At 33.0% G+C, this 62,025-nt stretch overlaps 4 protein-coding genes across 4 annotated transcripts in view; 2 read left to right on the top strand and 2 right to left on the bottom strand.

Moving 5' to 3' along the window:
- Window positions 1-1,526: 1,526 nt before the first annotated feature.
- Window positions 1,527-4,901, bottom strand: LOC121114199 (citron Rho-interacting kinase). The gene has a single exon (XM_040708077.1). The coding sequence runs from the start codon at window positions 4,899-4,901 to the stop codon at window positions 1,791-1,793; it is 3,111 nt and encodes a 1,036-aa protein (XP_040564011.1). The 3' UTR covers window positions 1,527-1,790.
- Window positions 1,527-6,485, bottom strand: LOC121114200 (uncharacterized). Its single transcript, XM_071886845.1, has 2 exons — window positions 6,043-6,485; window positions 1,527-5,993 (listed from the first exon to the last, which is right to left on the bottom strand). The coding sequence occupies exons 1-2, from the start codon at window positions 6,483-6,485 to the stop codon at window positions 4,943-4,945; spliced, it is 1,494 nt and encodes a 497-aa protein (XP_071742946.1). The 3' UTR covers window positions 1,527-4,942.
- A 1,455-nt stretch (window positions 6,486-7,940) lies between these two features.
- LOC121114201 (ras GTPase-activating-like protein IQGAP1) lies at window positions 7,941-13,259 on the top strand. Its single transcript, XM_040708079.2, is given in 2 exon segments — window positions 7,941-8,238; window positions 8,241-13,259. Coding segments are annotated over 2 exon segments (4,875 nt in total). The 5' UTR covers window positions 7,941-8,066; the 3' UTR covers window positions 12,944-13,259.
- A 47,740-nt stretch (window positions 13,260-60,999) lies between these two features.
- LOC121114203 (uncharacterized) overlaps window positions 61,000-62,025 on the top strand; it is a 2,070-nt gene continuing 1,044 nt past the window's right edge. The window contains exon 1 of the mRNA XM_040708080.2: window positions 61,000-62,025. This exon is cut by the window's right edge and continues 152 nt beyond it. Within this exon, the coding sequence (XP_040564014.1) occupies window positions 61,364-62,025 (662 nt within the window). The 5' untranslated portion in view covers window positions 61,000-61,363.

Genomic DNA, 62,025 nt, shown 5'->3' with positions numbered 1-62,025 from the left:
ACGACTGAACTGGTAAATAATAAATATATCTTTAGTATTAAGTCCACCACCGATGTTCTCACTTTAAGAATTAAATAATAATGAGAACAGCTTCTGAAAATAAAAAAAGGCTGTTCCGATTGCCAACTAGAAAAAGGCGCACCCTCTTTCTATGACATGTTTTATTCACCTCTACAGCTATTCGACCCCAATATGTCTGAAATATTGGGTTGTATTAACAGGGTGGGGATTTTAAATATAGAAAATATAAAGGGTAATGTAATGTATTCATGTTTCCTTCCCCCTTGTTCTCTTACTTCTCTTATTTTCTTTTATGTATATATATATGTGTGTAAAGTACAGTCTTTTACCTCGTTTTAAGTATAAATAGTCGTGTATTTTATATATGTATCAGAGTAGGTTTTTGTATTAATAAGAATATAATTGATCCTATTAGACAACCTTTGTTTTATTCCTCCACGTCTTCCCTCTCCCCATTTCTCTCGGTCATCCCGGATTCCTTGGTTTAAATAGTTCGTGTCTCCTCAACCTCGTCAAGACACAACAGGTAAAATGTATATTACAATTATTTTCCCAAATAATGACGGAGTGCTTAGCAAAGTAAATCACTCAAACCAACCACAGCCTCCGACCTGACATATACCTTGATGAGGAACTCCTTGTCCGTGTATGCCACTGCTTCGAGAATGGAAACCCGTAAGTAGTCAACAGTATTATGTGCAGTGATGAAAATCGTGTGTATTTTGGGCATGTTAAAAAGAACGAAAATCAACAGTGTAGCCATGAAATTTGAACAATGTTTTGGAGGAAAGACGCTTTGCTATCTTGAAATTTTATTTGATCAGCTATGACAAGTGTGAGAGAGAAATAAACAAGAAATTGGCAAGAATTACTCATATGTCGATACTCAATTATACTCAGAGTCCAACAAGGACTTACAATTATAACTACGCAACAACTCCTATTATGACCACACACGAATATTAAATCAGGTCTTGAATATAATTGAATCTATAAAGGAAAGGAAGTTAACTCCTCAGGAATTAAATAATAATGAAAAATGCTAAGGAAAAGAAAAATACATACTTCAGATTAGTAATTTCAAAACGGGCCAGCTAAAAAATACACACGATTTACATCCCTTTCCTGACCCATTAGGAATCTCTTAAGACTCGACAAAGATCATAGAAAACAGTTGATTTGGGTAGCTTTGTACAGTCAAAAATCTTATTGGGCGTGCCCCCGGCACGGAGGAACAAATTAATGGGCACACGGCGTTTGTATTCTGAGGATATCTAAGGGATTTTGTATTTATATTCATATAATTTTGTGAGTAGAACCTGAAGAGCACGCTTCTATAAACATAGATTTGTGGGTTGCCAAGATATTGATGTCTAAACTGGCTCTGGGTTTAAAATCACCACCTTGTATATATTATAATTGATTTTCTTCAAGATTGTTTGTATGATGACACACAACATATACAATACTACTCAAAAATAAAATAACACTACAAAAACCACACATACATTGATGATGAATACTACTATTTCATGTATTATAATAATATTAAAAGTCACTTCAGATTTGAATACATCAAAAAAAATAAAAAAAAAAAAAAAATGTTAGGTACTGAATATTAATGATTAAAAAAACAATTTATAAAAAGTATGTATAATATATATAAATGGCATATATATACTTAAGTATGATTAAAAACAAAGTGTGAATGAAATTTCAAAAAATATCTCTAAAGGCAATATTGTATAAAATAAATGCAAAGTAATGAATCAATCATTTTTAGTAAGCTCAAGGAGGACCAAATCCCTATTTCGTTCTTCTAGCAAGTACACGTGACCTTGACCATTTAATATCTGAGGATTCTTAGAGAGCATCATTTTGCTGGTACTCGTTTTCTGTTCTTTGATACTTAAATCAAAAACTTCCACGGCATTATAGTACGTCACCCAAAGTTTCCCTCTTGAATACGCAAACTGTCCAGAGATTGAGTTCCATTTGATATCTTGACGAGATTTATTACCACTTGAGTTCACAAATATCCCACGCTCTTGAAAGCAAAGGAGGAATTCATTATTATTGATTTGATACATAGCAATGGGATAGTTGTTGGAGAGTGTCATGGGGGATTCGTCCAAGTCCAAAAATTCTTCAACAGCAAAGTCATCTAAATCTATGTCGTATATTTTATCCGTTATGACCAAAACAGAAGATGAAGTAAATTGGAGACAGGAAGTAGGATTGTCTGTTGAAAATTTGTGAACCATTGTAAAGCCTTCATCATATTTGAAAATGGAGACTCGACAGTCGTCAACAGCACATAAATATACGTCCTTTTCTACGCTCCCCACACCGAATAAATGACAACTCTTGACTGTTGTTAAATTAATGGGATTAAAATCTCGAGAATGAATTCTGTCCATGTTTAATATCCCTAATTTACGATCATGCCCTGTTATTAAGACAATTTTGTTGATACTAAGAACAATTTCCATCTGATACACTGTGGAAGGAGATCGCTCAACAGGTGTAACAACGCCAGAGTGAACAAACAAAAATCCAGAGGAGGTACCGAGTAGCCAGGAGTCCTTCATCGGAGCTACACAATATACATTATAAGAAGGGTCTAAACAAGCAATTTCACAACGAGAAACATCTTCATCTTCATTACTATCTGAGTCACTATGATTCACTTTATCTTCGTATTTCATCCTTAAACTGATATTTTCAATTTCCTTAATCCACATGGCCTTATCCGTAAAGGATTTGGCCATAAAGTAATGAGTACTCTTAGAATTATTATAGCCGATTTTAAATACATGAGGTTGATCATAGGCAGTCGTATGAAGAAGTTCCGTGTACACCACGGAACTTTGAATATAAACAAATCCATTTGAAGGCATTAAATCAATTTTCTTCGTTTCCATTCCCTCTCCCTTGATGATGAGTTGATCATCCACTATTTTGACGTGAACAGACATCCAATATTTCCCACCTTGCTCGGGTATTTTTAAATAGCCTTCAAAGGGCTTTTCCTTCTTACCAGATGAGTTTTTCAAGACTGGAGCAAGAGTCTTAGGAAGCCCACAGTCGTCAGAAGACTTGTCCACACAATGAATGTGAACCGTTCGGTGACAATATTGACAAACGGAGGCTTGTCTACAGAAATGAACATCCCCGAAGCAGGTAGAACATTTTGTTACCTTCATGTTAGTTTGCGTAGTCCAGCGATGAGGAATAGAATGATTTGCTCTTTGATCATTAGGAGTAGGAAGGAATATATTGGCATTATCCTTAGTATGCGTTGATCGAAGCTCTCCTCGAACAGAATTGAGATCTTTAAGTAATTGACGATTCTTGTTCTCTTCAATCTTAAGTTTGTCCTTTAGAGCCTCATAAGGAAGAGCAACATTCATATTTTCTTTATCAGAGTATTTTTGATGACAAAAAACACCTTTACATTTGACACGCTTATTCAGCTTTGTCTGTAAATAGTCAATCAATTTCTCAAGCTGATTAATTTTAGTTATTAGTTCATGTTTTGTTTTTTTATGATTTGAAAGAATCTGGGACGTCTCCTCCTTTTCGTCTTGAATACCATCCTCAGCACGGGCTAAACGAATGCGAATATTTTCGTTCGTGGTAATCAAAACATTGTTCTTATCCGTAAGCTCATGAAAACGGGTCAAAAGATTAGAGTAAGATTCTTTCAGATCATTAAGAGCTATCGTTTTAGAGTTTTCTTCTCCGGATAAATTGGAGCATTTTGTCAACAAATCCTCCATTTGATATTTTAGGTCACTAATTGTGACTAAATGTTGTTCTTTAGAAGCGGTGAGTTCATTCAACCTAAGTCTAAGCTTGGTCTCTTCAGATTTATACAACGACTCAATTTCATCTAGTTTTGAGTTTGACTCCTTCAACTGACTGTTGGCAAATATTAACTTGGATTTAAGATCATTGATTTCAATTTTTAGCTGAGTAGTAGTAGACTCAATATCCTGATATTGGCCTTTGCTTTCAGCTAACTGGGATGTTAACTTTTCTTTCTGAGTTTCTAATTTCTCAATGACAGTTTCGAATTCTTTTGTTTGATCCTCCAACTCCAAACACGCCACTTTATAAATGTTAAGCTGAGTCTGACTCTCTCTATATTTGATCACTTCCTTTTCAGCCTTATCAAGTCGAGAGGTTAAACGCTCACAGTCGGACTCTGCTTTAGCTAATCGAAAACTAAGACCCTTTGCTTCAGAAGATTTTTTGGACAAATCTTCTTTCAATGTATTTACTTTTTCTTGTGACTCTTTAGCTTCTGAGAGCTCTCGCTTCAGCCCTTCCATCTCTAACTCATTTTTTTCAATTTGAGTCTTGAGAGTATTGGTCTCCTCTTCAAGTTTTCGTGCAGTATCTCTTTCCTCTCGATACATTTGTCGCAAATATGTAATGGTGTCTTTGTGCTCTTTCACTTGCTTATTAGCTATTCTCAGGTCCACCTTCATAAGATTAGCTTCTTTCACAGACTTATCAGCTTCTAATTCATACTTTTGAGATTCTTTTTTTTCTTTCGCCTTCATTTCCTTCTCCAAGAGCTCCTTTTCTCTCTTCAAATTATTTAGACTTTCATTCAACTTATGTCGCTCCTTAGTAAACCTGTCTTCCATTTCGACTTTGAGTAATTTTGCCTTTAAATTGTATTCACTTTCCCGCTCATCCTTCGTATTTTCAAAGTCAACCTTACTCAACTCAACCTCTTTCTTCATTTGTAAAAACCTTGACTTTTCTTCTTTGAAAGATTCACTTTCTTTCATTAATTCACTTTTCAACTTGGAGAGTCGATCCTCTTCTTGATTTAAGTTTGAGCGTAAGGTTTTCATTTTCTGCATTTCTTTTTCATGAATAGCCTTTAAACTGACATTTTCTTCATTTAACTTAACTTTATTTTTTTCATTTCTTCTTTTTGGGATATAATCTCCCTTTTCTCAGCCTCAAACATTTTTTTTTCATAACTCAATGCCTTCTTTTCATCTTCCAACTCAGAAGTTTTATCAACGACAATATTGTTAATGACTTTAACAGGTGAACAAGGGGGCTTTGCATTAATTTCTTCCTTTTGTCTCTCCACTTTCAACTTTAATGACTCGATTTCCCTCATTTGAGATTTTTGAACTTCTTCTTTTTTATATAAACTTCTTTCCATGGTCGTTTTTTCTCTTTCAAGAGCATCTTTCTGAGATTGAATTCGCCTTAAATCATCCTGAATCTCTAGAATAATACTTTCCTTATTATATATGACTTTATTAGAGTCTTCCTTCAAAATACTAATTTTACTCTCCAATTCCATCTCCTTCCTCTTGTATCGTTCACTTAATTCATCATTCTCAAGCTTAATCTTTTTAACTTCAGTTTCCAGACTTTTGGCCTTTCTTTCAGATTCATCCACACAAAATGATGCATCTTGTTTATCCATCATGAGACGCTCTATCTCACCTTGTAACTCGTTGTATTTCTCCAGCTCTTTCTTTTCATCTTTTTTACGATTGGCCTCGAAAACTTGAAGCTCTTCTTCATATTTAACACTCTGAGCACGCATCTTTTCTTCCAAGTCTTCAATTTCCTTATGAAGTGAGTCTAATTTGGCATCCTTATCCAATCCACTTTCTTTTAATTCATTTAATTGTATATTGGCTTCTTTCAAGTCGGCCAAAGCCACGTTGAGTTTGGAGGACTGTTCACGGATTTTAATTTTGGACTTTTCAACTTGAGACTCAAGAGAATATAATCTCTCCTTCAGACTATTGATTTCTTGATCCTTGGATTTGATTTCCATTAAGATATCCATTTTTTCGGACAAGAGTTGTTGCTCTTTTTGAGAAACGTCCTTTTTTTGAATGGATAAGATCCCCTTGAAGAGATTCATTTTGGGACTCAAGTGCAAGGATATGAGATTCATATTCTTGTACTTGAACGGACTTGTCCTTAAAGTTTTTTTTGAGATTTTCTAACTTTGATTTGAGATCAATGCACTTCTCTTTCAATTTGTTTTTGAGGTCCAAAGCATTTTCCAACTCTGAGGTGGATCTCTCCAGTTCCGAGAGGAGTTTTGCATTTCTCCTGGCGACTTCATGGGAATGTGAGTGCGCCGATTCCACTTCTGTTCGCATGCGCTGAATACGGATTTCCTCCCGTTCCTGCCATTGGCGCTTCACGTCCGTGAGGAGTTCGATGGCTTTCTCTTCGTTCGCATTCCTCTCTTCACGCTCCAAGGCGAGAAGACGCTCCAGGCGACTTACTGTGCGTCGGAGCTCCTCGGACTCCTTTTCGCACAACTTTTGAATCACGATGGAAGAGGACTCCAAACTCAAGCTGGAATCCTTGAGGAGGGAATCCGACAGCTTCTTTCGAAGCTCTTCATTTGACTTTTGAAGATCTTCCAGGACAAGGGAAGAGGAAGTCTGTCGCTTGAGCATTCTCTCATCAAGGAAACGAAATCCTTCCACTTTACAAAGAATTAAATTCGCTCCTTTTTCCGCCACAGGAATTCAAAATTCCTACATTCAAGAAACTGTTAGCTGTTCGCAGCTTAGAACTAACCCGCTTCCCAGCTTCCCAGCTACACACCTATTCACCTTAAAATTACATCCTTCTTTCTCTCTCACTCTCCGTCTCTCTTTCCCTATGTCCCATTTCTTTGTTTCTTTCAAAGTAACTCAACCTCTCACAGTATTTTTTCTTTAATAACTAGGGTGGAGATTATTATATCATTTTTCACAATCTGGGATTTATAACGTCTCAAAATGTTGTTGTTTTGTTTTGAAGATGACATTACTCATTGGCAAATTTTAAGCCGTTTAAAAAATATATATATTTAAAAGCAGCTGAACGGCCTTAAAGTCTTGAAAATGTACACCTTTTTATAAATTGATGTTTTTGTTTTAATAACATCTATGTACTGCACATTACAGCTTTTTATATTATTAAAATAAGAAATTCAGCTGAATAAAATTATTATTTAATACATTTTATAAGCTTTTATGTGGATTTAGTATTATCCGAACTAAAATGGATGGAGGCTTTTAGCTTATTTAGTGTTTGTTTATGTATCAGTCAAACAATTTATATATTTTTTACTTTGGTAAATCAAAAAGTGTGGATTTTGTTGACCTTGTTGTCCTTTTATTCTGACCATCATTAGAAGAAAAAATACCAATATAACCAAATTTTATAAAATAAATTAAAAAAATATGTACAATAAAAAGAGTTTACAAATAAAATTTGGTAAGATTCTCTTTAAAAAAGAAATAACCTCTTAATTTCTTAATTGGCCTCGAATGGCCAAGGGCAATTTGCAAAGGATATTTTTAGTTGAAAAGGAATATCTTGTGATCTTTAAAAATTAATGTCCACCCTATTATTCACTTAATATTATAGAAATTGTAAAGTTTGATATAAATTACCATACTATACCATAAATTTATCTATTTTATTAGTTTCAAAATGAGATCCCGTAGATAAACATTTTTGGGAAAGACTTTAACTTTTACACAACACTCCATATTTGTTGCGCACTATTAATAATCATATTAAGTATTCTCGACATCTTTTACCGACCTTTATCTACTCCTATCCCTAATATTTTTGATAAATACTATATATTAATTATAGTAACGGTCAACGGGCTCATGAATCATAGTTTTTAACATAAGGGTATCTTAAAAACTATAGCATAGAATATTTATATTCAGCTATAAAAGGTGGTGATCCTAATTTTGAATTTGAAATTAGCAGCTAGCAGCATGAGTGGCAGTTGGATTGGGGGGCAAGGTTGCGTGATATCAAAAGAAAACTATGTCACGTAAGTTGAATTTGTATAGCTCACTTAGAAGTAAGTGGTTGAAAAAGTGGGAGGGGTGTCAAGTTAAGTGAAGCATTACTTGCTTAGGGCGCTAAAACCTTCAAGTCTTGAAAGAAAAAAAAAATTATTATCACTATTCCGAGATATCTGTGGATGAGTTTCGCCCTCGGAAGCTTTTCTGATACACTCACTTAGAATGGGCTACGAGAAGGAAGAATACGAGAGGGATATCCATGATCAGGGGCCCCTCTTGGGGAAATCTGGGAAGTTGATGGACGAAGAGCGAGAAAAGCAATTGGCTTACGAGTATCTTTGCCGTTTGGAAGAGGTTCGTCGATGGGTGGAGTCCTGCATCCATGAATCTCTCCCTCTCCTACTGAGTTCGAATCCCAGCTACGAAATGGGATTCTCCTCGCTAAATTGGCTCACTTCTTCGCCCCAGAAGTGGTTTCCCTCAAGAGGATATTTGATCCCTTGGGCGAGAAGTATGAGGAGTCCGGACTCCACTTTCGACACACGGACAATATCAATCACTTTCTGAGAGCCTGTTCTGAAATTGGACTTCCGAGCATATTCACTCCTGAGACGACGGACGTGTACGATGCCAAAAACCTTCCTCGTGTCGTCTTCTGCCTCCACGCACTGAGTCTCTTTCTCTTCAAAATTGGAATGGCTCCCGAAATGATGGATCTGGGTGGAAAGGCGACGTTCACTCCGCAAGAACTCTCCCAAACGCAGGCTGCTCTCAAAGAGCTGGACTCTCCCATGCCACAGTTCCATCGCTTAAATAAAGACCCAAGCCTTGCTTCTCCGGTTCGTCTGCCTCGCATTGAAAATATTGATTCACATCAAAAATTACGCTCTGCTCTTCAAGACTTCGATCGGATTCAAGATGAGGCTATCGTCCGATATCATATGCGGTTTCGCAAAAATAGAGATCGTAATACTCCTTTGAGACCCGCTGAGATACAAAATATTATTGATGAAGTGAACGTTCTGGTTGAATTAGAAGAAGTCATTAAGTACAAAAAAGCGAATGACCTTAGGGAAGCTCTTGAACCTTGGAAACTTCGTGTTGATTTTGATGTGTCAAAGACTGAAATGTACTTGGAATTTCTCTATCATGCCCTCTTGGCTCTGGATGGAGAGGAAGAACTCAAGAAAGAAACGATTGAAGCAGCCATGATGGAGGCCAATAGGCGTGATCACGAGCATTCCTATAAGGAGTCTGTAACTCGGCTTAACGAAGCTTTACGAGGGGACGACATATCGGCTACTTTGGATTATCTGAGACGACTCGATGTTCCCTTTCATTCCTTTGCTGGAAATTTATATCATGATGAGCTAAGATATATATTAGTTGAAACGGGTAGGGATCTTAAAAGAGACTCTGTTCTCTCTTTGGTTCAGTTTTTGAATAATGTTGCATCTGTGAATCAAGCAGTTCGCTTTAGAAACGTGGAAGAGACGTGGAGAACTCTTACTCTCAAAAATACAAATATTGAGGATCTGGATTCAGACTTGAAAGAAAATTATTTGGAAGCTCTGAGTTGTGCATTAGAATCCAAGGATGGAATGTTGTTAACCCATTTTGAGATTCAAGATGCTGTTGATGCTGTGAATAAAAGTACATCGGATGATATAATTGAAGCCCTTCAAAATATAAACAGTGCTTTGAAAAGAAAAGATCCATCTCTTCTCTACAAAAGTCTGACCAATCCTGTATTAAAGTTGGAGACAATTGAAGAAGACGATGCTACTCATACTCTAGATCTCCTTGAACAAATTGCCGTTAATAGATCCATACTTGAACATGAAGAGTCAGAGATTTGGGTTGACAACGTATTTGATGCTGTACATCAAACCATTCAGCATACTAAAGAAGCAACGGATGCTGGATTTGCTCTTTCCATCGCTAACATGGCTATTCAACAAGGAGATCACGCTCATACTTTTGAGACACTTAATCATCCAAGTTTATTTTTAACGGATTATCTTATTAAGGAACACTCAAAGACATATCAAGAAAGACTCTTACAGAGATTCAATGAAAAAGAAGCGGAAGGAACCACACCTTGGGTTAAACATGCTCTGTCTGATGGACATGGCTTTGTATATTTAAATCTCAAGGAACACATTTACTCTTGGACTCAACCAGAAGAAGTACACTCTTCCTCAACATTTCTTGATTATCAAGATATCCTTGACATACTTGAACATGTTAATCGGCTTGGGGGTGTTATAAAAGACTACGATCAAGTGATAGTTGGACTTCAAGCTTGTATTCGTGGGTACATTATCCGACAACGATTGCTTTCTATGCTTCAACATTATTACGACAACGTGGACTCAATAATTAAAGTGCAAGCTCATGTGAGAGGTCACCAAACTCGTAAACGCTTCAAAGATGCTCTTGCACAATTACGTAGGAATCGCTCTCCAGTACTTAAACCCATTGCATCTTATTTGCCCTATGAAGAAGGTATAATCAAAATTCAAAGAGCTTGGCGTAAACACAAAAAGGCCATAGATCTACAAGCACTCATGAAGGTGGACACTCAAGGGAAAATCAACTTGAATGTCGTTCGAAAGTATTTATATCTTCTGGATCATAGTATGGAGGACTTTGATCAGGAATTAAATCTCCAATCTCTGAAAGGTAATATAACAAAAGTAATACGCTTCAATCAAAACCTAGAAAAAAACCTTGATGTAATGGACATCAAAATTGGACTTCTTGTGAAAAATAGGATATCTGTTGAGGAGGTTGTTGCGCATTCCAAAACCCTTAATCATCACAGCAACAACCATCATCGAGCATCTACCTTGAACTTACTACGGAATGATGACGACACCAATAATAACAACAGCAACAGCAATCATGGTTTAAAAGCCCTCAAGAAGGAAAGTAGAACTAAACTTGATGCCTACCAAAACCTATTTTATTATCTTCAAACCAATCCTCAAACGCTTGCTAAGCTCATATTTGCAATGCCTCAATTAAAGACTACCAAATTCATGGAGAGTGTTATACTGAGTTTGTATAACTTTGGAGCCAATCAACGTGAGGAGTATTTGCTACTTAAGCTTTTTCAAACTGCTCTAGAGGAGGAAGTGCGATGCAAGGTGGATAAGCCAAGTGATATTATTACAGGTCAACCAATGGTCATTAAAATGATTGTTAGTTTCTACAGAAATGGTGGAAAGGGATCGAATTCTCTCCGAGAAATGCTTGGTACTATAATCCTTCGTGTTTTAGAGGATAAAAATCTAAGCATAAATACGAACCCAGTTGAAATCTACAAGCAGTGGGTTAATTCTAAAGAATTTGAATCTGGTCAGGCTTCTGGAATGCCTTACGATGTCACTCCCCAAGAGGCTTTATCACATGAAGAAGTTCGTAAACGTTTAAATAGGTCTGTGATAAAATTGAAGCAAGTCACGACTATGTTTTTGGCTACAATCCTTAGTTCTCGTCATAAAATTCCTTATGGAATGCTTTACATGGCTCGAGTCCTGTATGTTTCTCTCAAAAAAAAGTTTCCCTCTATTCAGCAAAAGGAAATACTTAAAGTCGTTGGAAATCTTTTATATTATCGATTTATCAATGGGGCAATTGTTGCTCCTGATGCTTTTGATATAATTGGCGTGTCTGCTGATAATATCCTTAATAATGAGCAAAGAAGGAATCTTGGCTCTATCTCAAAAATTCTTCAATTTGCTGCTTCCAAAAAAGGCTATGGTGAAGAGAGCAGTCATTTGATGTGTTTAAATGGTTATATCATTGAATGTCATGAAAAATTTAAAAAGTTCTTCCTTCAATGCGTTGATGAGGTTGTTTCTCCAGAAGAGGAATTCAATATGGATCAGTACTATGAGGCTACCTTAATTGCCAAGCCTGTGATTTTTATTTCCCTTCAAGAAATAGTGGATACACATCAATTACTGTTAGATTTTCAAGATACAGTTGCTCCAGATACATCAGATCCCCTTCATGAGCTCCTTGATGATCTTGGAGATGGTGGACCAAGTCTATGTTCCCTTCTAGGGGTGGCAAGTGCTTCGACCAATGCTTCACTTGGAAATTTGGGAACCTCTGAAGTTTGTTTGACTTTAACTAACAAATTTGAGTTATCTGGTTTTGATCGATCGGATACTGAAGAACTTTTTATTAAAACTAAGCATCTTATTATGTCAATCCTTCCTTGTACAAAGGAGGGCAACTTAATTGGATGTCTAAAGTCTGAGACAACGCAGGAGTTTGAGACTCTTTACTGGCAGCTAGTGAATCAAAAGGAAGAAGAAGAAAAGGAAGCAACTCGTAACAAATCCATGCTTGATCACACGAACCCTTTTATCAATGATGAATGCCGATTACCTTTGGCCGACTGTAAGCGACAAATTCTGAAAAATTTAATGGTGTTAGAAGTAGCCGGTCTCGTTACGTCCAAGGATGGTTGTAAATCTCTCATTAATTCTATCATTAAATCTATTTTGAATCGTCGACAGTATCGACTTCGTCGTCAGAGAGAAATATTCCGTCTGAATTTGACGCTCAAGTCCCTTAAGCTTAAGAAGAAGTTCCTTGAAGAGCAAGTTGAATACTACGACACGTACCTCAAGCAATGCCTCAAAAACCTACAAGTAAATAAAAGACGAAGAGTACATTTTCAGCAACCTCTCAAAAAGTCATCTCCATCTAGTAATAGTCAAACTGTCTCTGAGTCTCATCATCATCATCGTTGGGGTACTCGTATGAAGTCTCGCTCAACACTTCGATATTCCGCTAGTCGACTACATGAAAAGGGAGTCCTTTTAGCTATTGATGGACTGCCTCCAAGTCAGTTCAAAAATGTTCAATTCGAAATAGTTCCTACAGAGAATGATGGAGTGTTTGAGGTTCATGCAAAATTTATGGGAGTACGCCTTGAGCATGTGGATGTCAACATTCAAGATTTGTTACAATTTCAGTATGAAGGTGTGTCTGTTATGAATATGTTTGGGAAAGCTAACATTAATGTCAATCTTCTATTACATTTCCTCAACTCCAAATTCTACGGAAGGAAAAAATAAAGTATCTTTCTTTTTTTTACTTCCCCCCTCCCTCCCTTATTATATTTTAGATTAATATATTATATAAATTGAATGAAAATTCCTAATAATGATTTTTGAGTATTAGGCACTCATGTCCAAAATATATATACATCAATCAATCAAACTACTAACTACTTTTCAAATAGTAATTGATTTATTCGCTTTCATTCATTCAAGGCAAATGAAGTACTATTTCATGCATTATTTTTTCCATAGTAACCGTTATAAAGTAACTCATATTTTCCATTTTATTTTTTTGTAATAAAGTTTATTTGAAATACAATTTTGTATTATATTTATGTATATACCTATGTAGATATCAATCATACTGCGGAAGTTTTGTGTGTGTATCTCATTCTTTAAACCAAGGATGTCCAACCTTTTAATATAGTAGGCTGCATTGCCACTTGAAATATCTCAAGTACCCGCGGAACCTATGAAACTAAATTTTATGCTATATGGCTTAATAAAACAAAACTATTAAATACATATTTATTTCAAATTTAGACCAAATCTTATTTTTCAAAGCAAAACTCCATAAAAAAGGCCAAAAAATCCTCTGCTGCATAATTTGATCCAATAGCCTTCTTTTTTTTTATATAAGAAATCATTAAAAAAAAATTATGCTGTTTTCTCATAATTTTTCAAAAAATACTACTTGAAGTGATAAAGTAGTGAGCCGCTTTTAAATATTAAGCCGACTGCAATTCGGCCTGTGAGCTACGTGTTGGATATCCCTACTATATATATTTATGAATGACTATAATCAATATACTCTTAGTTATATAGTTTGTTCAAACCGAATTCAATTTGAGCCCCAATTTTTGCAAACTAGAGCATATTCCAAGCACTCGAGAATAAATTAATTTGAATTTCGAGGTCAGTTCAATTTTTCTGACCGTATCATATCACACATCGTTTCTTTTATAGTATCACGCAACGTTTACCTCAAAAAGAACGAAAAATGGCCTGAAATCACTCTTCAAGGCCCAAGTTTAAAGTCGCTCTCCAAACAGCTCTTGTCTGTTCTTTTCCTGCTTAATTATCCAACCTTAACCTAACTTACAGTATAGCTTAAAGGACACGAGGGAGGGGACTTGAGTCCTTAGGTGTTGCTTATTGTTGTTCTGAACGTCGATTGGCTTAATGATAATTAATTAACTCCTTTTAAGCTATAAACTAATCCCAAATATTGTTGAAAAATAATTCCATAGTTTGGAAGTATTGACTAACAACTACCATCTGATTTTGGGTCTTTTTTCTGTTTCCTTTTGGGGGGAAGTTGCGTGGTAAAATAAAAGTAACGACGTGAGGAACAGCAAAAATTTGTTCATTGTCGCCAAATATAATTATTCATTACTAATGACATATAGCCATAGATGAAAATAATATAATAATAGAAGAAGGCTGGCTTTTGTAGCTCTTACCTGTATATATGTATTTTATTTTGCCAAGTTATTATCACTATTCTTGAAGAATGAACATAAAAGTATAAAGTAATCACTAGTGTGTGAAAGACGTAACGTAACAATGATAATTTGTCGCAGAGTTATAAGTGTACGCCCTTATTGGACACAGAGTACAATGGATAATCGATATCGAAGTAATTCCTGCTATATCATTGCTTGATACGGAGTGGGGTTTGTGTTGATTTCCTTCATCTCATAACTACTCGAAGTTAATCTAATAGAACGCTACTCTTCTCCCAAACATTCTTCAAATTGTCAAAGTGACCACATTAATTTTCGATTCTTTTTAAGCATACTAGCAGATCATATTATTTTCAATTATGGTAATCACATAGGGTAAATATTCTTCCTTCAACTTCCAGCTATTCGAAGCAAGTAGTAATTTGCCATCCCAATTTAAAGCTACTACGTCTTGGGCCTTGTCTTTAAAATCAATTTTATAGCTTTAGCTTGATCTTTTCATCGTTTATCCCGAATTCTTTCGATGGACGACTTAGTAATCGAAATTCACGAATATTTAACTGCAACTGTTTAATGGAGCTCTTAACTTTGATGATAAGTGGAAGATCATTCGAATTTTCAGATTTGATAGAATCTGTTGTATATAATTACCTATGAGTAAAACACTAATTAATATCTCAGACTTGTCACCATTTTCTATTTATTAATTATACGTCTAGTTAAAAGAGAGGCACACACGCTACTAAAATAAAGAGTTCTTTTTAAGATATAAAATAATGTGATAGAAAAAAATGGTAAAGTAAGCCTACTTAATACTATAAGTAAAATACATAACAGAATCAAGAGTTAAATAATTAGAAAACCTTATCGTTTTCAGCCAAGGTTGTGCCCTGTTCAGGTTCTATCGGTTCTTTCATTTAACACTTCTGGTCTCGGTCCTGGTTCTATTATATATAACCTTAGTTTTGGTAACATAAAGAAGTACCTAATAAATAATCATGAGTAACAAAATAAGTTATTTAATGCTTGATCTATGTATGCCATGTCTTGGATTGTATTGTTGCCCCTGATTAACATATTTGTACAAGTTCAGACACGAGTAAAAAGGTAGTACGAGTTTTATTATTATCGTTGTTGCTGAGTGATACAAAATCAAGTTAGAATTTGGGACACTCTTGTTGTTGTCGATCATGTTATAGAAGATATTCAATTGATTATTCATTTTCAAACATTCTTGGAAAATAATTGAGAGGGATGGAGGAACATCATGTAACAAAGTAAAGTAAAGTAAGTCGACTTAATACTATAAATAAAATCCATAGCATCAATTAATTGAGCTGGGGGCGAAGTTGATTAATATGCCTTGTCTTGACTTGGGCCCGGATTCTCACTGTCCAGATTGGTTCGCCAATCTTGCTCACTAGGGTCCCCAGAACCCATTTGTCCTCACGTTTAGGGTAACTTTTACACCAGACCTTCATTCCTTTGGTGTAGCCTCTATCATTTACAATAGGGAACCTGATGCAGGTTTCCGTAAAGGTGGTCTATAGGAGGCAATGAAACCATCTAGGTGGATTCGTATTGGACTAGTTAACAGAAATTTAGCTGGAGTTCGCCCACTATTGAGTGGTGTAGAGCGATATGAGAAAAGCAATTCATCTAGGGAGTTATTGGGTTTTTTTTAACCATGTCCTTCATGTTAATTCTAACTGCTCTTTCTGCCTGACCATTCGATTCAGGGTGAAATAGAGGCAAGAGCGTGTGCTTTACTTCCCATTCGCTCAACTTTGATTTGAACCATGAAGCACTGAACTGAGGTATATTAACTGAGTGGGCAATTCGAGGTAATCCAAACCTTGTGAACCACGAAAATAATTGCTGGAGTGTCGATTCAATGGAAGTACTTGACATCTATTTGGATCACGATTCCATCAGCACCAGAACATCTCTACCGTTTACTTTGGCATAATCAAAATGAATATGCTCCCAAACATCGGTAGGAGTAAAGGGAACGTATTATGACGAAGACGAGGAGGTGTGTATCTGCCAAATTTTGAAGGCTAAGACGTAGTAGCTGATATTTTCATCGATACTGGGCCACCAAAATTTCTGGCACGCTATGTTCTTCATTTTCACAATGCCGCGGTGTGTCGGGTGCAGTTCCTCCAAAAACTTATGTCGCAGAGACTTGAGGACCCAGCATCCGAATACCTCACAACAGAAACTCATTCTTGATAGAGAAACAATTCCTCTGCCTGAAGTAGTCTCTTGAGTATACTTTGGACCAATCCCCAGACTTTGCAGCATTCGTGGCTCGACGTTGTTTGTTGTCGTCAGCATAATCCTTCAAAATGCCCTCCTCACAAGAGCATGAGGCAGTTAAGAGGTTACACATCACCATTTCAACTTCGTCTTCGATGGGTTCATCAAATGTGCCACGAGAGAATGCATCAGCGTGAGAGATCTCTGATCCTTTGACGTGTTTGATTTTGAAGTTGAACATGGATAACTTGACAGTAAAACGAGCTAATCTTGCAGTGACAACTTGCGGGAGTTCCTTTTTCGGACTCAAGATGTACTCCAAGGGCTTGTCGTCAGTCTTGATTGCAAAAGTACGACCTAGTAGATAACTCTCGAACTTTGAAAGTTCAAACATGATAGCTGTTGCTTCTCAATCGATCTGAGAATAATTTTTCTCAGCCTGAGATAGCTTATGGGATGCAAATGCGACAGGACGTTCTTTATCTTGATCCAATTGGGATAGTACCGCAACAAGTCCAAGCTGTGATGCATCCTTAGTTACAGCTAGCTGACGAGATGGGTCATAATGCATAAGACAGTGGTTTCTGACACTCCTTTCTTGATGGAAATAAAACTCTGCTCAAACAAGGGGATCACATAATTTCAACACTACCTTTGGTGAGCTCATATAATGGAGTCGCAGTAGAAGATAGGTCTTTCAAGAAGTGCCTGTAAAATTGAACTAGATCCAAAAACAATCTGACTTCTACAGCAGAGCCTAGGATATGAAAATTAATAAGCAGATGAATGAGCTCAGGGTCCATTGAGCGGCCTTATTCCGAGACTTTGAATCTAAGGTAGGTTAATTTAGGACTTGCAAAAATACATTTGTTCTTATTAAGCAATGCACCACCAGCACGGATACGTTCATACACTTTACGTAGTGTCGATAAATGCTCGGATTGGGTCTTTGAGTAAACAAGAAGATCATCGATACAAACTTTAACATTAGGTATGCCATCAAAATGGGTCTTTCTTGGGCTGTTTGTATTATAGCTGGAGCTGAAGGTACACCATAAGACAGTACATTGTACCTGAACAACCCAATAGGGGTTCTTTCATTTCACCGCTTCTGGTCTCGGTCTTGGTCCTATTTTATATAGCCTCAGTTTTGGTAACGAGTAAAAAGGTTGTCCGATCTTAATTATTATCATTATTGCTAAGTGGTACGAAACTCAAGTTGTCGAGTTGGAAATCATCAAAATATGGATTCGATTCCAAATCGAGTTGCATTTATCGAGTCTAACTCCCACTTCTGTTAGAGATAATGGCAATGCTCTTATATTAGTCAATAAGAGAAGCTAGAGTATGGGATTTTGAAAATAATTTTTTATTATTTTTTTTTTAAAATTATGACAGACGGATCATTTCACTGGATTCACATCTGAAAATGGAATTAACATTTTTGTTTTGTAGTACAATTTTGCATAATATAATTATAGAAAAAATTATCTTTGTTTTAAAAATATAACTTTTTTTCTTGGAAAATAGTTTTTCGTAAAAGTTATAACAAAATTAATTATGACAATACATTTATATTGCCTCATAAGAATTCCTCGTTTTAAAGAATAGGAAAAATATTATTTTCTTTGCATAATTAATTAGTCTACTATACTAGTAATATTATGACCAATGAGTAATGGATTTCCATAATAATTATTGATATAGGTCATGAGTGTTATAATGCATTATAATTCCCAGCCAGCTTTTTTAACGACTCTCAACTGTCAAAAGGGAAAGCACAAATTTGAAATAAATAAAAAAGTCATAATTTATTCTTTTTGAAAAATAAACTATGTAATTAGCTATTTCATACTAATGCTCGATTGCTCTAAACATTTTGAAGAAAATCAGGAATAAGGAATTCCAAAGGGAAGGAAAAGGCTTCACTCTCAAGCCATTCCAACATTGTTTAAACATCTAAAACTTAGACTTCCAAGGCTCACCAAAAACTCCAACAAATCCATTTTCATTCTGGAGAACAATGGTGATGCTAAGCAAATTTAATAATTAAAAAGATCTCAAGCAACTTTTTTTATCTAAATTTCATGGAAAAAAAGATCTCCACAATTTCAGGATCATACATACTTTACTCCTTATTTGGAACCTCCTACTTCCGAAAATGAAGAAATAGACTTATTGGACATGGATTTAATTTCATCAACAATAGAAGATGGAAACTTCTTATAATGGTAATTTTGTTTTTGTATTAGTTACTTTTTTTTTAAATAATGATTGTTTTATACGTATTACAGATATTTCTTCTGAGGTAAAACATCTAAAGGATATTAATACCAACTTACAAATCCAACTTGGAGTCTATGAAGCAGATTAAAAAAGAAGTTGAAGGAGAAAGATGTCAAAATTCGGGATACAGAATCAAAGTTTAAGTGTTTAGAAATGCACCTATCTTCGGTATTTAATTCAGACCAGATAAAAATTTTAAGTCGCAAGTCTTCACCTTCCAAAATCCGCCTTTGATCTAATAAAACCATCGATAATTCACTTCAGTTAAGATTCACATGTGGTACAAGTGGCTTCTAATGCTTCTAAATAAAGGATATCCTCTACTTAGTAACCGAACAATACAAAGAAATCTTAAGCGAGTTGATTTTTAACCTGGGATTCTTGGTTCTATAATGAACTTACTCTCCCTTAAGACTATATGCATGGACGAAAGTGAATGAAAAGTATTGTGGAGTTGTCATGGATGAAATGTCTATAAAATCGGCTTTGGAATACGATGTTGGTGATCAAGTTGTGAGAGGATATGATACAATACAATTGTCGAGTGAAGAGATACCCTCACATGCTCTTGGGTTGCCTTAGTGGGAGTGAAGAGTAGATGGAAGCAGGTCGTTGCCTATCATTTAACTGGATCAAATGTTTGTTCAAAGACCGCTGTTGAAGTTTTAAAAGAAATTATTTCTACTAGTCAAAAACATGTTTTGAAGATTACTCAGATTACATCGGATATGGGACTTAGTAATCAGGGTGTCTAGAAGGAACTAGGAATTTTAATCAAGAAAAATGAAATCATGAATAAAATTCTTAGTCTCATCTATTCAGTGACTGACATATTCGTCTTTGCAGATGTACCTCATTTATTAAAAAATCTTCGTAATCATTTGATTAACGGTCAGAATATTGTATTGGCTCCAAAAATAGTTTCTATTTACAACTTACCTTCACCTTTAATATCATTGCAACCTTTTCGGGATTTAATAGTCTTTCAATGTGATTGAGAGCTTAAACTCCTTTCTTGCCTTTCTACTAAAAATTTATACCTTCTGATTCACGCAACTGGCAGTGCTCTTGTTTTTTGATCGAGAAATTCGATTATCCTACGACTTATATAATTACAGCGTGGTTTTGTGAGCAAGTTGGTCGTTGGTTTGACTTAATGACTTCAAGGTCCTTAGGGAACTGCTTTGAGTAAGTCCAAAATAGATAAGTATGAATCATCAGTCCAATTTCCACAAGATTTCTGCAAAATCATCCTATCTTTAACCATTGGTGATGGTCATAAGCCTACTTTGAAACCCGTTCGAAAGGGAATAGTTTTATTGACTACCTCATTTCTCAAGCTTGTTTTGCATTTGTGTTTGGTTCGAGATTCACCCAAGATTGCCTCAAACACAATAAAATTATTTTTTTAGTATTCATGCGTGGTATTCAATTTCTTATTGGGCCATTTGATATCTGTCACTAGAGGGCGCTGAAATCTCGTGACGTAATTCTTCTTATAGGGCTCTGACAATTCCTTATTAATTCCTTCCTGTAAATAAAGAGACTAAAAAGGAAAGAGGAAACAAAATGGCTGAAATTAAAAGTACACAAAAAGTATATACTAGGGTCGTTTGAAAAGTTCGAGCAAAGTCCGAGAGATGGCACTATTGGCGGGTATCAAGGGTATGTTTAGTTAGTAGCATCTCTTTAGTTAGTAGCATTTCTGTTTCATTCGTTTGAAGAGAATCGACTGGAAAGATTACAAGGAATAATCCTCATCGACAACTTTACAGGTGCATATTATTCAGTTATTCGGTTAATATATTTCTGTTTGGCATTCGTTTGAATCGGAGAATCGACTGGAAAGATTATGGCGGTTGTTTCTTTGGATTTGCAAGGAATAATCCTCATCGACAATCTCGAAAAGGGTAAAACAGGAAAAAAGGTCCAAAATGAGTTACTGGTTAAACAATTTTTTGAAACCATCGAATGGTGCATGAACGTTGTTTACTTATATTAGTTTGTAAAAAAGCATGGCGACCCTTTCTGTGAAACCATGGAATGGTTGTCTTATATTAGTTTGTAAAAAGCATTCTAATATTATTTAATAACAATAAAGGTGTATGTTACTCACATAAAACACACTGTGAAAATTCCTCTCAGCATGTACCATTTTTTAAACAAGAAGTTACAGACTGTCACATCATCTTATGGGTAATATATAATTTTTAGTTTGCTCATATTCCACGTGACGTCAGCATTGTCTGGACTCATCCCTCAGTCCACATTTCGACTCCGACCTCCCCCTCAATACTCCATAAGAGTAAACCTTCTGTACATAATGAGACTTTAGAGCAGAGATGTCCAATCCGTGGCCTGTATGCCAAATTGCGGCCCACATAATATTTAGGTGCGGCCCACTACTCATTCTCATTTCAAGTAGTATTTTGTAGGAAAGTTGTCACAATATCATCAAAACGCGTAGAACTCACATATTACGTAAAAACATTGAAAAATATATTAAGTCATTTTGTATTTTCTGATACTCTAACAGGGTTGCCAGATTGGCCTTTTTTTGAATCAGTTTGTCCTTTAAAAATTGGAGTTTGCCTTCTTTTATATTTGGCCTAAAGGAGAAATAAATTTGTATTTTATAGTTTGTCTTATGTAGCCATTTTTCATTAAATTTTAATTATTAGGTTCTGCACCCCAATAAATATTTCAAGTGTGGCCCATAATATTAAAAGGTTGAACATCCCTGCCTTAAACCTTTCATCTACTTTATAGTTTCTCCAATGGGTCTAATATTTTGATAGAGACGAAATTCCACTCCTCCTACTCCAATAAAATATTCCTTGCGTCGCTTCACTGAGTGAAGTTATTTTTAACTTTTTCCCCATTTTGTAGTATAAAGAAGGAATTTTCTTTTCCTTAGCAGTTGTCTTTATTATTTAATCCTTTCTTAAATAGATTCAATTATATTCCAATCCTGTTTGGACGTTCGTGTGTGATCATAAAATCACGGAGCGTAAACCTGAAGATTTGTTACAGAGTTATAATTGTAAGTCCTTGTTGGACTAAGAGTAGAATTGGAGATCGACATCGGAGTAATTCTAGCAAATTTCCTTGTTTATCCTTTTCTCCTTCCTCTCTTGTCACAGCTGATTGTAGCTGATCTAATGAAACGTCATGAACATTATTATTTCTCTCCTCCAAAATATTCTTCAAATTGTCAGAGTTACCATGATGATTTTCGGCCCATTCTACTCTGGATTTTCATCATGGGTAACACATATAAAAGGAGTTATTGCTTGAAAAAAAGAGGCAACGTCATTTTTTACTCCATTCCTTCAAGAGGGGAAATAAAGGAAACAAGCTAAGCTGCATGCTTGATTATTACATGTCGTTGTTGCATAAAACTTGCCCTGCCGGGTTGTAAAAATAAAAGAAAACGAAAATAAACGTGGTAATCCTGACAATTTGAAGAATATTTGGAGGTGAGCAGCTTAGCTGTCATGACGTTTTATTAGCTGGCAGCCATGAGAGGAAGGAAATAAACATAAATCCCACTTTGTATCTAGCAAGTACATATAGGCAGGAATTAATCGATCATCCAATTATACTCCGAGTCCAACGATAACTTACAACTTATAATTATCCATTTTTCATTAGCACATGCACTAGTTATTACTTTGTACATAGATGTTCCCTTCTCAAGTATTAAATAATAATGATAAATCTTTAGGGGGGAAAAATGTCCTTTTGAGATTACCAATTAGAAAAAGCCCCTCCCGCTTTTTGTTAAACATTATATAGACCTCTAACCATAGCCGTTCGATCCTAGATGTTGATATGATCGACTTATAATCCTTTTATTAGTCCAAGATTTATGGCATTCCTTTCGTATGCACACAAACCTTCAAAAAACCCTAAACTTTGATATCCCTCCTGAGATGAGGATGGCACGAGATTCTTCAAGTCCTTTATGAACTGTAGAAGTGGATAAAAGTCAATTCATTATGATTATTAGCCCTCTGTATAATAATTGTAATTGTTTTACAACATGTGATAAATGGGGTTCCCTAGATAAACTCACAAAACCTAGTCATTACTGAAACATTATATTTTATATTATACGTACTAAAAGTACAAAAAAAAATCTTTTATAAACCTACACCTTATCATTCATAATAAATATAACACCAGCCATAAGGTAGAAGGATTTTGTGTGGATCACATTTGTATACAAATTGACAAACAATCGTCAATTTGTATAATCAAATTAATCTTATTCATCACTTGACTGTGTCATAAATTGCATTTACCGAGTGGTCCATTAAAATCTGAACACTGATCAATTTTAAACCGCAACAAGATATAATTAGCAATTGAATTTCAACGAAATTAAAGCTATAATTAGATGTCTCTGAGCACTTAATCATTAATGTGGCCACCCTCAGCGGCAATGATGGCACTCGCTGCGGATAATGGATGAAGAACGGTGAAAGCCTTTCCCTTAACATGCATCCAAAAAGTGTAGTCAAGAGGGGTAGTATCAGGGCTGTAGGGTGGCCAAAAGTGCCAAAAAAGAGTTCAAAATAACGCAAAAGACTAGTTTTAAATAACTCAAAAGACTAATTCAAAAGAGCCTTGCAACGGAGGAGATGGGTTTCTTTCATTGCGGGTGTTAAAAGTAGCATCTCCACCCTCACAAAGCCCTTTCCATCCACTCTTTTGATAGCTATCTGGACAATCTGGTGTGAGACCCCGATATCTCTTTTATGTCCCCTCAAGGACTTGAGGGGATTGGCCTGGGAAGTTTTCTTTAACTCCTTCGTGTCCAGTTTGACGTTATTGAAAGATCCCTTCTTCCTCTCCAACATTTTGAACTTGCTGACGGTGTAGACTGGTCGTCCTGGAGACGACCAACTGCTCGGATTGCGGGAATATAAATTCATCAATCACATTCAAGAGTTATTTTCTCGACTTGTACGTAAGCTAAAGAGCTCACGTCTGTTCTGTTTTGTAACTAATTATTTATGCTTTGTTATATGGAAATATGAGTTATTTTCAATCACTCAACCTTAATTGACTATTGATTCAGTAAGTGTTTAGATTTCAATGGACCACCCGGTACAGTAGCCAATATTGATTTTCACAATAAGAGATTGGCAAATTGAATGGATAAACGGAGCAATATCGTGGCCAATATAAGTCTTTTAAATCAAAGAAAGGTTCTAAACTACAATTATTGTGGATCTTAATTTAATTTCAACACTATACTGTTCCATTGAATACTTATATTTTAGTAATGTGTATTACATAGCCAAAAAATACATCATTAATATAAGGATCATCCACGGAATATTCAATTATTGCATTATTCTAATCCCAAGTAATGTAAATCTTTCATCTTACTTTTTGATTGCAACTTGTACAATTTGATTATATATGCTGCAATTTTTACAAAATGAAAACTTGTCCACAACCTATATATTATGTTCCATTTAGAGATGCATTCTCACTGACAATTTAAAATACACTTCATTGCAGGTTTTGTTAATTGAAGGTTGTCAATCCGTTCCGTACAATCATGTAATTAACACAACATACTGGCTGGAAACTTGAAACTTACACACTTGGAAAGAAACATGAAAATTTTTAATTATACATTTATCAAAAAGAAAAAATAATAATTATCTTTTTCTGATAGATAGCCAATGTCAAATTGATTTATTCTATTCAACCACCATTGGCCTCACCGATAGCAAGATGATTACTTATGAATATTAGTCTTTTATATTACAATAGTCCAAAATTACAACATCAATATATATTGACCATCTAAAGAATCTTTGCATTATCTACATCACAAGAACTGCCAATTATTCATCTCATTTTTGGACTGCAGTTTGTATTTTCCCCGTTTTAAATAATATCTATATACAGCGGGTTTTCACATCGTACCGTTTCAAATAATGGGGATTGTGTATATCGCAGTGTTTTGAATATATATATATATAAAATTAAGATACTATATGAATTTTTAAAAATCCTTTTTTTTATGTTTTTCAAGATTGTTTTTATATTGACGCATCAAACATATAATATCCTTTCAACTCAATCTATACATTAATCTTTGAAAACGATAATTCCCCTTCTTTTTATTGGTTATTTTTATTTTCAGAGACAAAAAACGCAGATAAGAAAAAGGGTTTTTTATGGAAAAGAGACCAGTTATTGGTTTACATATAGTTTAAGTATCAATAAAGAAAAGGAATACAGGTAGTGTAGAGTACAGGGAAACACCCCCAATTCTAACAATAACCCCAAAGGGTATTTTTTACACGAAAAATAATGTAAGCAATTTTTTATGAAGTTAAGCATTGAGCTATGATAATTGGGAAAAAATACGGAAGTTCTTGAACAACATTCTAGCACAACCTCGTAGATATAATCTTCCTCATTTTTATAATATACCAGCAAAAGTACTCAGCAATACCCGGAGTAATTAAGTGTCGGCTAAAAGACAAATTTTGCTTTAATAATATAAAAGATAATTCCCTAATAAATCATCATTTTTACCTATTGTTTTCCTGAGCACGCTCGCACAGGATACTCTCAATACTGGGTTCATTTCAAGAGTTTGAGAATTTTTTTTTCATATGATGTGATTACTGATGAATACAGTTGACATGTTTGTAATGATAAAACTACTTTTAAAAATTAGAAAAAGAAAAATGGTTGTTACGTGTGCTCTTTTTTTTGTTCATTATTCAAAGGTCTTCGTGGTGTATATTTCTCCCCCTGAGATGAGCATTCTCTTCTATATTTGGAGTCAATTGATTTAAAAATAAAAATATGAATCTAAATATAATCACAATATTTTCCCTGTACTGCTTCAGAGCAGTAATTCATTTTCTCTTTCCCAAAATAATATATCTGGCAGCTTGTATTAACAATGGTATTAATTCAGTAATACCATATACTTCGCTCCCGACTTCTCCTCGTGTTCTTTTTCCCTTAGAAGTATATCAAGTCTACGTATGAGTACATTAGTCTCTAGTACGCTCAAAAACAAACAAACCAGTGCTCCCTTTATGTACATAATAATACCCGCAAGAGTTAATTCATTTTTACATACCAGTCTTAATATTATTTTCAAATCATAACATATACTGTAAATGCCTGCAATATTTCATTAATACGACTGCATTGTTATTTCTTATATCAAAATATGTTTATGATATACAGCAGGGAACATTATATAAAGTGCACCCGTGACTTTTTTTCATACGTTCATAGAGACAGACAAAATTTGCTTTATAAACATAGATTTGCCTCAGCTAATAGTTTGGATTTAGGATTTTTAAAAGTTTATTTGAATCTTACAACAAAATAAACCACTTAAATTAAACCCCATAAAAGGGGCCCAAATAAAATATTGGGAGTACCAAAAGCTGCTTGAAATATTCCCGGCTATTTTTGTAAAATATAAAAAAAAAAGAAGATGATGATTTCTTCACTATAAATTAATGTTGGGTCCTAACAGCCACTCTGAGGGTATTTAGGTCTTTAGAAGGTGTTCAGTTGATGTATAATCAATCATCCGCTATTTCCTTCTTAATTTAATAAAAAAAATTGGTTCATTAGTAAAGAAAAAGATTTAAAGGATTATTGTACAAAATTTGCAAATATACCTGAGTACTAAAGGCGCATTTAACTATTTACTTGCCAAATTTCCTTGTGATCAGGTTGCTTGTTTGCCGTTTTACTCCGAAGAAAAAAACATTTATAAGCTTTTTATTAATATTGAGATAATAAAATAATGTTTCTATTTATATATTAAGATTGAATTTATGTATATTATTTTTCGTTGACAAAGAATCTCATCGCTCTATAACAATTATTGTAGATATTTTTACGCCATCTTACTTTATTTTATCATTGAATAGCGTTTTTTTAATAGATTTATATATTAAATTAATGGATTGAATGAACATTTGTGGACCTTCAACACAAAATAAAACTAGTATGATTGAGTGCGGCTTACATTTGTGTTCTTCCATGACGAATTATCGTCAATTTCTATCAACAAGGAAGCGCCGCAAATTCTATTTGATGTAGTTTAAATTGATTGTCACAATAAAAGATTAAGTATTCAATAGATTTTATGTATTTGAATGCGCAATATAAGTTTCTTCAATCAAATAAAGTTTTCAAACAATATTTAAAATTCTTTAGTATCTTAACTTATCCCACAAATTTGAATACAAATCCTATAACTCACTTAAACATGTCTCTAAAATATTAACTAAATTTCCACGAACAAATTTCTCTTTTTAATCCTTTGGGTACCTCGCAAATTCCCCATATCGCCCCCATATTAGTCCTTTAAATCAAATAAAGTTCTTAAACTAAGGTTACAATTTTTGAGTATCTTAACGTATCCCATAGATTTGAATGCAAGCCTATAACTTGATTTAAATATGTCTATGAAATATTAACTAATTTCCATGAACAAACGCTCTTAATAACCATTTGTATGTACCACAAATTGATCATATTGGGCCAATATAAGCTTTTTAAATCAAAACAAGGTTATAAACTATAGCAAAAAATATTGGGCATCTTAATTCATCCGACTAATTTGATTTTCAAGAATTTATTAGATCTTCAACGAATTATCTTCAATTTTTACGAATAAATAAATGTCATTAATCCTTTGGGTATGTCTCAAATAACATTCTAGAAGTAATTAAAATGGATCGTCACAATGCAAGGATGAGAAATAGACAGATTTATATATTAAAAGGGGACATATTGAGGCCAATATACGTCTCCTAAATTAAATAAAGTTTCGTTATTATATTCTAACTTCTTGTGTATTAAAACACATTTTGATTTTCAAGAATTTTTTGTTTCTGGACAAATTATCGTGAATTTCTATCACAAAATTATTTTTATTAAACCCCTTTGTGTGTCACAAATTGCACTCTTAAAGATTCCAAAATTGATCATCACAATGAAAGAATAATAAATTGATGGATTTTATTGGTTGAAAGAGGTCATATTGGGGCCATAACATATTAACCTCTTAAAACAAATAATGGTTCTAAACTATAGATAATTTTCTTGCCTGTCTACACTCATCCCAGTAATTTGAATGATAAGTATATTATTGACTTAAATCAGGGGCGTCCGCATGTAGTGACTAAGTGGAATGCAGTGACCCAAATTAAGGATTTTTTTCTTCTTACTAGAAAATATAAAAAATTGAAATGCGAAATTTAATTTAATTTTTCAAATTTTTTTTCAAAAAATTTAATATTTCAATTTTTTTTCAAAAAAATTTAACTTTCTGAGAATAACTACGGATTTTTGAAATTTTTTCACGGAAAATTTTATGTTTGAAGTTTTTTTCCAGAAAATTTTATGTACAAATAAATTTTTTTCCAAATTTTTTTTTATTTTCTGTAAATAACTACGGATTTTTGAAATTTTTTCACGGAAAATTGTATATTTGAAATTTTTTTCAAGAAAATGTTATTTACATATAAATTTTTCTCCAAATTTTTTTTATTTTCTGTAAATAACTATGGATTTTGAATTTTTTTTTCCTTAAAGTAATTAATATTTGAAATTTTTTTCTGAAAAGCTGTGTATTTTTGAATTTTTTTTCGAAAAAGTTATATTTTTGAGGATAGCGTTGGATTTTCGAATTTTTCCGAAAAATTTAATATGAGAAAATTTTATCTAACAAATTGTAATTTTTGGATTTTTTTTTCAAAAAAATAAAAGCCCCCCTTAAATATAATATTGGATACGCCCATACAAATATATCTAAGAAATATTCATGTAAAAAACTATAAATTGGGATTTTCTTTCTTTTTGTTATAAATTGTTTTGATGTTGACCCACCATATTTATAATGTTATACCCCTCGCTATGAGATATATCTCAAGATACGTATCTACTCTATATCTATAGTTTATAGATTGTCAAATATTTAATCATTGATAGATTGATCAATTACGATAGGATAACGGAAATAGCTAGGGAAGTTTAGAGTCGAGACTCTTTGTTGATCCGTTTCTTCTCTTTTTAAAAAGTATAAATAATAATTTAATTTAATTTTACATTCATTATTTTTTTTTTTTCTTTTGCATCTTGGAGATGGGAAAATGCTAGCAATATTGACGACCAACATAAATTATTGGTGTCATAAAACCATAAAATCCAAATTTTTTTGTTATTTTTTTATATTCTTCTTTTCCCTTTTAAGTCGAGAATTAAAAGATATACATAAATATTAAACTGTGAAGTAATGTTAAGTAGAGAATGTAATGTTTGAAGATGGATATTTGTAGTTCTTTTAAAGGTCCATTACATATGTATATTTTATTCATATTAACAAAAAAAATATATATTATATGGTTATACCAAGTTGTCCGTTAAAATCTGAAAACCGAAATTTAAAATTCAAAAGGATATAATTTAAATTTCCACCTTTTAATGGCTTTTTCCAACACCTTTTTTATAGCTCTTTTGACTGTATGGCGTGATACCCCAATATCTCTTGCATGGGCCTACATAGACTTGAGGGGATTGACCTTGACTGTTTTTTTAACTCCTCCGGTTCCAGTTTGGTCTTTTTGACAAACCCCTTCCTCCTCTCTAACGTTTTGGACTTGCTGACGGAAAAACATACACTCAAAAACGAGGTACACTAAGAAGGTTAGAATGTATTATATAAAATATGCCCACATACATTATATAGTCCATGTCTGCTCTAAAAAAATGTCATCAAAATTTTGAAAAAGTTCTCAATTAAAAAAAAAAAAATAATAATACCTAATTGGTATTGAATGAATTATTATTATTCGGCAAAATTGAAGAGGTTCCCCTAAAAAATTATTATGTTATTTAACTATTTCCTTTAAAATAGTTATAATTATGGTACCCATGAAATATCTTGCAAGCTATTGATTTGTCAACTCTTGGGGAAAATGACATAAAATATAGTGAATAAGTCTTGCTCCACCTCTTTAACTGTATTTTGAGAGGTGTTGAGAGCTTTAATAATAAAGTTGGGAACATTAATTAAAAGATTTTATTGTCATCTTTCAAACAAGATATTGTAAATAAAATTTTTTTACTTCTAGACAAAGATCGGAAAAAAAGGTTTGGAGATTACAATTTTTAATCTGCACCAGCCATGAGACTTAGGACATCGTCAAACAGCTTAGGGTCAACCGTCAGACAATCTATTGTTATTGCATCGTATGGTAGTGGAAGAATATTAACTCATATCCGTGCACGACCTTCAGGTCCAACTTGAGGGCTATCATTGCCGCCAATGATGGCCAAACTTGCAAATAATATTCATGTATATATATTGGATAAATTTATCTTGTATGTCTATCATGTCCCAGTTCATTTGAATTCATTCAGATTAAAATGAAGTTCAGTGTATAGGTTGATGCGAAAACTTATTCACCACCCAGTAATAGGGAATGATTAACTAAAAAACCGTAATGTGGTGTGACCGTATGTAGCATTGGGATATGACATACATTTTTCACAATGGCCTCTATGAGAGTAACATACCTATATTTTACGTTAAATAATATTATCATTCAGGGAGTTGTATTATTTGCTGCAAGATGGCGCCTCTTTTTTTTAAAGTTTGAGTAGGTTAAGTGATTGGTATGTTGCAGATGGAGTGCATTGACAAGATATAAGATGATACCAGCTGGTTCATTGTAATCTGAACACTTACTAATTCAATAATTAACAAAGTTTGTGTTATAAAGAATTAATTCATATTTCGATATATTAAAGCATAAACAATTACTTACAAAACAAAACAAACCTAGCAAACCCCTAGACTATATTTTTTGGGTTGTTGCCGAGGGGAAGGCTTGGAGTGTATGTCGTTCAAACACAAGGATGTAAAAGCTATTGTCTGCCAGCACTGGGACGCCATGACAGAAAACTATCTCCGCAGCGGAGCCAGGCCTTCTGCAATCGCCTGGAAGCCATCACGGCTACAATAATGATTAAATTATATCTTGCTGAAGTTTCAAATTAAAAGTGTTTAGATTTTAATGAACCTCCGTTATCTTATTCTGCTTCCATCTAAACTGTATTATTTATGCAAATTTTTATGTATTTGGAGCACCAGGAATGGAAGGATCAATGTATGAATATTCATTAACGATCATCCACCAGGTGTATGTATATATAATTTTTGGAATAGTCAAATATTATTATGATGAATAAATACAAATTTGGTTGCTCCTCTTCTCCATTCCTACTGTCTTTACTTATAAGAGTTTTATTGCTTTCCATATTATTGTTATATTTGCCATTGTCTACCTATTTCTGAGGGGTTCATTTTATTCCAAAAGAAGGAAGTCTTCCTCACTCATCCCACTTAATCCTAGGATCTAACCATCGCATCTACATTAATAATGTGGCCCATGGACTTAATCCTTTTTCTCCACCTCCTCGTAAAATATCTTTTAAAGAGTGATCTACAGTTTAGTTTGGGGCCCAATTATGTGTTATTTCCTATTACGATCAGCTGCTCTCCTTTTCCCACGAGAATCTTTTTCTCACAAACAAATTTGTGATGATGAATACGTGCTGCTCTTTTTGAGCAATAATTTAAATATTTATTGTACGTACATATGTACTATTATACGACTCCAAAAGAAACAAGAGATTCATAATTATCACACATTCCAGGTTCTCAGGTTTTTTGAGAACGTTTCTGCAAATTCTCTAATAACTAATTGTTATTATTATAACAACTTGTTTTTGAGGGATGACTCCAAGTTTGAAACGGAAACACACATTTTCAATATTTATGATATTATCTGTTTGTATAAAATATATGTTTATTAATATTATTTCTGTAGCTTTTGAGTTGTAGGTGCTTATGTTGAGAGTCAAATAAAGTGAGGCTTTAATTTATCGATTTTAAGTATAGGTATAGCCTATCCTAAAAAATCATTCATTCGAATAAAATATATGTCTGTATATCAAGTGGTACATTAAAAACATAACATTTTGAATTTTAAACTTCAACAAAATATAATTTATTAATAAACAATAGAATTTCAGAAAAATTAATACTTTTAATAGATGTATGTCTGAGCCCTCTAACTCATTAATGTAGCCGCCCTTAGTGGTAATGATGGATTCCAGCGGCGGTGGCAGAAGGTCTGGCACCCGTTGTCGATGTAGTCCTCTGTCAGGCTGTCCCAGCACTGGCTAGAAGTGGCTTTGAGGGCCTCCGTTCTTGGACGACGGATACTTCAGGCCTTCCTCTCGACATGCACACAAAAGGTGAATTAGAGGGGGTTGGCATCAGGGCTCATATAAAAGAAACTTGCAACGGAAGAAATGAGTTTCATTTATTGCTGGTGTCAAAAGTGGACTCTTCCCCCTCACAAGGCTCTTTTCACTACTTTTTTGATAGCTCTCTAGACAGTCTGGTGTGAAATCTTGAGATTTATTCCATGGGTCCTCAAAAACGTGAGGGGGTCGACCTGGAGACGACCAACTGCTCGGATTGCGGAAATATAAATTCATCGATCACATGCAAGTGTCATTTACTCGAATTGTACATAAGCTAGAGAGCTAAGATTTGTTTTGATTTGTAACTAATTGTTTATACTTTTATAAATCGAAATATGAATAAATTTTTAATCACTCAACCTTCATTAATGATGGAATTAGTAAATGTTCAGATTTCAATGGACCACTCAAAAGTAGGGCATCAATTGTTTGATTTATTATCCAATAATAAAAATCCAAGGCAATATACTACATTTTGATTAGTTATTAATTATAAAAATATTTATTCGATTCCTTCAGCCTCAAATGTAGAGAGAGTACACAGATCTGAAATGTAAATCGATCTTCCCAATGCAGAAACCAGTTACCATGTCTCCTCTCTGAGTCTCCGGTAAGCGCTCATTCATAGTTAGGACTCAAACGAAAGTGTTCCACGAAACCCCATTTAATGTAAAATCCGTTGATACCAAAGATGGACCAGTAAATCAACTTTCAGGGTAGATACAACCTCCTTTTTACTGTGGTCAAAAGCGATCGCACCCTGTATATATTATAGTAAAATTTTTATTTAAACTCCCCCCCTCCCATCAAACAAGTCTTGCCCATTAATACATAGTCAAACACCTTCTTATTACATCATGAGTCATAATTAAAGGATTTCTATGAATCCATGTGAATAATGATGCATTTCTGTTCTTACTGAAAATAGATCCAAATAACCCACATATTAGGGATCATGTAACTAGAGATAGAACGGTATTGGTGCAGTATAAGTAAACTTGTATTATGGGAAAATATCCAACACCCGAACCAACCTATGGGTATTCCAAATTTCACGGATCTTAAAAATTATCAAATGGGTTTTTATAGTATTGCTTAATAAAGATAGAACATGTCTTGGATCCGGATCTAAAGTACTTTAAGTGTAGGTAAATTTTTATTATCCGGGATCCGAACAGACTTTGGGTATTTTAAAAAAGATTCGAGGGATTTTCAAAATCTTAAAAAGCTTATAGTAATGCTTAGGAAAGATAGAATCGGTCGTGGATCTAGATTCAAAGTACTCAGGTACGGTATTCATAAATTTTTATTATGCGGGATCCGAATAGTCTTCAAGTATTCTAACTTGTATGGATCTTAAAAAGCTTATAGTATTTCTTATACTTAATCCTATTTTAAAAATAAAAGATATTATCTATATCGAACGTGGCGACCCTATTTATCTTTATTAGTGCTTGGAGCGACATTTACATAAAAAGTTGTATCATGTGGTTATTTTTTTATATCAATAATTTTAACAATAACTAATAGTTATGTTTTAATAGTAATACTAATTATACTGGATTATTCATGGTTTAGGCAAAAGTAATCAATTAAAATGTAACCTTAATCTTGATCCTATTTTTATTTAGGTCGACCATTGGGTAAAATGTTCATAAAATTAGAGATCCAAACCAACCCAGATACGAGAAAATGTGGATCCGTTCTATACTTACAAAAATGATCTCGGGGTGTTTTTTTTATTTATAAAATTAACTCATACTAAATTTTCCTTTTTTTTTCTTTTATTTCACTTTCATTTTTAACTTATTTATACAATTTGGCTATATTGTTATTATAATATTAATGTTCTAATATTAGAAATTTTTGGGTTTTTGAATTATTTTGGCATCAGCATTCAGTAAAAAAATAACCTTAATCCGGATCCTTCATTCTATAGGTCCGAACTTTGAGTGAAATATTAATTAAATTCGATACAAATATTAATGAAGAGAGAACATCTAAATATAAAGTAATTAGTAGTGTGTGTGCTCATGAAAAAGGGAGAATAACACGGAGGGTTTGTTTAGTGTAAGTCCTTGTGTATCTCAGAGTAGAATGGTGGATTGACAACGGAGTAATTCCTTCCTATATGTCCTTGATATATATGGAGTTTCTTTATATTTATTTCCTTCTGCTCACGGCTGCTTGCAGTTGGTGATGTGTTGGTCCTTATTTATTCGGTCCAATACAGTATTTTACCCGTCGGTCCTTCAGACTGTCAGTACTAGAACTGATAAAAAAAAAAAGAAATAAACTTGAGTGAAGTCATCAAGGACCGAACTTTATATGTTCTCAAGACTGAACTAGACCGGACCGAAACTTAATTGGACGGAACTGCAGTTTTCTGTCCTAAATAAGGACTGGCACACCACTACTTGCAGCTGATCTAATAGAACCATAGAGATAAAATATATAGAGTAATGATGATGTGAAGAAGTATTTGATGAAGTAAAAAAAAAAAAAAAATGGTTGACCAAAACATTCGAATTGTAATAGTTGGATATATTAAAACATAGAGTGTGTTTCCAATATTTTTATTTTCCTAAATGTTTATGGAGATAACAATAATTTATTTCTGTAATTATATGAACTTAGAGATGTCAATTGGTTAGTAAAGTATTTTTAAACAGATTATTTTATCAATATTTTATTCCAATTTTGACATTCAAATATAATTTTATATAGCCTTTTATAATATTAAGGATGGACCTGGGACCTGATGTATATCATAAACATATTTTGATTTAAGAAATAACAATGTAGTTGTATTATTTTAAAGAAATATTACATGTACAACAAGAGCACTGTTTTTTTTTGTTTTTTTATCAGTCTCTTATTATAATTCATGAGCATTTTCAGTACAAGTAAAATTTGAATTCAATTTAAACGCTGGTACGTTAATATCAATTTTATTTGCTTTTGTTAGTGAGTGCTCTAAAAACTAAAGTATTCCTTAAAATAAATATCAAACTCTTATTATTCTTTCGTTCTTGAGGACACAACACTTATTTTAAATTTATATAAGTATTGAGCAATTAAATCTGAGAGTCCCACTGATGATTTCTTGGGGGTTATTTTCTGTATTATGAAAACCAAAATTTGTCCTTTAACCTACGCCCAATTACCCCACCTAGTAAGTAAGTAATATGTAAGTTTGGGTATTTGATATGTGTGGATTTAATCACATCTCAGTTCAAATTTTGTTAAATAGGTCTGACAACATACCTAGGAATTATTTATTGACAGATAGATTAATACAATAAGAGACTCTTATTAAATATTTGTTATTGAAAGTGTAATCTTTAAATAGATCCATATAATAGCAGACATATAATGGCTTGTTGTCATAAAATTTGACACCTCTAAATCAATCCAACTCAGAGTACAAAAAGTGTGTAGTTAACAATTATTTTCTTGAGAAAAACGCCGAGTACTATTTGGACGGCTTACAAAGATGAGACCACCCTCGTATTTTAGTATTTGACGAATTTTTCAATTTCCGCAAGTGCGGGAATTAATCGACTTTGTACGTGCCTATTGAGAGGTAGGTAGACTGTAAATTTAGCGATATTTTCTCATCAAGCGTTTTCATTGACGTCATCTTGAGAGATCAAAGTTAATATTTTTACTACATAAAACGGACACATTTGCAATTCATCTTTATAAAACTCCATCAAATAGCTTTGTGAATAAAAAACACTAAACGTTTCATTGAATACTTCTTCAGATACCAGCACAAAGTTGTATGTGTAAGGGTGGGGATTCTATAATGATGACGTCATCAGGGACGTACGAAGAGTTTTACCTGTTCCTTTTCGACAAATTTGGCATATTTTGAAGAATTTTTTAAAAGAGACAAAAAATCTTTTTGAACAATTTTAGAGTGACCATTATGAAATATTTTAGGATTATAATCTTCACATATTTGTAGCAATCATTTGTGAAAATTGTTTTTCAATACTATATGTTTCAAAGAATACAAATGGGGGGCTATAATTGATGGAGACCATTTTAAACTAGAATATTTATTTTCCCGTTACCTCTTCATTTCTTTTATTTATTTCATGATGCTATGTGTGTTTGGTATTTAGTTTTGTGAAAAAAACAAATAAATCAAATATCAAAAAATGATATTCGAAAAAAAAAAATATATAAATAAATTGGGATATTTTAATTTTAAAGACACAAAAATGTCTAATGATTTAATATTAATAATACTTGGGTTCATTCAAAATAATATGTACTACAAATCCCTATTAAATGTCTAAATTTAAACAAATTTTTGTGTTTGATCGATTTGGGACGATAATAAGGTTAAAAAATCTTATTCTTTCTATTGTAATAGTTAATTGTGGAAATAAGATTATATAATGATGTAATAACATATTTGTAATAGGACATTTGAGGGTCTGGTATATTATAAAACTAGGTTTAGAAGAATATATATTTGATAGTTTTATTTGTTGGTCCCATTTTGAAATTTTTTCCCCACTGTTTTTCTTAATATTAATTAAAGAAGGATTTTTTTGTAAATTAATTGTGTTTTTATGCCTTTTACAAAAAGTGCCGACATGAACAATGCTGACGTCACATGAAAACACTCTACGGCGTATTTTTTTATTTATTTAGAATTTGACATCTCTTTAGTTATATCTTAAATACTTATTCCCACGCATAGATAAAATATAAATTAGTTATCTTAAATTTTATTTGAGCCATAATGTGTTCTTTGTATATATTTTTTTATTTTATGTAATGTACATAAAATGGCCAAGGCAATAAAAGATGGAATTATCAATACAAAAGTAAGCTAGAACGATTTTTCTCGCAAATTGATTGTTCTTCGACAAATTTTCGTTAATTTCAGTTGACAAATTACTGTTATTAACCCTTTGGGTGTGTCACAAATTGCACTCTTAAAGACGCCAAAATGGATTGTCTGAATAAAAGAATTAGAAATTGAAAGATTTTATGTTGAAAAGGGCCCTATCGGGGCCCATATATGTATCTTACAGCAAATAAAGGGACGTAACTATAGCTAATATTCTTAGGTATCCTAACTCATCCCAATAATTTCAAGAATAGGCCTATGATTGACTCAAATATGTCTATAAATTATTGGGTTGTATGCGTATATGAAGTAAAAAAAATATATAAATTGCGATTTTCTCATATTCTTGATTTTTGCACAAAATTGAGGTTTATAAAAGTAAGATTTTGGTTAGGTGAGTAGCTGAGTATGAGCTAACAAGACGAGTATTGCAGGCGTAGAGCAAATGAGGCAAATACTTCAGAAATTGTGAAGAAAATACACAAAGTGACACTTGTGGATCATTGGCTGAAAGTGTACGAGCTACAAGACATTGTAGGCATTTCAGAAAGTACGGTACATCCCATATTATCTGAAAATTTAGACATGAGAAAACTGTATGGAAGATGGGTGACGTTTTTCCTCTCACTCAAGCAACATAATTGTCTTTGACTAGTTTCATTTGAGTACTTAGGGAAATTTTAGAGCAAAATAGTGGAATTTTTGGAATTTCTGCAAAAAAACTAAAAAAAAAAGTGTAGTGAGAAGAATAATTTCTTGTTGAAAAAATGCATCCGCCAAGAAGTTTTGTGTTTTCTGTGTTGGGTTGGATACTTCTGGGACCACCCTTAATTAAAGGGCAAAATATAACATTTTCTTCACAAAAATGAGAAAATATATTGTTTTTGACCAAAATCCAAAAATATGCAAAATAGGTGATCACATATTTTCCGCTAAAAAGTACCCCTTAGGCAATGCAGTTGTCCCCTCTAAAGTTTTAGACCTCTCGTATATTTAGATTATATAGTTAATTTGAATACCTAGTTACAACTAAGAATCGTCTGTTCTTATTAAAATTTCCGGTCGTAAATAATGATTATACCATATGTCAAAACTTTTCTCAATTTGCGATTTGGATGTTTCTTCTGAGAAATATTTGAATTTGATTTTTGTTAAATATTTCTTAGTGGGAGAATGAAAATATGCGAAATACAAAAACCTCATAGTATTTATTTTATTGTCTCAAAGAATATCTGGGAACAATAAACTACAAAGAGAATCAAGGGAATGTGCTGTGGGGAAGACATTGTATTTATATATCAATTAGGACATATGAATCCAATAAACAACTTGTGAAAATAGATAAATTATCTAAAAATTTGTCATTCTACCCGAACTGCTTAAAGAAGAAGTAATTTAAACGTCTTATTCCAGCGCAGTCTTTATCTAATTACGTAATATATAAAGTTACTTTTTTTTAAATATTGAGCAAAATATATAACCTATATTAACTAAGGAAAGTTCATCTGTCTGTTTGCCTCCAGAGGACTTAATTTTAACAAGGAGCTTGTGTAACTAAAGCTCAGCGCTTCATATCAAAAAAGAAAAGAAAAGGAACGTATATACAGGATGCTATCTGTGCCGTACAAATTCCTGGCCTTTACTCCGCATTCATATATATTCATATTTTAATCAAAAAAGACAAGAAACAAATAAAATTAAACATGCAAATGACAACTACATATATGAAAAAATACTAAATGTTATAAATATTTTAAGACACTCGTGTACACTTTACAATGTTTAACACTCCTCCTGTGTCTTTTTCTTTATCCTTGTCATTAGGCGTACCTACAAAATTAACTTTTAGACTGTTTGTCCCTCTAAAAAAGATTAAAAAGTCATCACTCTGGTGCTTCCACCCAAAAGAGTTACCTAAAACCGAAAGAACGTCTCTATATATTATATTTAAAACAGGAAATTCCCACAAAAAATGATTGGTGGTCTCCATTAAACAGCAAAAATGGCATTTTCCACGTTTGCCTTTATAAAATTTAGTTCCAACTTCCAGATTACCAAATAATTTACGATAAGTAAACCGTTTTTGCCGAAGTCAAAAGTTTACAATTAAAGCCTCCGATAACTTTGTGTATGTTTCGTTTGATTTTTCTCCGGATTTGCTATTCAATAAAAGGGTTTAGTGTAAGAGATTGAGTACACTTTCTCAACAATGATACTGAAAGCGTAGCTAACCTCAATCTGAATGGCACAGTTGGTCTTTGAACTTCAATTTTCTTGGGAAATATAGATTTACAGTGTCGTAAAGCTATTTTGTTTCCAAAAGATGAGTATATAGCAGCGTCAGCAACAATACACATATCATGGGTTCTAACTTTGATATAAAGATACCTTCATCGGCATTTCCCATTCCAAAGATCATTCATAACACTAGATAATTTCTTTTGAGCCTTTGTAGAATCCCTCTAGTCTTAAAAAGTAAGTGGAGAGTGTCTTTATAATTTTGGACACTCCATTGCAGGGATTACTTTTACAATTTTGACCTGGTTTCATAAGAAACTTCTTGTGATGAACGTTCGATAAATGATCACTACTCCAAAGTTGACCAATCCAATAGAGATTCAATGACCTCCATAGAGCTGAAAAACTGATAACTGATAGGCCACCAAATTTCTTGGTAATGTGTAGTCATTTTGTAGATAAATATATTTTTTTACTTAATTCAAAAAATTACAATTCCATGCTATTGCCTTATCGCAAATATTTAAAGTAAATGAATTAAAAAACTTTACAGCATTCATCAGTTTAGAAATGATATTATTCTGATTCATTTAAACATTATTTTCTCCTATTCATGGGACTAGCAGTTTTATTTTTAGTGTGTTCTTTTTGAAAAAGTTCTTTGAATAGACTTAAAACTTCTGTCTTTTCGGCATTAATTTCAAGGCCCGAGCATAGAGAGTATGTTTTCGAGATTTTTGTCTCATTTTTAATAGATATTAAAGTTTGAAGTGGAGTACAAATAAAAATTAAAGTCAAGTCATCTGCATAACATAAGGATTTTAAAATATAAGTTGAAAAATGAAAACCAATGATTTTTCCATTTTGATGGATATTTTGTCTTAAAAGGTCGATGCCTAAAATAAAAATTATTGCAGAAGAAGAGTATCCTTTGCGCCCGCCTCTTTTGTTGTCAAAGAGGCATTTTTGTCTTCCATATTGGAACCACGTTCTATTTCTGGGTAGGGTAACGCCAACCATTCCAAAAATATAGAGCCAATACCCTTACAGTAAAGGCTCTTGATTATATATTTGCGAGCTTTAGCAAAATCAATGGCCATTAGAGATACATTATTTTCGGATTCTAATAGGGTTTGAGGGTTTCTATGGTATAAGGCACATTCTCAAAGCTAAATATATTTTGATTTATTTTATTCAATAAAATCACCTTCAGCAACGCGTGAGCAGGCCTCCGTCACTTCATCCCGTGGCAAATCAGAAAATTCTTCCATTACCCATCTGATAAGTTTATGTTTGATGTCTAAGAGGGTTCGGTTGATTTGTTATTCGATCGCTCCAACAGACACACAAAAAAAAAGTATTACATTAAGATCTGGCGAGTTTGGAGGTCAAAATTTTGGCGAAATGAAGTCGTCAAAATTGTCTTGGAGACATTTGAGACTTTTTTTCGAGGTGAGGCAGGGAACCGAATCCTGTCGTTCATGTAAGGCATCCTATCGGCAACCATGTCGATCCAGGACTTCACTTTAGTCCTTAGCACGTCCAAATAGGCATCAATGTTGAGCCTGAGGCCTTGTGGGAACGCATGAAGAGGCATGATGTGGCCTTTGGAGCTAACCACTCCAAACACAATGATGTGGGCAGTGAAATTTGTCTGCATAACGACAGGCACATCCTTGGGGCAGAAGGCCAGCCACCTGTAGTCCTGGTTGCTGAACTTTTGGTCCCAGAATTCGAGCAATTGTTGTGTTGTCGCTTCCAGTGCAGATTCCAAGGAGGGCTCCCTGCCTTTTCAAAGTATTTAGAGTAACAAATTAATTCCTCCATTGTTCTCATCTTTTTCTAAATAGTGAAAGTTTGAAGAAGCTATCTAGCCAAAAAAAAAAAAAAAATCAGCTCTCTAAATATCAGCGTTTGCCCAAGAGAGAATGCACAAGGCGTGGCATAGATAGCTTGCACACCTTTGTTTATAATATTGAATTATAATCCAGATGACTTTAGATGAGTAATATATAAAAATAATCCATGTGAATTTAGTTGAGGTTTAGCAACGACCGAGTGTAGCTAAAGCTCAGGTCGGGGCATTAAAAATGAAAAAAAAGCGGAGGAAATATCTTATATATATATATAAGTAAGGTTTTCTGTCTTTTTGTCTGTTCATCGACACCTTATAACAACGAGCAATTCCGGATACTTCCGTTGTTATATTTAGGAAAAAAATTATCTGTCTGTGGATGACTCATTTAAGAGAATATGCTCAATATGTTAGAATTGCGTGACTTACATGATCTACAAAATAACAATGTAGCAACGAGCGTGTGTGATGCTAAGCACGTCATATTAAAAACAATAAATGCATGGTCAGATGTGCATTGGATTTTTAGTTGATTGTAAAAATGGTATATATATATATTTTTTGCAAATTTGAGGTAATTTTTATTTTTTTATAAATGGTAAATAAAGTTTTAGAAAAGCACAAATTTGAGATTTAACTTTTTGTTTATTATTCATAGTTAAAATTTTGTAGACAAAAAAATCATTTTATATAACGAGATAACTATTTTTTTGCAAAATTGTGACAACAATTAATAATTGACAAAAAACCACTACTTTTCGAGAAATTTGACAACATTCCCCAAGATAAAGGAAAATTATGAATTACATCAGTGTATTTTAATATCAATATGGAAACGGAAAAAATAAAACATGAACCTACACTATATATCTCGCTGCTATCGCAATCCTCTTCTCGTACTGCGTGCTCATGGTGTCGACTAGGACAATGTTTTTTTTTTTTTTTTGCAATCGGCAGCTAATTATATATTTTACAATATTGCTCATAGGAAAATTTTAAAAAAAGAAAGAAAAAAAAAATCTTCACCTCTCAAAATTTGCTTAATAGAGATGAGTAAATAGGAACGGTAAGACAGACAGACTAACTTTGTATTATTCCTATAGATATATCAGACTCTGATATGTATCAAAAATATTTCATTGTAGTACGACACATTTTTTATACAGTATAGACAATTAATTAACTATACTATTTTCAGGGATAGGACATTTTTATCCAATTAAAAAATAACCTACTTTTGTCGGTACAAAACAGAATAAATTGTGCAAATTTCATTGGAACTTTGATTTAGTAATCAAATATTATTGCCTTCTTTTTCATCAAGTTATATTGAATACAAGTGTTGACTATATTTTTATTCTTCAATACATTTGGAAATTTGTCGATTTTATTATGTTGATTAAGGGTCCGGTAACATAAAATCAATCATGGACAAAAAACAATAAACGTAAAAAATCCCAATGGATCGCTTTTACATCATTTACAGGATACGGTAGCAAAATGTGGACTAGAGAAATAGATTTAAAAATACATCAATAATTTTATACTTTCAATAATAGGGGAAAAAATAATTTTAACAAAACATGTAGACAAGGTTTTTACAAAACTTTTTTTCACATAATATGGCAACCTTCATTATCAATCATAGCCTTTACACGTCGCCTGAAGGGCATGCAGGAGTTGATGACAAACTCCTCTGATAAGTTGTCCCAAGCAGCTACTATGCAGGACTTCATTGAGTCCACATTTGGGTGTTGAGTGCCTGTTGGTTTCCCTCTCCTGAGGGCTTTAAAAATGTCAAGTGGGTTCCAATCTGGTGGCGAAGGGAGTCATATCTCTTTGGACAAAAATCGAGCCATGTTATCTACACAGAACTTTTGGCACTCGGCGGACGTGTGAGAGGGGCGCCGTCCTGAGTCCACACGTAGTTACCCTCTAAGTACTTGGTCTTCAGCCATGGCAAGATGGTCTACCTGAGAGCCTTATAGTAGGCTTCCTGGCCGATTTTCTGTCTAACCTTGAAAAAGAACGGAGATATATCCTTTCCGTCATAGGGCACAACGCCGAGGACCATTGTTTGGTCTGGATATTTAGTGTGGTAAAACCCTTGGATCTCTTCTTTTGCTTACGTAAGCCAGTGGTAGTTCCAACGGTTGTGGATTTGATCAACTGTGAAAATCTTTTTGTCCGAGAAAATTTTCACAATTGATCTATTTGCCTTGATACATGTGAGATCTTTTTTGTATCTCTCGAGTCTCCTGGCTTTCATGCCCACTGTCAGAAGTTGGTATTGTGACCTTTTGAAAGAAACTAATCCCAAGTTGTGCTTTAATGCCCTTTTGATGCTCCTTGGAGCCAAAAAGAAGTCGTTGATGAGGCGATTCATCGACTAAGGGGGATCCTCCTTTATATTCTTCGGCAAACCTAACAAGTATTTAGTATCTCTCTTTAAATTATGCCCTCCACTTCCTGACGTCATGGAGAGGTCTTCTCCATTCTTTTTTTTTTCATATAGGCCAACTATAGTACCAGACTCCTACAACACTTAGCAATATCAGTAATCTTCATCACATAAACTCCAACATCTAGTAGATCTGAGATGCACTGCGTTTTTACTCACTCATGATGATGAAATGACAAAATGATTAGTATATTTTGTTTATGTAAAAAAAGACGGCAGAAACAGAATATCAAAAAACAATCACTAAACCTTTTCATAGTAATGAGAATATAAAAATTAATTAATAGTCTACATTTTGCTGCCCCAAACCTGTAAATATATTTTGTACAAGTTGCAATCCAAAAGTTAAATGAAGGATTTACAGTACTTGGGAATAAAATAATTGAATATTTCATAATGGATGGTTGATATATTAATGGGGTAATTTTTGACTATTTGAATACAAATTACTAAAATAAACGTATTCTATGGGACATTATAAAGTTCAAATGCCCACAACTATATTACTCATAAATACGTAATAACCATGTAATTTTAATAGATCAAAATAAAATAATATTATCAATGTATGATTTCTAAGTAGAATGACCAATGTTGAAATTAAATTAGACATTTTAAGGTGAAAAAATTGCTACTCTCACTATTTTCTTAGACGAGTTACAACTTGTACACTACATCTCAAAACAACCCCAATATTAAATATACATGTTTGAGTTAACTATTGACATATTCTTCAAATTACTGGGCTAAGTGAAAATATTTAAGCATTGTAGCTATAGTTGAGAAGCTTTGACTACCAATGGGTTAATAAGAATAATTTGTTGATAGAAATTCACGATAATATATCAATTATATGCCTCCTAACATAGCTTCCCTTTCGGTTTATGATTTTAAAATGTGACGTCAGCGAAAACGCTCATAATAATAAGAGTCTAAATTTTTTCTCTTAAAATTTAGAGGGAAAAAATATTTCTTTAACTATCTTAGCTTATGGAGAGACCGTACTTAGTAAATAATAACTAAATAAAAAAGTATTTATTGTGTTCAAATGTCTTACTAAACACTATAGGTATCCTATAATTCCCAGCATTTTCATAATTGCAGAGTCCTTAGTCGTTTTTAGGGAGGGGGATGAGGAGCAGATAACGTTACCCCAAATATTTGGCTCTAGGACTTTTTTGAGCATTTATTTATTTATTAAAAATACATTTTGAATGACTTTTTTTTTTAGAAAATACATATTTTTGACTACTTTGATAAACACACGGAACGATAGACGGTTCCACCAAGCTATGTTTTCGGGGGCTTTAGAAGCAAGTAACCCAGACCCCACTCTTTTTTGGGGCATCCAAGATTCGGGGCAATCATGCTTAGAATATGAAGAAATAAGAAAAGTCTTTTCAAAAGTATATGCAAATATATTATAGAATATTCGAGCAATATTGAAGCCGCGCCTCTTAGAAATAATCTCTTATCCTACGCATATGTTGTCATAACTATTCAGATTTTCTTTTGTCAAACATATACAAGAGTATTACACGGGGGGAGGGGATAGTTTTATGGCCGTAGTTGGACAAGACATAGATGGATAGATAGATACAAGTTTCAAAAGGGGTTTGAATTACATACATCATCTCTTTGTAATAGAACGCCTTGAATTACAACACTACACTACAAGTAGTTATCCATATGTATAATGAAACGTGGCATAATGATATATTTTACAGAGTGTTCGAAAGAAACAAATTACTTTATTCATCAGTCAAGATGTGTAGATTGTCCATATTAAAACAATCTTGAACAAAAATCAAGAAAAGGAGACAAACCCTTATATATTTTTTTCTACTTATGTGGTCTGTCAACACAAAAGCAAACTAGAAGGATACTTTTTAAAATTGAATTTGTATTCTTCCACAACGAGTTATCTTGAATTTCTATAAACAAATTATTTTTATTTACCCTTTTGGTGCACCAAAAATCGTCGCAATAAAAGAATGAGAAATTGAGAGATTGCATGGTTAAAAATACCATATCAGGGCCATATCCACCTCTTAATTCATATAAAGATTATGAACTATAGCTAAAATCCTTGGGGATCTACACTCATCCCAAAAAATTGAATAGAATGCTTATAATAGACTTAAATATGATTATAAAATATTGTACTGCATGTAAATATGATTTATAATACACATTAGGTGATATCTTTTTAATAGGTCACTAATATTAAATGTAAATGTGGCCCGTCACCACAACAGCATGCTAGAATCATTTTTCTCAAAATTGATAACATTATTATTTTTTTTTTGTATAATTATCGTCCATTTTTAGCAAGAAATTAAACCATAAGCCCTTTTGAAACACTCTCAAATCGCTTTCTTAAAAACTCATAAATTGATCATCACAATAAAACAATGAAAAATGTATTGACTTGAGGGTTAAAAGGGGTCATATTTGGCCAATATAAATCTTCGTTTGTGTAGCAAATTGAACTCTTAAAGTAATTCAAATTGATCGTCACATTTAAATAACTGAGAAATTGACTATATCGTGTCCAATTTAAGTCTCTTAAATCAAATAAAGGTTCTAACCTTTGGCTAAAACTTGGTCAAGTTGAGTTGTGCCTAATAAAGTTCAGTCCTTGATAAAAACACTCAACTTTATTTCTACTTTTTTTAGTCAATTTTAGTAACGACAGTCCTAAGGACCGATCATTAGGACCATTATTGGGCATAAAGGAGAAGAATGTGGCCCATAAACATATAAGCCATCTAAAAGTACTTTTGCAAAATTGAGTTTGAATTACATTTGTATTCTTAGACGAATATGCGTCAATTTCTATGAAAGAATTATCCTTATGAACCATTGGGGTGGATCGTAAATTGGGGCCAAATTAAGTCTATTAAATCAAATAAAGGTTCTAAACTATAGCTACATACAATCCTTGAATAAATGTAAATTCATCCCACAGATTTGAATACAAATCCTATAATTGACTTGATAAAATGTCTATGAATTATTAACTAATTTCCATGACAAAATTGGTCTTTTAACCCTTTTGATGTGCCACAAATTATTGAGTATCTTTACTAATCCCACAAATATGATTTTCAAGAATTTTTGTTCTTTGACGAATTATCCTCAATTTCTATCAACAAATCATTCTGATTACTCCTTTGGATTTGTCGCAAATTGCACTCTTAAAGACGCCAAAATTAATCTTCGCAATAAAAGAAGGAGAAATTGATTAATTCTATGGTTGGAAAGGCACATATCGGTTTGTAAATTAATTGTATGAAATCAAATAAAAGCTCTAAACTGTAACAAAACTCTTGGATCTCTTAACTCATCCCAGAAAATTGAATAATAAGTCTGTAATTGATTCAAATAATATGTGTATGAAATATTGGGCACTACCTATATTTCAAGTAAAAAATAAATTGGGACACTCCAATATTTCATAGTCATACTTGTATCAATTATAGGCCTTTTATTCAAATTACTGGGATGAGTTAAGGTAACCAATAATTTTGGTTATAGTTTAGAACCATTATTTGTTTTGAGAGACTAATATTGGCCCACATATGGACCCTTTCAACCATAAAATCTTTGAATTCCCCATTCTTTTATTTTGACATACAATTTCGGTTACTTTAAGAGTGTAATTTTTGGCAATTTTAAAGGGTTAATAATTGATAGAAATGGACGAAATTTCGTCGAAGAATATAAATGTAATTCAGTCTCAATTTAAGCAGGAAAAATATTATAGATTAGCTTTTGTATTGACATGTCAAATTTTTTCTTAATGAGAGGAAAATATTCCTTGATGGGTTGGACAAAAAAAAATTGAATTTTAGGATCCTAATTATGTGACACTAAAACGGGAAACTTACAAACTTGGAAAGTGATGAAATACTTAGTTCCTCCACTAAACAGGCATTGTTTGCATTCAAATGACTGGGATGAGTTGTCATACCCGAGAACTTTAGCTATAGGTTAGAACTTTTATATGATTCAAAATACTTATATTAGGCTCAATATGGCCCTTTTTAACCATCATTTGCAACAGACTCAAAGGGTACATAAGAATAATCTGTTGATAGAAATTTATGATAATTATGCATCGAAGAATACAACTGTATTCCACACTCATTTTTTTCGAAAAATCATTACAGCTTGGATTTCGTGTTGGTGGGACACATGTTCAACAATATCTACTTTTTCTTTCCAATAATTATTATTAAACCAAGAGAAATCCACCAATACATGGATGATTAATATTAGTGTTGGATTCGAATATAATTTTTTTAGTTGGTTCGAGTTTGAGTTTGTGAGTTCTGTATCAAGTCAAGTTATTGTTAGGACAACATACCATTTTTTTGGAGTTTCGGCCGTTTTCGAGTTGTTGAGAATATTTAGTTCATTTAATTCCTTTCATTTTCTGTCTCACTCTGGTTTGGTCCATTTCAGCCTTACTTATCATTCCTGAAAACTTATGAAAGGATTAGCTCCAATTTGATCAAACTTGGTACGAAAATTATGTAAGGTCACAGTAAGACATTTTGATAAGTCAAGGTAACACAAAACGTAAAAAATGTATAAACGAACATAACTTTGGAATAATTTGAGATTCATAACTCAATTTGATATTAGGCGGAGGTTTTGCACACTATCGAATGTCATTTTCTAGTTTCTTCCCGTTTAATCAGTTCTAGTACTGAGAGTCCTAAGGACTGATAGTCTTCAGGTACGGTCGTAAGAATGGACGGACACAACACTACTCATCATTACTTCAAATAATTTTTCGACTTTGGATTATCATTCAAACTCATGTTAAGTAGAATTTTATTTAAAAATTTTTATAGCAAGTAGTAGGGAATTTTAAGAAGATCGTCGACTTACAATTGATGTGCAGTTATTTTCGAGTTCGAATAAAAGTACTCAAATCCAACACTAATCAATATGTACAATTTATGTAGACAGGATTTATGGCACATCAAGTATGTACGTACGCACGTTACTCTCCGTTTGTCTTTCCCCTTGTATTGTGATATCCCTGAAGGAAAACTTTGTATATAGATAAGTTATACAGGGTGGGGATTTTAAATTCGTAAAATTGAAAGATATCTCAATTATTTTCCCAAAATAATCAGGCACATAACAAAACTTTTGCTCTTCCATGATGGGGTCCATTATAGTGAAGTCAATCACTACAACTAATCACCTCCAGCTTTAACCACAGAATCCAACCGGGCCCTGAACCTGACACATGCCTAGATGAGGAACCCTTGGTCCAATTTGGCCCATGCCTCGAGAATAAAAGCCCCAAGGAGTCAAAAGGGTTAACTGCATGTTTTTGAGCTCTCTTTCCAAGACACCCAACACATCGGTGTCCAAGGGGTCAGATCCATGAGACTTGGAGGCCACATTTCCTTTGCCCAAAACATTTCCAAATTGTATGAACACAAATTTTGGACAAGATGGGAAGTGTGGGCCGGAGTGTCATTTTGTTGCAAAACATTTGGCCTTCCAGCAGCCACCATACCCATCAAAGTTTGCACTTATCACTCAATACATCCAAGTTGACGTCCTCGGTGATGTTTTGTCCCGTGGCAAAGAAGTGCATGTTCATACCCCCACTGGAAAAAGGATGATGTGGATCGAGGCAGGAAACTTAGATCTTCCTATGTTTGGGACATCCTCAGAGTGGCAGCATACAATCTACGTATAATTCCTCCTGTTGATAATATCAGGAAATCTGGAGATGATTTTTTGCTCTCAGATTGATCATGGGTATATTTATAGATGTTCCATACCTAATATACTCTTTGAAAGCTTTAGGAATATCGTAAAAAGTTTATTTGGGGAGCTTCGTAAACAAAATAATCTCCTTGGTAGTGTACCTCGCACGGAGGCACACAATAATGACTGTACGCCGTTCGTATTCGAAAGAAATCTCAAGGATTGGTATTTATGTTTATACAGTTTTGTAGATAGAATTTGATGAGCACACTTTCATATATATAGACCTCAGGATTGGCCGGATATTGAGGTCTAAGCTTGTTCTGTATTTAAAATCCCCAATATGTATTTTCAGGTTCTTTTCGGAGAATAATATGTGGCCTCCAAGCAGCCCTGACCTGAATCCTGTATAATTTTCTATGTGATCCATCCTTCAAGCCAGGGATTATACCATGCATCACCCCACGAAAAACACTCTGAAGTGTAACCTCATCTCAAGAATCTCTGAAGAATTATGCATCTTCGTCTCTGCCATCTCTTTTTTACAAAAGTTTATTCTAATTAATTGTAAATGTAGGTATGTTGAATCTGTACACTAAAACAGTGGTCGAGGAACAATTTTAATTTTTTGGGGATAATGGGAGAACTACTATTAGTGTCAAATGAAATAAAGAGCATCCACTACAGGGGTATCCGCAGTAGCCCCTCCCCCAAAAAAGGAATTTTTGCTCTTTACAATTATAACTATTTTTTTTTTGCTAAATTGCTGTGGAATTTTGAAATTTTTTCTAAAACATTTAATTTTTCAAATATTTTTCCAAAATATTTAATTTTTCAAATTTTTTTTATTAAAAATTTAATATTTGTAATTTTTTTCAAGAAAATTGCAAAACCAAGCCCCCCCCTTAAACATAAACCTGTGGACACTTCTGCACTATTTGGGATAAATTTCTGTTACTACAAGTTCTTTTGGAGGAACGCAAAAAAAGTTAGCCAACCTCTGCATTAAAACATATACCCATGAACTCATGCAACACCCTGTATTTAGAAGGAGGGTTCGATACTCCGTGGATTTCCTCTTTCTATGTATTTTTTTTTTTTGTTATTTTTTCTGGCATGAAGCTTGAAAAGTAAGAAATTTAATAAATATATACATGTATATAAATATACATTATTTTACGACCCTGTTTCGAATATGGTTACACACTACCTTGAATTTCATGATTACATCAAATCCTATAATACAAACGAATGTATTTTTTATTTTTTGAAGGTATGAGGAAGGAAGGAACTGGTATAAATATAATATTACCACACAAATCATGTATTGCGTATGGTTTTTTAGACATACTATGTTTGTCTTATACTTTGTACTATTTTTAGGGGAGCAATCTTTCTTCATTTTGCATGTGAGGCTTGATAGCAACGCACAATAATAAATCAGGACATTTTGGCTCTATTAGGGCTGGTACGGTACGGGGTTTAGTGGCATCTCCAAGGGGTGGGCTAGAGGGGATGTTGCCCCCTCACATTTTTGGATTTTTTTTGCTTTTTACTAGAAAATGTAGTAGTTCATTCATTTTTTAAAAATATAATACTTGAAATTCAATTTGATTTTTCAAATTAAATTTCAAAAAATTTAATTTTTCTAATTATTTTCAAAAAAATTTAATTTTTTGTGAATAGCTGTAGATTCTTAAGATTTTCTAAAAATTTAATTCTGTGAATAGCTGTGGAATTTAGATTTTTTTTTTCAAAAAATTGTTTGAAATTTTTGTGTTAACAGCTATTGATTTTTGAAATTTTTTCCGAAAATTTATTTTTGACGAACAGTTGTGGATTTTTGGAATTTTTTGCCTAATAATTTAATTTTTCAATTTTTTTTTTTTTTGAATAGCAGCCTTCCCCCCCAATATATAAATAATCCTGAGGATGCCCTGGGGTAGTATCACGGTCTGGTATGTTATTACTCTCGGTGCGGTACGTAAATATCTAATTACATATTTAATATTTTTATATTATAAAATTTTTAATATTTTATTTATCAAAATCTGAAGAAGTCAATCTGACAGCCTAGGCGAAATAATGATAGATTGTCACCTACTTAAAATCTTTCATGGCAGAAATATTCGGTGATATTTACAAATCTGATTCAAAAGATATAAAACATTATCTGAAAGAAATAGAAAAAGAGATAATGACTTAGAAAATGATAAAATGCATTCCAGTTGACGAAAACTCAGTGGTATGGTGAGGGGTTATTTAAATAAATTTCCCGATCTTTACAAGTTAGCTTTACATTACCTTGCAACTTTAGGTGCATCTATATCAAGAGAAATAATTTTTTCGACAACTGGCAATAGTGTGACTGTGAATCGGGCTTGTTAAATCCAAAAAAAGTGGGAACACTCCTCTTATACCTAAAAAATTTATAAATTCAACAATAATAGTATTATATAAGCCGTTTATAATTAATATCATCCATTGTTTGTTTTTTATAAAAGTTAAGTATACTTACGAATATTTTATTTGTACAGAAAATAAATTCTTAAGGAATAAAATATCAAGAAAACTTGTAAAATTACATTAATTCTATTAAAAATAATTGTTGGCTACTATTATACATTACCAAACCAAGTACCGTTAAGGTTGTACCGTGGTTCGTAACGAGCTGTGGGTTTAGCGTATCGTCCCAGCACTAGGCTCTATGTACATCTAGGGGGTGGGATTTTCGACTTTTGTTGAATTTCGATTACTGTTATATGTTTTTGTTATTTTTGGGTTTGTATTGATTAAAAAAGATAATTGAAAAGTTTCATTCTTCAAAGGTAATTTTTCAGACCATTTGTGTAGAAAATGAATATTTTTAGTATGTCAACTTCAATTTTGTCTTAATATTAAGTACCAATTCAATAAAAATTCGAGACTATAATTTTTTTATTGATGACCTTTTATTATAAAGACATTAAATCTTTAAATAACACTTTTTTATTATAAAAGACGTTTCTTTGAATATCAGCTATATATTAATTAAGATAATTTATTGATTTTAATTTTGTTGTGTCATAATCACAGTTTTTATAGATTAAGGGCCTCATTTTGAGTGACTATGAATGATTGCCCATAAAAAAAAGGCCGATTAGTACTATCATTTATTCTATCGTTTTTTCGGCAAAAATTGGCTGATTTATAAGAGCTTGAGTGATGAGCACATTAAAGATATGAAACCTATTTTTGTAATGTAACTTAATTAGGATCTCAACTTTCAAATAATTTATTTGATGTAACCTTGTAAATAGTTACATTCATTTTGAACAAATGTGATACGTTATCACAAAAGCAAGATATAATGATTTGTTTCTCAAAATTGAGCATGGATTACATGGTGTGGATAGCTGCACTCCTCTGCACGGCATTGTCCTATTAGGCCATCTAGGATATTATTTACAATGCCTCCTATGCATGAAGACATTATAAATCGTCTTTGTAGAGTCCTCAGTATGCTCCCCGAAGGTACTGTGTGCTCATATTAGCGGCTAGGATAATGTTTTTCTTAACAATCGACAGCTAATGATGTGTTCTACAGCATTGCCCATAGGAAAATTGTAAAAAAATTACTCTTTATCTCTCAAAATTTGTAAAAAAAGAGATGAGTAAGTAATAATGTTTGGTCCGGTATATTTCTAGGATTGTTTGGAGTGAGAAATACGAATGACGTATTCATTTTCGATCTTTTATTTTTTGTAAATTGTTAAAATATCCTTATCGTGATCTTCCTATCGTATCGGCTGGACATAACGTTTTTATAATAGGTACAATATACATATATATATATATAGCCAAAGGTATCTTGGCAGGTATTATTTATATATAGTCCACTCGCATAGTATTATGATTAATTTTGACTTTTTAAATCTTTTAACATTCTTCATGTATTATGTATATATATTCTGGCGGGAGTGCCCGCCATTGCTCGGAGTTATCTATGAAAAAATTTTAAACGCCGTTGTTCCCCCCATTCATTGTAGAATCCATTTGAAAAATATAAACTCTTTTTATATCTATGTTTTAAATTTAAACATTTATTTAAAAATTATAATTATTTGAAAGAAAACTAAAAAGATATTTTAAATAAAATTCTAAAAAAAATATTTAAAATGGCAAGCACAGATATACTGAAGGACTTCCTTTTAAACAATATTTTTAGTTCATTTATCTTGCTGTAGAGTCGGGTACAAAAATTATTATAATTTATGTAAATAAAACTGATTTATAGTCCAAGGCTTACGTTGAGTGTTTGTAAAGTTTTTTTTTTTTTTCTAAATGGATATAAGTTATAGACCGTATTAAGTTCAATTAATTTATGAAACTTGAAGGTTAACTCATTTATAAGTTTACTTCACAATTTTCAAACGTACACTATAGTCTAAACAATCACAATTCCCGAATATTTCTAAACTCTAAATTATTATGTTGGGTAGAGCATAGCCACTGGCCATGCTAGCTCATTACTTAGTCTTGTGAATAGCCAATGTCATCAGAGTAAAGAGTAACGTTGGAATGAGGGCTTGTTTGTATTGTTGTTCCTGGGTTACGAGTACATGCATTATCCTCAGAAACTTATGAAACTTATATAAGCAATAAATAGATTTTGATGCATTTGATTTGTTGTTTAACTTGTTAAATATCTTATATTCCAAATATTTTCTTTATACCAGGCATAACTATTTACTAGATATAACTAATAACTACCTATAGCTATAAATTAAATATATATTTATAGTCTCTAGACTCAAATGACTCAATAGTACTTATATAGGCAATAAAATATATTTTTAATAATTGTGTGTTGAGTTGGTGATATTCAAAACACTGGAGTTGGACATTTTATCTATATACTCTGCAGCACTGGTTAAGATATATAAATACGAAATAGTGATGAAAGTCTGGTGCATTTTTTAACTCCTCTTTCATTGCTGGTATCAAAAGTGGCCTCTCCACCCTCACAAGGCTCTTTCCACCCACTTTTTTGATAGCTCTCTGGATAATCTGGTGTGAACTCCCGAGATGTATTGCATGGGCCCTCATGGACTAGAGAGAATTGGCCAAGGCTGTTTTATTTAACTCCTTAGGGTCCAGTTTGGCCTTTTTGACAGAGCCCTTTTTCCTGTCCAACGTTTTGGACTAGCTGACGGGGTCCTGGAGACACCACACCACTGGGAGTGCGTAAATGGAAATTCCTTGATCACTTTAAAGTGTCATTTTCTCGACTATTACGTAAGCTAGAGAACTCAAGTTTGCTTTGCTTTGTAGTTAATTGCTTATGCTTCGATGCACGGGAATATGAATTAATTTCAATGACCATAACTTCATTAACCATTGAATTAGTAAGATTTTCAGATTTCAATGGACCACCCGGTATGACAGTCTTAACCAGTCCGGTATGACCCGCTCCACAGAACCAATTGGGACATAACTGTATAATAATATGTTAAATACACGGATCAAACCAAAATAATAATTCACACTTGAAATATAATTTCGAAATACCTCATAGCCAACCTGAGGGCAATTAATTGTGTGTTTATAATATGTACTTGAATTACCTTGATTTTTTATTTTGACTTTTTACAACACTTGAAAGATTCTTTCGTTTATTTATTGTTTTTCTTTTTCTTTTTCAGTATCGACTTTGGGATAAATTTGAATCAATGACAAAGTTATACATAGCACGTATTTCAATCTAAATATATTCCTTTTCTTTCAAAATAAAATAGGAAGAAAAAAAAGATACAAATCTTTTCTTCTCTTCTTAAAAAACGACAATACCAAAATGTTGTCATTTTGTTTTTCTTTTTCTAATCTTTTCATAATGGAGGGAGAGGAGTCATAAAATTTTCGTTGTGATTATGCCTCTAGTTACGTCATACATCATATCATCTATATACATTTGTTGTTAAGGGCTGGGTCAGTCCTCAAATTTTAACACCCCTCCTAAATTGTAAGGTTGGGGCCACGAGCATTTTGTGCTTAGCAAAATGAGATTGGGACAGCGGGTTTTGGGCTTAGGCCTAGAACCAATCCATTTCTTATCAAAAAAAAAAAAATGAGATAAAATCATTCTAGGCTCTTTTAATATTGAGACTCGGTCCAGCACCGATTTTTTTTCGTTTCGATCCATTTCAAGAGATGCTCCAATTCAGAATTCCACGTTAGACGTAGGAAGTAAAAATCCTCCGAGCTATCTCTGTTTAAACTTCGTATGACGTCATTCTCTTGAAATTACATATGATGTCATCTTATAAACAATTTATCTGTAAAATCGGCTTAGACCAATTTTTTGGGGGGACCGAACTAGACCGAATTTTTCCTTTGGACCAATATAGACCGAATTTTTCTATGAGACTGGTCCAACCCGTGCTCTTTTGTTGTACCAAACTAATTTAGTCCAGCAAAAAAAATAAGAGTCTCAGAACGGTCTAGGATTTCCGAACTGAACCCCAACACTAACCTGCTTTTATATTGACGGACTGCAGATACTAAATCAATTACATAAAGAATCATACTTTTTTTTAAATAAAATAGGGTATGTCATTTTTTTTAAAATACACATCAAAATATTATGTTTTCATAAAAAAATAACAATGTTCCAAGTCTGGATTATGTATACGTCGAGTACAAGTAATAAACTGTGGTATACAAATTGTACAAATTTCAACCAAGAATTACGATAAAGAACTTTAGACTTTTTATAAATGAGAATTACTCAATGATAAGACGTATTCTGGGTTACATTATATAGTTCAAATAGCCCCGGTTATATTACTTGTAAATAAATAAGTAATTTAAATAGATCAAAATGAAATTATAGCATCAATTAGTTATAGCTGGTAATTAAAAGAACAAATGTTGTAATTAAATATAGTATTACAAGGCATATAAATTGTTACTTATACATAACAAAAAGGTTTTCACGTGACGTCAGCATTGTTTATGTCTGCTAAACAATCATGTTTATAAAATTAAAAACTCTTTTTATGTAAATATTAATTGAAAATAGTGAAATATTGAATTTTAAAATGGGTACAATAAATAAAAGGACTTAAAACTTTACCCTCTATCAAAAATATATACTCTAAGGTCTAGTTTTGTTATGTATCAGACCCTAAAATGTAACAAAAATACGAGAGCGGTTTGAAAAGTTGCCGGCCTCAATGTGAAGATGGCAGCAAACGTAAATAAAACCTAGTGACATTTATCTACCATACTTTGACAGTTACTTACCAAAGTTTCATCCTTTTTGGACGCACTGTTGTGATATAACAGTCGTTTGAATGTGTTGATGTGAATGTCTTTGTGAAAACTATTTTTTTTGGCTGGGAAAGGGATGGTGACTGTTTTTTCCAAAAGGAAAAACCATCATAGGAGTATACTACGCATCATTACTTGACAAGCTAAAGGGAGATTTTTGTCAAATGAAGAGGCTTTTGTGAACAATTAAAAACCGCCAAATAATATTGCATGTAGTTTACAGAGAGGTGTGTGTAGAGTTACAAGGTGACTATGCTGAAAAATAAAAATTATGATAAAATATATTGTATCTTTGTGAGGTTGGAAGCTTTTTGGAGCAGCCTCGTTGGTTATTACATTGTTAACAATCTTATTTTAATGCAAATGTTAAGTATTTTTCTATTATTAAAGCTATTTGATGGAGTTATATCAATATTTATAGGAAATTTGTCAATGGTATATACAAAAAATATCAACCTTGAGCCCCCCCAGATGGCATCTCCTTCAATTATGATGCAATTTATTACGTTAACCAAGCCAACCATTAATAAAAACTTTTCTGTTCAGGCCCCCAAAGTACCCAACGTCAACAATGCTGATGTCCTATGAAAACACTCTACCGAATCACAAAGAAAACGAAATATATTGGGAATTATTCTCTACTTGATTTTTGTTGAAGATTGTTTTATGTTCACACACCACATATTAAGTAAATAAAATATTTTTCTAATCTCAGGTGATATGTACCCTCTTAAAGTCTTTTTCTATTCATAAAGCCAGTGGATGGAGTTTCATCAAGATTTATTAGAAATATGTACATTTAATATAGTAAACTTATCAACCTTGAGCCCTCAAAATGGTGTACCCTTCAATTATGATGCAATTTATGACGTCCGAGACAATACTCCATACGTTTTATTAATTGTTGCTGAGTCATGAAATCACGCAACCTTCCCTCTCCTCCGAGTGAATTTTTCATCATAAAGACAAAAAAAAAAGTACCCCTTCAACTATTTAGATGCTCACGATTTTCTCGTTATAATAGCTGGAGTGGGAATCATAAGGAAATGGGAGGGGGGTTCCACTCACTCGTGTTGAGCCTTAAAAAAAAGGATTATCTTTGACACAAAGTTTATGACTTACTATTATTTGTATAGAGGGGACTTGAAAGGTGATTGGAACGACATGTCGGCCTCATTGATGATGATAAGGGAATGTGATTAGAGACGACTCAGGTTCTTCTACAGCATTTTTTCTAATGTATGTATGTATTATGCATGTATAAATACCCATGTCAGGGTCGTCCTTAGAATCTGGGCTTGAGGGGCTACAGCAAACACCAAATTAAGAAAATTTTGCTACTTACTGGGAAAATTTATTAGTTAATTTTTTTTTTTGCAAAAAAAATAATATTTGAAATTAAATTTAATTTTCCAAAAAAATTTCCCAAATTATTATTTCTGAAAAGCTGTGGAGTTTTGAAATTTTTGCTAAAAAGTTTAATTTTATGAGAAACGCTTCATGAGAATTTTTGCAATTTTATTCAAAACAAGATTTTGAAATTGTTTATGAACAGCAGTGGACTTTTGAATATTTTCTCAGAAGAAATTTAAGTTATGACTTTTTTTTTTCGAAAAATTTAATATAATGAAATCTAATTTTAGAAATTTTTATCCAAAAAAAATAATTTTATGAGAATAGTATTGGTCTTTGGATTTTGTTTGGAATAAAAATCCAATAATATTTTTTTTTCTAATTGGAATAATTAAACTTTTTGGACAAAAATTCCAAATATTAAATTTTTGAAAAAAAAATCCCATATTAAATATTTAAGAAAAACATTTATTTTGAACATCTGTGGATTTTTGAATTTTTTTTTTTTTAAATATTTAATTTTTTTTGTTTTTTTTCAAAAAATGTAATATTTGAAATTGTTATCCAAAAAGTGTAACTATTCCAATTTAAAAAATATATAATAATGCGGACGCCCCTGCATCTTGGCAACCCTGAATATCTCAATTTGTCTTCCGAGAGAGAGAGAGTTCAAGGTCAAAAGAGATGGTTCACATAGAGCTGTTGTTGTTATTAACCGTTACCGACTTATATATAAACTGTATATACCTAGAGCGGAAGTGATGATGACTTGGTGGGACTTTTTTCCCCTCGACTCCTTGTCTTATTATTTCCTTTTTCTTCGTAATTGAATTTGTGGATCTAATGAGAAAATGTTATAGAGAAACAACTCATATCTGGACCGTCAACACAAAAGCAAGGTGGAATTCGTCGAAGATTACATTAGTTACATTCTTATCAACGCTTTGAGGACCCACAAATTGTACTCTTATAACAGCCAAATTGATTGTTTCAATAAAAGAATGAGAAATCGTTTATTTGATAGTTGATGGAGTCCAATTTCAGTCTTTTAAATCTAATAGAGGTTCTAAACTATATATACAATTCTTCGGTATCTTAAATTATCCCGTAAATTTCAATAGAAAGCCTATTATTTATTCAAATATCTCGATAAAATATTGGCTTGTACGTGTATATATGAAGTAAACAAATATATTGAGATTTTTTACTATTCTTGATAATTGTTCTAGATTTTTTCTATGTTGACACAACAGTTATTGATAACATTAAAAAAATGTAAACTTCATCAAATGGATTTATAAATAAAAATAGACTCAATGTCATAGAATTGATATTGTATGTGGCCCGTGAACCCAGAAGCAAGATATAATTATTTTTCTCAAAATTGACTATGGGTACATTTGTATTCTTTAACGCATTGGTTCTCATATGGGGGTACGCGTACCACTTTGGGGTACTTGGAGGCACTCCAGGGGGTACTTGAGATTTTAAAAGAATATTTTACAAGTGGTATATAACTCAAGGACATCTCCAGGAGGTGGGTTGGAGGGGATATAGCTCGCTAAATTAAGAAATTTTTGTTTTATACTAGAAAATTTAATTTTGATTTTTTTTCCAAAAATTTAATATGAGATTTAATTTACTTTTTTGTTAATAGCTATGGATTTGTCAATTTATTTTTAAAAATAATATTTGAATTTTATTTTCTAAAAACTTTATAATTTAAATTTTTTTTCTAAAAATTTAATATTTGAAATTTTTTTTTTTAAATTTTATTTTTTGTGAATAGTTGAGGATTTTTATAACTATTTTCAAAAAAATTTATTTTTTTGAGAATAACTATGGCTTTTTGATTTTTTTTTTCAAAAGAATTTAATATTTTTAAATTTTTTGTTGAAAATTTATATATCTGTGAAATATTGGTATATGTATATGAATAGTTGGGATTTACTCATTTTTCTTAATTTTTGTACATAAAGTCTCTATGTTACCACATCACACATTCCTTTTTAGAAAGAGTAGAAAATTATATATTTTATAGACGTAGGTCTGACGGGCCATAAAAATTGAGAAAATGTATTTTTATATACATATTTTATTGGTTCATAAAGTAATTAAATGCAGAAAAAATTGCATAAACGATTAGAACCATTAAGAAAAAGAGAAGGAAAGGGAATCATAACCACGACTTATTGTAGATCGGTTTTAAAGGAATGGACGTATGTTCTATTAAACGATTGAATAATCGTTTTAATTTTCTTTTTTTTTATATCATGAAGGAATCAACCTGCCATCATTAGCCATAAAAAGGTGGTCTATCATGGTGGTGGTGGTAGTGGTTAATAATGGTGGATGATGACGTTGCGACGTCATCATGCCCTGCCTGCACCACCCCCTGCTCTTCTCCTTTTTTTCCTTCTTCTCTTTCTTCCTTTTTTATCCAACTTTATATCATGGGAAAAGAAAAGAAAAAGGGGAGACGAGAATTCACTTTTTGACAAAATTTAAAAAGGAATAATAACAATACATTTACATATGTACATAATACAAAAACTGCATTGATCAAACAAACGCTCGTTTTTTTTTATTTTTTTGCCTTCGTGTCTGTTTCTTTTTCCCTCTTTCTCGTATACTAGTGATTGTGACGAGGCTCCACCTTCTTTTTTCTTTTTAGGAGTAGGTGGGGCATTATGCATTAGGTCGACATGGAAGTAGTACACTAGGCTGATCAATAAAAAGCAACCATTGGACTACTTCTATTGATTTTTTTTCCTGGTTGGTTTTTGCTTTTGTTGCTCCTGTGGCTTACAACTCTTTTTTTTTTTCTCTTTCGTAAAAGGAGGGATTTTTGCTGAAGATGTTTTTGTTGTTTTTCAAGCATTTAGGCAGGGTTTTGGTTTGTAAGTATGTATATATATATATACATATATTATTGTTATAAAAAGGAGAAGACCTCATATAAAAAAACCGCATGGGAAGAAAACATGGAAATAAAAAAATCGCGCTCGGTGCCGACAATTTATAAAATGATAGCATTAAATAATATAAAGTCGTAAAAAATGATTACAGTGCTTTTGTGAGTGCCTTGTTTAGAAGTAACTAACTAACTAACAATAAAACAGACAGAAATACATAATAATATATAGATCCAGTGAGGACTGAGTGTGATTTGAATCCATTCTCAAGGGAATTAATGATATTGTACTTCTCCAGAATAATGACTTAGTCAGTATAGCCCATGTTTCATTCAGGAGGAACTCCAACACCCAGCACGGACAACAACGTCTCTCCAACACCTCCAGCCTCTCTACCAGGGAGTAACTCATGTCTAGGGCCTAAACATCACCATCAAATCAGTCCACCGCCGCCGCCTGCTTTTGTCCCAGGCTCCTATCTCTCAGGATATGGCTCTTACTACACCCATCACCATCACGCACACTCCCATCATCACCATGGTGCCCAAGAGGCCCACCAATCTACCACGACGCCAAGTAGTACCGGCACTGGAAGTGCACTAGGGAGCCTCTACTCCGATACGAATATCCATTCCGTTCCCCCTAGCACTGCCTCACATCATCAATTACACCCGTCCCAATGGTACAGCTCCTCACATCATTTCGCAAACCCCTTCTACCCAGATTGGAGCTCCCCACATCCAAGCTCTTTCCTCTCAGATACTTCTGAATCTCAGCCCTACAGCATTCATCACCCCTCTGCATCTACCCACGGATCCTCCTCTTATTTCAAGTCCAGTCCTTATGCATTCTCGGCTAATAAGGCGGTGAAGGGAGATGAAGAATCCATCCTTAAAAGTACGGAAGATGAGGACGAGGAAGATGAAAAGGATGATATCCTCTTGGAAGAATCTCATTCCCTTACGGAAGTGCAAGAATCTCAACT

This window comes from Lepeophtheirus salmonis, chromosome 3 (genome assembly GCF_016086655.4).
Source record: "Lepeophtheirus salmonis chromosome 3, UVic_Lsal_1.4, whole genome shotgun sequence".
NCBI classification, from domain to species: domain Eukaryota; kingdom Metazoa; phylum Arthropoda; class Copepoda; order Siphonostomatoida; family Caligidae; genus Lepeophtheirus; species Lepeophtheirus salmonis.
This window is presented reverse-complemented; position numbering and strand designations above follow the sequence as displayed.

Coding starts and splice junctions, on each gene's coding strand:
- LOC121114200 (XM_071886845.1), bottom strand. CDS start 6,485: ATGCTCAAGCGACAGACTTCCTCTTCCCTTGTCCTGGAAGATCTTCAA. Junction 5,994..6,042: donor AAAAACAAATTGAAAGAGAA/GTGCATTGATCT, acceptor AAAAACTTTAAG/GACAAGTCCGTTCAAGTACA.
- LOC121114199 (XM_040708077.1), bottom strand. CDS start 4,901: ATGCAGAAAATGAAAACCTTACGCTCAAACTTAAATCAAGAAGAGGAT.